This window comes from Alosa sapidissima, chromosome 12, assembly GCF_018492685.1.
Source record: "Alosa sapidissima isolate fAloSap1 chromosome 12, fAloSap1.pri, whole genome shotgun sequence".
NCBI classification, from domain to species: Eukaryota; Metazoa; Chordata; class Actinopteri; order Clupeiformes; family Clupeidae; genus Alosa; species Alosa sapidissima.
The window spans coordinates 26724114-26795970 of NC_055968.1; the positions used below are offsets into that span (position 1 = coordinate 26724114).

The window sequence follows — 71857 nt, forward strand, 5'->3', positions numbered from 1 at the left end:
GAGTTTTTAAAAAAAATAAGCTTTGTGTACTATGAAGGGCAGTTAGCTGAGTGCAGCAGATGCAATTTAACATGGGTAGGTCAAAAGGTCAAGCCGCATAATAGATTTATAGCATTTTTGAATAGTAAAATATTCATATAAAATCAAAGAGTGAGTTTTTGGAAAAAAGAAGCTTTAATAAAGTCGCATAATAGATTTACAGCATTTTTGAATAGTAAAAAAAATATATAAAATCAAATAATGAGTTTTTGAAAAAAATAAGCTTTGTGTACTATGTAGGGCAGGTACCTGAGTGCAATAGATGCGTTTTGACTTGGGTAGGTCAAAAGGTCAAGCCGCATAATAGATTTTTGAATAGTAAAATATTAATATAAAATCAAAGAGTGAGTTTTTAGAAAAAAGAAGCTTTGTGCACTATGAAGGGCAGTTAGCTGAGTGCAACAGATGTGTTTTGACATGGGTAGGTGAAAAGGTCAAGCCGCATAATAGATTTAAAGCATTTAAAGCATTTTTTTTTTATATTAAAAATATTTATAAAAATCAAAGAATGGGTTTTTGGGAAAAAGAAGCTTTGTGTACTATATAGAGCAGTAATCCGAGTTCACCAGATGAGTTTTGACATGGGTAGGTCAAAAGGGCAAGCCGCATAATAGATTTGAAACATTTACCATTAAAAATTGTATAAAATTAAAGAGTAGGTTTTAGGGAAAAAGGAGCTTTGTGTACTAGAAAGGGCAGTAAGCCGAGTTCAGGAGATGTGTTTTAGTATGGGTAAGTCAAAAGGTGAAGCCGCATAATAGATTGAAATCTTTTATCAGCATAAAAAATTAAATCAATAAAATCAAAACATGGGTTTTTGGACAAAAGAAGCTTTGTGTAATATAGGCAGGCCTTGTTCAAACACATTAAAGTTGGTTTGACACAAACTAGACCCTAGTCAGTGCTAAATAGATTTTTCAAATGTGTCGAATATCCAACGTCCAATATAAAACCAACTTTAAAACGGTTTGGTTGAGTGATGGAGGCCAATTTGATTATTGATGTAGAAAACCATAAATGCGGTTAGGCTACCAAGCAAATTGATAACAGCACTAATTGTATCTTTTGACTGTCATCTCATTTGCTTATGACCATAACCTAGGCTACTAACAGGAGCTAAGTGAGTTAGTCACAACAACACGTTCGCTACGTGATGGTTTTCTAATGGAAAATATATAGGCTACCTGAAAGATAACCTGTCTATGATGCATCCTAACACCGGGCTGGGACATTTCTGCTCAAAGTCTCAAAAAGCTGAGTCAACGTTCATTCTGAAACACCCATAATATAGGCTAGGCCTACTTCAATCCTTTATTTTCAAAGGCAAGTAAGGAAGAGCATGGCTCAGAGTAAAGTAACTAGGACTGAAACTACATAAATTCGTCAAAGTGAATAATTTGTGTCAACTCGCCGCAATGTAGATTTATTAACGCACCCGTGATGATCTACTCCATTTAAACCAAATGTTTTAGAGCGCACGTTGAGAGATGTATCCAGGGCAGGGCTGTACTACACATATTTGTTGCACGTGCTACAAAAATAATTCTTTGCTATGGATGATTTAGTACCAACGTTACACCGGTCCGATACAGTTTTGCCTATGGCTATACAGTGAGACTGAGACGCTTTTTGTTTGTTCGAAGTGCGTGTGTTTAGGGTGTGAGAGGGGAGTCGATGTGCTTTGGTTCCAGCTTGGTAGTTGTAGTCTATGCGATTAAAAACACGTGTGTGTGAAGTATCCAAACAATGATAACGCTTTCATTATGGCTGCTTTAGCCACAGACCTTGAGCTACTGTAGCCTACAGTGGGTTGGGTTCCATTTAGAAGTGTCGCTTTCCGTGATTCACACAGCTGCGTGAAATGTATTAGCCTACTGGTCATCACAAATCCATGACCTCTCTTCTTGATAGCTGTTGAAAACGGCATGGAACTGACAGGGATTGTTTTGTTTAATAATAAATAAATAAATACATTATGCTGCTACCTTCTTTCCCAAATACAATGTAGCCTACAGGTGTACCTTTCATCAGTCCAGTTGCAATGGATGGACTGTGATGAACTGCCCTACTTGTGATTTGTGATTGAGATTTGAAAAGTTTTATAATAATGCTACACATTTTTTGGCAAGTGCTACAAATCTATTCACCTTTGCAGCACCAGTAGGCTACTTTGTGTGCGGCCCGCCGCAAACACACATTCCAAACAAGCATACACAAAAGTTTCAAGAGTGGGTGATGGAGTAGAAGATGGAGACAAATTCATTAATATGATTTATTTTCGCGGAATGGCTGTACAGGACTGAGCGGTGGTCATTTTGTACCGCTATGAGGTACATCTAGTTTATTTCCATTTTCTAGGGAAAAGTATATTTGTGCATCTTCATTTTGCCTTTCAAAGCAGTGGTCATAGATTTCACTTTATGCACCCCTTGCCTGGAGTATTTTTTTTTTTTAATGAAAACCTTTAGCGTTGGCCACCTGTTCCCCTTGAAGTGGAAGAACATTGATTCTACCAAAGTCTGTTAGGTAACTGTCCCAAACGTAGCAAAAGAGTTAAACAACGATTAAAAAATAAAGGGCACACAAGCATGCATGCATCCAAATGATGAAAGAGTATGGCATATTGTGCATACTGTAGTATTATTTTATATCAGTTGTATTTTAGGTTTATACTTTCTGGTGTCGGGAGAAGCAGGTGTTGATGTGACAAGAAATAATCTACTAGGCTTACTACCTCTATTTTTTCATCCCATGTATTTATCACACATCTGTCACAATATAGCAGCTGGTATTGCATAAACCTGGCATCAGATGGCGCCAAAGCTTAGTGTTTGAAATCTAAATGTCGTACATCTTGTTCCCAATGGCATAACGAGCTGTACGAAACAAGATAGATTTTTCAATAACGTTGTAAAATGTGAGCAACTCTTCATCACGGTTGTTGAAACTGTTTCCCTATCACAACTGTGGACCACAACAGGCTGAACAACGCAGTTGCACTTCCAAAAATTTACTTTCAGGAAATGGTGGTGCTCGATAGAAGTGACTGAATTCAATTCTACCCAATCACATGGTACCAAACTTCAAAGAAGGTGTGTACAGTGGCCGGAAGTTCTTTACTCACTCACATGAAGGAGCTGTGGGATTATTGTTGACATTCTGATTTGCTGACCTGCCCAGCTAACGGAATGCAAGCGTAGCGTAGCTGACGAATTGTTTGGATTGTGTACATTGCAAGTGAATGTAATGACTTTAACAGTACTTTACTTTGTCACCAAGATATCACCACTATCTAATGTAAAGGTAAGATTCCTTGTTGGTGAATACCTTTAACATCGAGCTGCATAGCTTGGTAGCTAGCATACCCAAGGCCCCCCATTGCATGTTTTCATCATTATAAGCTTGCTATTTGGCCTAGTCCCTAACGATATATGTTGCTACATGAGGGCTGACACAAGAGGTTTTCCATTACTGGAGGCTCTAAATGTTATTATAACCTTGTAGAATGCGATAGACAGAACCACGCATAGAAACACGATGTCAACCTAGCTAGAAATCAGATAACGTTGTCAAGTTAGCTATCTGGCTAACGTTAACTGTTAGCAACGTCACTATCAAGGCATTAACTGTAAGTCACTCATTTTAAGTAACTTAGCGTGTATAAACAGTGCTGCGTAGCACGCAGGGTATGCACATCTTGAGGTCTGAGAACTTGTCAACTGCTTGTCAAATTATCAAACTGTCAGGTTATGAATGGTTGTAATGATTTTGAAAATGTACTATTTGCACCGCTGTTTCTGACAGCTTGCAGCTGCATTGAGTAATGAGAACGCATCTTATGGAACTTGAAATGTAACGTTAGTTTTCATTATGGCTTTTCTGGTTCGAAGTGGAAATATTTACAGAAATATGTTACTTCGTGCAGTGTAATTCAATATTTTGCCGATCATGTGGGTGTTGCTTAATATAAGAAATGTCACAGGGCTGGGCTGGCGTGCAGTTCCCTACGCATTGCACGCGGTGACATAATAGTTTTTTTTAAGGACTGACAAAGTAACGTCAAAGAGTATGAGTAATCAGTATGGATATGAAAAAGCAGTGTCGTAGATAGCGACTTAAAATTATGAATGTATGGTGGACCGTTTGTTGCGCTTTATTGAAAAGCACCTGTAGTCTAGAAGCACCGCCTGAGCTGGTGATGATGCTCTGTGGTGCGCGTTAGTTGTAATAGCTAGGTAGCAGCAGGCACTGCTGCCTTGCTGAGGATGCTGCTGTGATTTTTATGTAGACTAGCCTCGTTATGTAACAGTCTTACAACAAGCTAGATTTAAGATGCTTTTCGCAAATGCCACCCCAATTTATCAGAGATGTGTCGACATGGCCTGTGAGTGGACGGTCCCACATTGGGTCTATTTATCAAGCCTATAAAAGCCAGTCAGTCGTTATATTTAATATAATTTCGATACCTTATAAACAAACGGTAATGGTAGTTGATCACTGGAAAATGTGATTGTTATAGCCTAAATGTATGGCCATTTTTTAACAATTTGATCAGTTTGGCTACATAATAAAGTAGACTTTTTTTCCTGTATTTAATCTGCTTTATTTCTCAGAGATGTATGTTCCATACTCTGAATTCCTGTGTTTCATTTTTTTTTATTGTTCGTTGTTAAAGCTCAATAAATAGCCTTCTCAACTCTGCCTTCATTTCACTAATGTTAAAGTATATTAGTCAATCTGCCTTTATAGGCCGGAACAGCAGTGGGAAAGTCCTCTTTTTTTCTCTCTCATAAGCCGCTCAGCAGGCTTTGACATCATGTGATTCAGTTCAGGCTGTTTCCTCCTCATACTGAATCATAAAGTCTTGATTGCGTGAGTGGACCATAGAGGCAGACATTATTGCATGTGCTTTTTGGCTAATAGAAAACGACTGACTGTTTTATTGATATGTTTCCTGTGTCCTTGTCCATTTGGACTGCCTCTTATATTGCACCTCTTCAGATTGAGAGCACTGGTTGCTACCTTCTGATGGAACAAATCAGTAATTTTGCTCTTATACACAAGGGACACAGTTTGTAAACAACCACGAGATAAATTAATTTTGTTGAGTATTGCTCTTGATGCAATGTGCATCCCATAATTCTATCAAAGTAGTCCCACACTTTTTTGTCAAATTTATCATGGGAATCCAGGTATCTGTTAAGTGCTAAAAAACTTGTTTTTTTTTTTTGTCATACATTTATACTTGCTCTGCAAATGGGAAACAAACACTGGCTCAGAACGAACCATATACAATACTGGCCAATCAACAAGTAGCTGCAGGAGCACGGAAGGGAGGGGTATAATTTGATTGGCTGTTGAACTAAGCTTATATCAACAACATTTTACCAGAATCATGGATTTTTCTTTAAATCCAGGTTTAGCTTAAACCTGTTATGAAACAGTGGTTATTTTTTATTGATTAATTTATCTGATGTAGCTCTGTACCTTCAGAAAATAAGGCAGGGGTCACTTGAGAGTAAATAGCTGTTTAATTGTTTTGTTTTTCGCTGAGGTATTTCACTCATCCCAAAGGTTGTGTCCATCAGTTTCGTCCACACTCAAATCACTGCTAATGTTCTCGTGTGTGTGTCTGTGTTTGTCTGTGTGTGTCTGTGTGTTTGTCTGTGTGTGTGTGTGTGTGTGTGTGTGTGTTTTGTCTGTGTCTCTGTGTATGTTGTGCATGTAAGCAAAGGTTTAGCTGTGAGCGGGAATGAAAAATGCTGCTCTCCTTGGGGATGCTGATGTTGTCCGCCACCCAGATCTACACCATCTTTACCGTGCAGCTCTTCGCCTTCCTCAACCTGCTCCCGGTGGAGGCGGACATCTCAGCGGTGAGTGTGAGCAATTAGGGGCAATCTGGGAAGCTAAAAGAACAAAATTCTGTGGGCCAATTAGGGAAGCTAAAAGAACAAAATTGAATCTGCACACTGAGCTCCACGTTGACTGTTTAATCACCAAGAAGTAACGTTTCGGGCTACTGCCCTTCTTCAGACTTTTATGTCCTAAACTTTTGGAATTCGGCACCTGCCAGTTTTTGGATGTGCGCGCCTCCTCACTTTAGAATTTGCGATTAGGGAAGCTACCGTAGGTCACTACTGCACATGCTTAAACAGTGTACAGAGAATGCAGCCTCACTAAATACTCTATGGCTGCAGTGCTGTGGCTGACCAAAGTAAGTTTCAGACCAGTGCTGTTTTTGAATTTGCAGGTAAGTTGCTACCATCCGCACGGTGGTTGGGACCTGAGTGAATGTATAAGAGTGAGGAGACCACAGGTTTTCTATTCTCTGTGTAATTTTTTGATTCATGTAAATAACTTGGAGGGCAGGCAACCACATGGGTTAGCCACAGCCTCTTACCATAGTTAAACAAGGTTAAACACTATTTAAAACCTAGGTCTGTTTGCATAAAGAGAGTACTAGAGTAGACTCTTTATTTAGAACAGGAGCTTTCAATCCATGGCCCATGAAGGCATTGCGTGGGGCTCCTGGCCATACATTTATGATGTAGTTTTAATGTGGTAATTGCTATTTTTTATTCAGTGATGGTCCATCAGTTGCTTCCTTAGTCACAATATTTTTTCCTAGGTCACAATCTGTTTGAAAATCACTGATTTAGAACATCAATCCAACAGTCCAGTCCTCTCAAGTCAATAGTCAGCCAGACACTTCCATCTTTCTGTATCTTCTGACTGATAATGATTTGGCACCTTTTTGAACCAGGCGAATGGGCAGCATCGCAGGAATGGCAACTCAACACAGCTGATGGTTATTATGTCTTCCATAGAAATCCATTACGATGATTCACTTCTCGGGGCATTATCAGCCTTAGGGATGTGAAAAACATCTGTGGGTGGTTGTATCTTGCATTCAGATTGTTGTTGCAGCATAAAGACAGGGGAATATGGAAGTACTCCTGTGTGGACTGTGTTGTATTAAGCAACAAATACTGGTCACTTGTGACTTCTTGACATTAGTTCAACAGCAGTGGGACATTTCAGAAGGAAGTAAGGACTGTAAACAAGTATGGCCTTTATGTGATTACACATTACTTGTAGACCATATGCTTGCATGGCGCATGACACTCTAGCTTTTTGCTTTTGGTCTCAGTAAATGGTAAAGATGTAGCATTTGTCAGTAGGGCTTTTTGTCTAATGAAGATTTCTGGTGACCACCAAGAACTTCTTATTTATTAACAAGTAGTTATTAGAGATATACAGTGCTGATGCCTCAGATTTGTTTATGTTTCTTGCTTCTCCTTCTTCTTGCAGTACTCTTTCGACAACAAGACAGAAAACTTCGATGACCTCCCGGCACGCTTTGGCTACCGGCTGCCCAGTGAAGGACTGAAGGTGAGTAAGGAGTTATAGGAGGCACAGAGGCACCTGATTCTCCTTTTGTTTGTAGGGGCGCACTTCACACAACACCGTACAGGACCCAATAGAGCCTAAAACAGAAAACAACACCATTCACAGTGCCCAACCAATTCCAGCCCAGTGCATAAAAAAAAAACAAGGTCCAGCATTGGTAAGTGTTGCACAAAAAGGGCGCACCACACCCCTTTACACAACACTTACTTTCCAGGCCACAATCCTGAAAAAAATTCCAAGCAAAAAAAAATCACTGACCAAGAAGTTTGGTGCTATGAAATTCCAACACCCCACCCATCGAAAAATGCACCATGCTGATGGATGTCTTGCCACACTGTCACCACTGCCTTACACTCTCTCTACCATACTACACAGCACCCCGTCATCCATGGTACGCAAGGCAAACGAATGCCTCAAATTGGCCTTCAAAGTGCAAGGATATGAATCACCGCACAGATGCTTGTATACATTTTTACAACACTTTTTTTTTATAAAGGTTATCATCCCTTATATGGCCCTTTTCTGTGTTAAGTGGCTTGGTGGTGACATTTTCAACAGGAAGAGTGGGCTGGGACTATGCTCTTAGAGGGAATCTACAGCAAGCCAAAGGCCTATTTGTGGCCTTGGTGCATATTTGGTATTGTGTATTTTTTTCAACGTTTGCCAAGGTTCATTTGAAGATTACTGATCTCACCAGTTTATGGCACAAATTTGCTTATTATTTACACATACCCAATAGAGATCCTTACTGGCCTGTGTGTTCTTATACAGTCAGTTGGCTGCAAGTGCGTAGAAACTAAACAGAACCATAAAATGAGTTGGAAGAGTGCTTTCAGAGTTTGGAGTTTTGTTTCCTTGGTTGGAAACTGTTCTGGTCATTTCCACACACAGTTTTTTCAGCCTACATAGATAGATAGATAGATAGATAGATACTTTATTGATCCCCAGGCGAAATTCAAGATGTGCCAAGAACCTCACATGCATATGCGCACCTTCTCCCTGTAAAACCATAGTTCCGGGGAATAAACGTGGTTGACTTTGACCTATCTTTAACTCTGGCATTTGCATGCGATTCAGGGGATTTTTAAACAGCTGTGTTTTAGGCTGTCCGCTCCTCTCTCGCCCACGTCATGCAAGATGTGCATAACTCAAGTCTCTGTGCTTGAGAGGCAAGCATTGTCCACTTCCAAGGCATGGCATCATCCTAGCACCCCGCCCCCCGCCCCACATGTCAATGGCCCATGCCGAAACAGCCAGCCACACATCCCTGCTTCAGACTGGAGCGAACACAAAGGCCACCTCTGTGACTGGCAGCCAAGCGTCTGCTGGTTGCCTTTCCCTTTAGGGGTTTGGTTTTCCTTCCTAAATTAGTCTAGGTGGGTCCCCGAAAAAGCAGCTTTGTTGCATATAAGCTGCATTAAGCATGGATCTTGAATCTCAATGAAGTTTGATATGGGTTTTAATCACATTCTCTGCAAAGCTGTTGAATCAGTAGTGACATTATCTTAATGTTGATATCCTCATTTCCTACTTTTAATTTTCATTAAGGCTTAATTTACAGTGCATTCAGAGAGTATTAAGACCCTTCCATTTTTTGGACTTTTTTTATTATGTTACTATTACATTATTGCCTTTTGCTTTAAACGTTGCTATTCTTTTTTTCTATCTACACTCTTCTTCTCCCCAACCTACACTCGAAATACCCCATAATGGCAAAGTGAAAACGGGATTTTAGACATTTTTGCTATGAAATATTACACTGTTATAAGTACTTTGTGCTTTGACTCAGTATTATTGAAGCACCCTTGGCAGCGATTGCAGTGATTTGTAGTCTTCCCCTTCCTCTCCACCTCAACACAGTCTGAGCTCTGCTGGCTGTTTCTTCTACCTCATGCATTGCTAGCTGTGATGCCTTATCTAGATAGTTTTGAGCCTTTCCCAATCATCGAATCAGTCCATCGAACTGAATTAGCCACAGGTGCACTCAAATTAAGGTGCAGAAACATCTCAAAGATGATCAGCAGAAATGAGAGGCATCTAAAATGTCTGTGATATTTCAGTTTTTCCTTTAAAGTTAATTCTGAATTTGAGTTAATTCAAAAAGTTCTGAAATCCTGATTTTGTTTTTGTCATTATGATTCAGCCTATTGAGTGTATACTATGGATTATAGACTGTGTACTATAAAAGCAAATAGCAGATAACGCTGCATCGCAAATGCAAAGTGATCAATGAGCCATGCAATAATCAGCATTTAGACTACATGACTAGCCTTTAGCCTCCACCTGTTTGTGAATGAGGGTTTTGTTGGGTGGAAACCCTCACCTGGTCCCCCTGTCTCCCTGGAGCAGGGCACAGGTGTGGGGGAATGTAATTAATCAGCAGAGCATCAACCCTGGCTCTTGGAGCAGAGAGAGAGAGAGTAAGGGAGAGAGTAAGCCTTCATATCCACACTGAAGTTGAATATTTACACACAAGAAGGCAAGTGAGGAAAGATGGATGGGAGCCTCCACCCTTACTGAACCCCATCTACCCCGCTGTCCCTGGAGCTCAGCCCAGAGCAGCTCCATTCACTCGGCCTCTGAAGTCGGAGCCAGCCTCAGGTCAGAGGGGGGCGGTGTGCTCGTCAGAGTGCGATGGCATGGCATGGCATGCCTGTGAGTGGAAGTAAGCTTGTGGATGCGGGGTCCCTTAGCTGATGGGATTTGTGCCCTGCAGGTGTTTGGAATGGCAGGTTGGTCACAGCTACAACGCCTGCGTGGCTAAATAATGGATTAACGTGAGCAGTGCGTGTGTGTCTGTGCGTCTGGTCCCTCTGGCTCTTCAGGCACACTGCTCCCTCTTGTCCTTTCTTACCCTCTCTTACCCTCTTCTTTTTCTCTCTCTCTCTCTGTCTCTCTCTCTTCCCTCTGAGTTAAGAATGGTGGACTGACCCAGAACTTTCTCTCTCTCTCTCTCTCTCTCTCTCTCTCTCTCTCTCTCTTTCTTTCTTTCTTTCTCTCTCTCCCTCTCTCTCCCTCTCTTGCGAGCCTGTCTGCATGTCTGGTTGGAAATTGACCTTATTCCCTGCTGTTGCCCGCACAATAAAAGCAGGGGGAGGAAGCAAGAAAAGCCTAAAAGCTATTGCTCTAGTTCTAGCAAGGACTGTTTTTCAGACATGCAAGACCATGATCCAAACCTCCAAAATCTCCCATGATTCATCTGGTGAGGCCTGCACATCTTCTCAGTGCTTCCATTACAATAACAAGAGCCCCTCCCTTCCCCTTTCCTCTCGAGTCAGCACCATATAAGGGAGAGTCGCCAGGATCCGCACTGAACTCGATGCTCCCCCCTTGATGCTCCTCTCTGCCCCAAACCCTAGCTGTGCTGGTGCTGAGCCTGCTGGGTAGGATCCATACTGTCCCTGGCTGACAGGAAGCCCATCCAATTATGCCAAAGAGCAAACGACAGAGAGAGGAAGGAGGGGCCAGGTTTACAAAAGGCGAGGGCGGCTGCTGTTGCTCGGTTCTCCTTTCCTCTCCAGCTGAAAGGGCAGACGCAGAGTTTAGCATGTGATTTTCATGGAACTTTTCTCCTCCACCTCTCTCACTTCTGCTTGCAAAAGGGCAGTCAGTGCAGTCTGAACATTGGCAATGATATTTGAGAGCATTCTAGCGCGCCCCAGTCTTTAACGGCCTCAGTTCCGGCGGACAAGGAAGAGTCGATGTGGTTGGTAAACACAGAGTGGTTCTCCCCCCCCCCCACCCGGCCTGCGTGTGTTGCGGAGCCTTGATAAGGAGTGGCAGGCAAAAGCCACGGAGCAGGACCGAGTGTGGCTGTTGAGAGGCGGAGGAAGTGTTGTGTCAGATCTTGACACAAGCTGGCCGTTGGGGTGCTGGGCCGCAGGCCAGTGTCTGTTGTTCTAAAGTCTAAACCCTGGACGGCGTTAGCTCAGCTCGTGGTTAGCGCTTAGCATCCTCCAAGGCCGTGCGGCCCATATGACTGACAGGTGCCGTTGTCCTGTTGACAGTTGTGTCCCACAGCTAAATCTGTCACACACACACACACTCACACTGTCTTTGCATGCTCCATCTTGCTTGGAATGAATAGCTGTAAAATGTAGTTGATAGCGAGCATTAAGATGATTTATGGGCACAAAGAGAGCAGACATCAACACTCATTCACTGCTGGCTGGGTGTTATTGCAGAAGTGGCCTTGTTACAGCCGTCAGGAGCATACAGTCTGTCAGTCACCGCAGCCAGTCATGACATTTCCTGTTCCGCAGAGGAACTCTGCATACGAGCCAGCCTGTACAGAAAGTGCAGTCTGTGTGTGAACTAAAAGTTTGTTTGTATGTATGTATTTATTTATTTATTTATTTATTTATTTGCTTGCTTGCTTGTTTAAGGTCTGCATGGCTACCATGAGTCTCAGGAGTATAACCCAGTGGTGTGTGTCTGGAGCTGAAATGTTTTTGTGGCCTAGTTTAAGGCTCTGCCCCAGTCTTGGGCTGGCTACATGCCTCCATTTTAATCATGGTCCAATAACCTGCTATGTTATTCGGATACAATCCGCTCTCTTTAGGAATATATAACCCACTTACTTCAGCAGTCTCAGGGCTTTTTTTTTTCCTGTGGTCCGGTGTTCTATACCAGGCATATTTTTCCATTTTTAGTTCCATTTAAAATTCATACGAGCTGGCTTTGCTTTATCTTTTTTTTTAAAACAAATAAAAAAATATATATACACTAAAAAAAATAAGATGATGAATCTTCTGTTTTCTTCTGTGATTTTAAGTTTTCAAATGCTTCACTGAGAGTCTTAATCAAACGTCCAATCTCTTCACATTACTAGAGAGGAGGAGAGGCAGTGGGTTACAGTGTGTGTGTGCCCCAATTCTGTCTCTGTGAATGTTTCATCCTTCAGATATCATGTGCTACCCGCCTGCAGGGTGTCTATTTTCATGGCCATGTGTCTCCGTGTCAGAGGGAGAGCTCCATCATGTGATTGACCCATTCATCCTAATATGCTTACTGCCTCCGCATGCTCATCCGCCATACGTCAGGGTGCTCACTTACTCTAGAAACGCTCCCTCTGTCCCTTCTTGCTACATCATGGCAGAGCAGGATTCCGGCTCGGAAAAGGGTAGTTTGAGAAGAGAGAAACGACCGTGACGAGGCCAGGGCGGGATGGAAAATCCGAGCAAGCGAAAGGGCTTGAGCTCCGCCCAGTCAGCGACAGCCCAGTGAATCATTTATGACTGAGCGGGAATGGGAACTCATCCCAGTATCCCCCCCCCCCCCAGCCCCCCCCCCCCCGCGCCTTTTCCAAGGCGTCTAACAACAGGCTGCTGGTAAAATTCAAAGACAAAAGCAAAGCCCAGAGCTGGCTGTACTTTTTTCCACATATAAATGCGAAATGATATCTTCCTTGCGTGCGACACTTTCGCCGAGCCAAGCCAAGCAAGATGGCTCTTTTCTTTCATGTGCCTTTTGTTTTCCAGCAGATGTTTTTCAGCTGCGATTCCTTTGTGTTGTGTGTGTGAAGGAGCGGCGTCTGGCCAACAGAGGGCACCGCTGCAGCTCCAGTGTGGCTGTGGCTGGGCGGCGTGTGGGCTGTGGCCTGCAGGGAGCGGGGAAGCTGACGCAGGACCGCAGGTTCCTCTCTGTCCCTGTAAACAATCCTGCATGAGGGATCACCATATAGAGAGCGCACCGTTCATATAAAAGATTAAAAAAGCCATTCTCCATTCTATAGAGGAGTCTTCATCGTTTAGTCTTAATGCTTATTTCCCAGCATCCTTTTTCTTCAATAAGTAGCCACGAGCAAGGGTCGTCCAGCTGGATCTCCAAAACAAAACAGTGCACTTAGAGAGATGTGTGAAGAGAGAAAAGGAGAGAGGGAGAGAGGGAGGGAGGGAGGGAGAGAGAGAGGGAGAGAAAAAAAGAAAGAGGGCTCTGTTGCTGAGGTCACCACAGAGGCACGAGGAGCGCATTCTACAGTGCCGACCCCAGAGCTCCGCGGAATGTGCGGATGCTTTCCAGGTCTGGTCTGAAGGAGGAGGAGCAGGAGGAGGAGGAGGAGGAGGGAGGCTCTCCAGGCTTGGTGCAGCAGCAACAACAGTGGCAGCGGAGTCCATTTATAGCAGCTGAGAGGACTTTAGGAGCAGGGAGTGTATCAGTTCAAGCCCCGAAGTGTCTGGAAAATCCCAGAATAATTGTCACTTTCCAGCCTCCTCCTCTCTCTCTCTCTCTCTCTCTCTCTCTCTCTCTCTCTCTCTGTCTATGTCTCTCTCTCTGTGTCTGTCTGTCTCCCTTCTCCATCCCATTCTCCCTCCCTTCCTTTCTTTGCCATCTCATTCCCATTTCCCTCTGGCTCTCCCTCAGTTCCACTCCTTACCCATATTTTCTTCTCCGCGCGCTGTGTGTGGCAGTGAACTGTGTGACAGTTAATTTCACAGCCATAATAGCCCGTCTGCGCAGTGCACCCTCCTGAACGACTCGGCGCATATGGACATAACTGCACACATGGGGGGGGGGAGCTGGATGAAGCTCCCTTTTTTACCTCTGAGCGAGTCGTTTTGATTGGTGATGTGCGGGCGGCTGTGGAAAGGGAGAAATAAGGCTTGCAGAGGCAGATGTGTTTTCTGGCTGGGCTGCGAGGGGAGAGGCCTGACGTGGGGAGCCAGGTCTTTGGAGCAGAGCCTCAGCCAGCGGAGAGCCAACAGTGGCCTCGCAGTCTGTCTAGACAGGCCTGGTCCTGCCTTTCTCTCTATCTATCTCTCTCTCTCTTTCTTTTTTTCTTTCTTTCTTTCTTTCTTTCTCTCTCTCTCTCTCTCTCACTCTCTCTTTCTCTCTCTCTCTCTCTCTCTCTCTCTCTCCCCACACCATCTCTCTGACTGCTCCCATAGAATCTCCCAGACTCGCGCAGTGCTGCCTGGCCTACCAAGCCAGGAGATGGAGAGAGCGAGGGAGGCACGAAGCAAAAAAATAGATGCTGAAAGGGAAATGAAGGAAACTGGTGAGGCAGAGAGGGAAAAAAAGCCACATAAGGTGCTGGTGTGTACTCTGTCCTGTTTCACTGTATCACAGACTTGTTTTAGATAGGTAGATATTGTGTGTGAGGCTGGCTTGAGATAGTGTTGTGTAGTGTAGTGCTTTTGACATGGAAAAAGGGCAGCAGGGCTGCTTGTTTTTGAATATTGGAATGTACTGACTTCCGTCTCTGTTCTCCAGTTGATTTGTGTAAGATAAGCCGAACACAACACCACTGGCCCTGGCCTTTCCTCATTTCATTTGTTTATCCCTGTTTAATTCGCACGAAAGCAAGTATTTTCCATATATTGAAAACTCCCAATATGAGTTTCCCCAAGTTCTCTTTCCAAGTTTATGTGTTTTAATGAAGTATGTTTGAAAGGTTGTGGAATTCCACAGAAAGACAATGAACAGTTTGGTGTTTTTCTCGGGTGAAAAAGGTGCCTTGACTTCACAGTGGAAGAGGACATCCTTGGTTATTTCTCAGAAAAGCCGAATCATCCCTTCTCTGTTGGGAACATTTTGTTTCCTCATGCTGGGCTGGTATTTATATCCGTGTTCGACGTGTGGAATGACAGATCGAGACACTGCCAAGACGTGATCTCCTGTTTGTTTTGATGTCTCGGTTTTTGATCTCGGTGCTTTTCCCCCGACCCCATTGCTTTAATAACATCATGGTGAATTTCTAAACTTTTGTAGATAAAAACAGCACTGTTGACATTTATGAAAAGGCCGAATGTTCATACTCACAGTTGGCCTCTGGAATTGTTTTTCCTCTTCCCTTTGTGTCTGTGTTCTGGGTTTTAATTGTTTCTGTTCCTTAAAGAAGTGCGGAGCCTCTGCCGTGCTCTCTGGAGGAATGGGATTGGTGGGTTGACCACAGTGTTCTGTCTCCTCAGGGCTTCCTGATTGGGGCGCGGCCAGAGAATGCGTGCGAGCCCATCGACCCGCCGCCGGCGCGGGACAACCTGACCGGGGCCTTCATCGTCCTCATCAAGCGCTTCGACTGCAACTTCGACATCAAGGTAACAGTTGTCATGGCCCCACAATCCCTTAAGCTGTGAGTTGAACACCCCCAGGCCCACACTCTCTATATTCATGATTTAGAGAGCTGATTAAAAGGAATCGTCTTGCACTGTACATTCATATACAAAGACACACTCAGACACACATACGCAAGCACTCACACAAACACACTCAAGGTGTGCCTTCGCAATGTTGTACGCATTTACAGGAAGGTAGTCTGGAACTAGGCTCCCATGCTTAATATGGGACAGGAAATAACACACACACACACACACACCACCCTCTCCTATTTTACTAAGGCTCCTACTCCTCTTTTTTTTTATGTGTTGACTGAAACCCAGCCAGAAGAAGTGAGTGGGAGCGAGTGAGTGAGTGAGTGAGTGCGTGAGTGGGTACAATTTGGCCTCAGAAGTCGTAAGCGAACACCACCTTTACCTTCACTCCTTTAAGTGGCTCCTGGGGGGGGGGGGGGTGAAGTTGAGGTGGGCATGGGGGGATAGGGTGACCACTATGCGGCGACTGACTGCACTCTCTCGAGGGAGGCCGTGCTAAAGTTTCACTGCCATAGCACCTCAGCTGGGTGAGCGTCTCTGCCGGTAGGAAATGGTGGGTAGGATACATGCAATCCCCATCTTGTGTTTCAGGGGGAAAAGGGGCAGTTTCATACACCCTGTGTGTGTGTGTTAGTGTGTGTGTGTGTTAGTGTGTGTGTTAGTGTGTGTGTGTGAGAGTGAAGGGGAAAGTGTGACATCTCAGGTTCTTGAGTTTGTGTTCTCCTAATAAGTCTCTGTGGTGAGGCAAAGCACACTTGATCTGTGTCATTACTCAACCTTGAAGTCTGGCCCTGTTCAACAGGGAGGCGTGCACAAAGAAGTAAGAGTGTGTGTGTGTGTGTGTGTGTGTGTGCGTGCATGCATATCTACCCATGAGCGCATTTGGGTGTCTGTAATCTAAGGTGCATATGTTTATGTCTGCCCAAGCGAGTGTCTTTCTGCATCTGTCTGCCAAAGAAAGTGCATGCTTGTGTCTGTGTTTCTGTGTGTAAGTGTGTGGGTATCTATGTGTGAAACTAGCAGGCAGTAACTTGTGAGTGAGGTGAGTGAGTGAGTAGGCAGCCCCCCTCATCCAGTCATGCCTTATAAGGCAGCAGTGCATCACAGAGGTGTTCCCTGTGCCGGGCTGAAACTGGAGTCTCCAGGCTCAGCGCTGCAGGCACTTCCCAGAACCACCACGCCACCTGGCACTGACCCCAGATCAGGCACTACACCCTTAAGACACTTACCCGCCAGACCACTGGTCCAGAGCTTGTGTTAGTTACACCAATCTCAGTTAAGGCACTCTTTCTTTCAGCTAATTAAGAGAGGGTGAATTAAAGGTTTGTTGTACATTAGTTGGCAAAAGTTGCTGTTTGATGAAGCTCTTCGAGCTGGTAGCAAACTGATCTGGAATCAGTATGTTACATTGGCAGGCGCACACAAACAAATGCCTAGTTTAGGAACAGATTGCTCTAGAGGGTCGTTGTTTGGGAGTACGCCCTGAGCTGACGCCAGCAGACTGACCCAGAATCAGTGAGTGAAATGAGCTGCAAACACTAAGCAGGTGCCCACTGTAGACTGTGTGTGTGTATATTGGCTCAGTGAGCTGGAAAGGTCAGCTGTAAGGGAGGCGCAGCAGCTGCCTCTGACCGGAGATCAGTGAAGTGGGACAGCCCGTAGGAGCAGAGCTGCACCAAGCTGTCTGTAGATCAGTAGTCTGATGTAGGGGGTTATATAAGATGGTACAGTCAGGGAGGGTGAATGTTGGGACGGGGGGGGGACTGGCTGACTCTGAAATTGGATCACTTGGTCAGGGGTGTTGTCGAGTGGGCTCCCTCCCTCCTACTTTCTACCCCTCTCTGTGTTTCTCTCTTTCCCCCTCTCTCCCTCTTTCTTTCTTCCTCCCTCCTTCCCGTCCTTCCTTCCCCTTGCTGTCTCATTCTCTTTCTCTCTCCATCCCTTCCCTCACACACACACACACACACACACATGGCTGCTGTGCTGCAGCGGATCGATTCAGATGACATTCCTGTCCTGCATGACTCCACACGTTTCGGGTGCGCCCAGCTTTTCCTTGTCAGTCCAGCGGGGCCCAGATGGAGAGGGCCGATCTTTTCACACCGCGGTGGCGGCGGCGCTCACGGCCAAGACTGCTTCCTGCTTCCTGTCTCCCGCCTCCCGCCGCTGCAGCCCAGCGCTCTGCTCCCCTCCTGCATAGGGGCTGCTGGAGCCTGTTCAGCTGGCACGGGGCGCCGGTTACAGTACACAGGCACTGCAGTGTGTGTGTGTGTGTGTGTGTGAACTCACTTAACCCTGAATACTGAGGAGGTGGCTGTGGACATGCATTAAAAAGGCTGCGGCAGTCAGCAGCACTCAGTGTGGGTGTGGTAAAGACCAAGACTGGAATGATGAGAGATTTAGAGTGTGTTTCTGTCGCTGTGTGTGTGTGTGTGTGTGTGCGCGCGTGTGCGCACGCACGCCTGTGTGTGTGTGTGCACATGCCTGTGTGTGTGTGTGTGTGTGTGTGTGCACGCCTGTGTCTATATGTCAGTATTAATAGCTATAGGGGGGAGAAGGCCAGTATCCAAGCAGACTTCAGGCACACATGATGAATGAGTGAAAGAGGGGGGTAGAGAGAGGAAAGAAGAGGAATGGTAGGAGGAGGGGGCCTGAGCTGGAACATGGGCTTTGTGAAGACAGAGTGGGGGACTTCATCTGTAACCTGCATGACCCCAGCTGTGTGTGTGTGCGTGCGTGCGTGCGTGCGTGTGTGTGTGTTCCAAAAGGAGGGAGGGATGAGGGGACACAGGAAACTCAACACTGGATCCATCTGTGTCAGAGATCTCTTCCCCCTTTTCTTTCTCTCTCTCTTCCTCTCTCCCTCTCTCTCTCTCTCTCTCTCTATATCTCTCTCTCAGCGTTAGAGAGGAAGGCCAGTGAATCAGCCCTCTTCCTGTCTCCAGTGCCCCTCCCCCCTCCCCTCTCCTCTCCCTTCTCTCTCCCTTCTCTCTCCCTGCACATTCACAGAGCCCTCACACAATGGCATGTTATATAACACACGTGCTCTCCCCCACACACACACACACACACACACACACACACACACCTACCACCGCAGGGCAGACACCATCGCTAAGGATAGGTGTCGTTGTTGACCAGCTCTCTGGCCGAGGCCTTTGTGGAGGCGTTTTGTATGTTTTTCTGTTTTTTTTTTTTTCACGTGTCGTCGGGACCTGGAGCTTAAGCGCCAGCCATTCTAAAAGCGTTCCGGCCTGTCAGTCAGTCCGCCGGCCCCTCCGAAGGTGTTTTTGTCCGAGGGCAGCCGCCAAGGATATGCTCTTATCGGCCCGGCAATGCCCGCTCCGTTTCCCTGGTGTTGTGACACCAAACAATCCTGTGCACCTCTCTGAGCAGACTGACGCCATCACCTCGGGAGGCGGGAGGGGCTGTGTGAAACCAGAACACACACACAAACACACACACACAGTCACACACCTTTAGTTAATGTGTCCTAGCAACAGAGGAAACACTGTACAGTACATTAATACTGAAACGCACACACGTACAGTCATACACACACCCACTTCCCACACAATATATGCTGGTGTATGCCGGGTACTCACACAGAGTACTGGATAAGTTTACACACACACACACACACACACACACACACACACACACACACACACACACACCCTGTAACAGTCTTCTCTACCTCACAGTATTATCAGTAAAGGCCCCTCCCTGTCGTTTCGGCTCTTATCTAATCTTCCATTGGACTTTGAAACCGAATCCTTCTCCTCTTTAGATTTCGTTCTGAAAGAAAGAAAGAGAAGTGCAAGGCAGGGGAAAGAGAGGAGAGAGAGAAACATTTTCATCTACTCCATAACAGAAAGGTCTCCTCAATCAGGAGGTGTGAAAATCTATGGCAGTTGGAACAGCCATGACAACATACTGCAGTACTGTCTGCCATCGTGTGTGTATCTATCTGTGTGTGTGTGTCTGTGTGTGTGTGTTAGTAGTATGCTGCAGTAATGACTGATGATCTCTTCTGTTCTAAAATTATTACTGGTCAGAAAGATGTCATGCTGAAAGGATTTGGTGTGTGTGTGTGTGTGTGTGAGAGAGAGAGAAACACACTGCTTACACCATTAGGTTACACCATTCACAGCTCTGTCCTATAACCCTCATTATCTGAAAACAACATGTCTATTCTTGCAAGCTTAGAACCTTGACATTTTTCTAATTCCTCCATCCCATATCCAGTACAGTTCCAACAAGACAGGTGTCATCATGCCGCTCCCAGTCAAATTTTACTCACCTGTGGTTATCTCCAGGTGGTAGACAATCTCACTCTCTACAGTTATAACAGTCCGGCCCAGACCATAAACTCCATTAACACATTAACTTAACCCTTCCATTGGCACAGTACTAGAATGTGCTACAGTGTGGAATATAACAGTCATGTACATTAATCTGCATTTAGCCAACTAGATGTAAGTCTGTGGTGTCGTGTAAACCAACCCCACCAATGATCCCAGCCCAAGTCCCCTGCTCACACACAGAACTATAGTGATATCTACTGCTGCCGTGCACATGTGCTAAACTCTAACTCTTCTATCGCACTTCATATATGATTATTATAACATTATCGTAAAGGAAGTACATTTACTGAGAGTAGTCCATACTGTAACAGCAATGCATGGAATTCAATTAGAATACATTTAGGCTCCACAGTAGACTCCTATTCCCTGTAGGTCAAGAAACGTCAATTGTTCGTAAGAGATTCAACCTAGTGTGTGCGCTTACACAACCCCCTTCAAACATTAACAGACCAGCCTGTCGTAAACACATTAACAAACCTCACACTGGGACTGAATGCCTGTCTATCTATGGCTATGTCTATGATATCTATATTTATGGTTATGGTTTGGCACACCCTTTTGTCCAAAACAACACACAGTATATGAACACTACACCAGTTAAAAATGTACACTTTCAAATTAAATTGAAAAGCCTACATTAAGCATCATAGTAATAGTAATGATACCAACATATCAATAACAATGTAAAATATCAACAATGAAAATAATGAAATCAATAAAAAGCATTCACATCCAAACCAAACTCTGTAAGAGAATTACTTAATAAGGTGCAAGGTGAACAGAGGAGCCATTAAACGCTTCCTGAAAGTCCCCAAACTACCACAAGAATGCGGAACACTAGGCAATTCCTTCCAGGAACGAAGAACTGTTGAGGAATCTTAATTGTGACCTTTTTGAGTTGATGTTTACCCACAGTATGTGTACCGTTCCTAGCTGTGACATGCTTTTATTCTGTTGATGTCTGTACACGCCATGGCTTGCATCGGGATGCCGATTTCTTGCCTCTCAGATGCTGTTGTTTTGTCATGACGCAGTAAATTAGAATGTCAGTCTGATTGCAGACGTCCAAATCCAAATGAAAGTGTCAGCGTTTGATTGCTGTTTTGATTGATCTGCTATCCTGCAGCCTGTTTCATCAGAGGCTGTGTGTCTCACATACTCATGCAACCTTTTGGTCTCTGTCATGCACGCATTAGCTCCCACAAGGTTTGTGTCTGTGTCTCTCATTATGTGTGGCTGTCAAATACATCCACGCCTACACATGTAAACACAGAGAGAGAGAGAGAGATACACAGATACACACACAGATAAACTCCTATAAGAGTGCGTGCATGCGTGCGTGCGTGTATGGTTGTCTTAAGCATACACATATGCTCGTCTTTAACCCTCTGTGGACCCCCTGCTGGGTGCCAGAGCATGAGCCTGTGGAACAGACGTCTGAGCAGCAGCGTAAAATCACGCGAGCATGATGAGAACCTGACACACTACCGCGGGCTTATTTTTTCCCCCACACTTGTAGCGCTCTTTCTTTCTTTCTTTCTTTCTTTCTTTCTTTCCTGCCTCTCTCTCTGTTGTGGTTGAAATAAAACACCACCTCGTTCAGACAAAACAGTGGAAAGATGTTCTTTCTGATGACATGCTCCTTGAGCTGTACCTCAGGCAATAATGCTGTGTGTGCACCATGCCCCCGCCCCCCCGCCCACCTCCTAGTAGTCTGTGCTGGTACACCAGGGCTTATCAGTGTGGGGAAAACCCCTTCGGTAGCGCGTAGAGTCACCACAGCTTACCGCAGTTCCATCTGCGCTGGGGCCAGCCGGCCTACCCAAACTCCACCCCCTCCCACCGTGAGGGATGGAGGCAGCCGATGCTATCTGGCTGGGATGTGTGGTGGTGGTGGTGGAAGTGGAAGGCCAGCGGGGCAGGATGTGTTTGTTGGGGCCCCACTGGGGACCTACAGTGGTTATGCTCCACTGAAAATGAGAAAGGGATTGGGGGAGGGGTGGAGAAAGGAGAATCCTCTGCCAACAACCTATGGTGGAGGAAGGGTTAATGCAGTGTTTGAGTGTTTCTCTCTCTCTCTATCTCTCTCTCTCACAGAATGAGCAGGGTGGGGGGTTGCCTGTTTGTGTGTATGGAGATGTATTTTTGTATGAGTATTGGGAAGTGTTTTTTCTTTTGCCTTAGTGTGTGTGTTTGTGTGTGTGTGTGTGTGTGTTTGTGTGTGTGTGTGTTTGTGTCTATGAGTTTTTTTGGGGGGTTTGGGCGGAGGGGAGGTTATTGATCCCTCTTTGTCACCCTCCTCCTCCCTGACTGCCCCAACTCCATCACTTCTTGGCCTCTGTCATGCTCACTCGCCCTCCCCCACTCTCTCTCTCTCTCTCTCTCTCTCTCTCTCTCGCCCCATCTCCATTTCTTGCCCCCTCCCTCCCTCCCTCTCTCTCTAAACCCTGGCGTCTGAGGAATGCTTTGAATGCTCTTATCTGTGCCCGTGCAAACACGCAGTAATCCAGCCATCTTCTCTCTCCAGTTCCACTCTGGGCAGGCCTGTTAGAGTTTGCAGCTTCTGAACCCTTTTCTCCACTGCAGCCCTTATCTCTACCCCCCCCCCCCCCCCACACACACACACACACACACACACACACACACACACACATACACACCTGGAGTCCACTCTCCCTGAGTTACTGCTATCTTGGTGCCCAGATACATATTGGTGTGGACATTACTGTTGGGTAGCCTAGTTATTGAAGTGTAGTTAGAGTTCACGAAACATGTTCGGTTTCAACATGTGTGTCTCAGCACCAGGCCCTCTCTTATGTGCCTGCGGGTTAGCCAGGATTGTGTGTGTGTGTGTGTGTGTGTGTGTGTGTGTGTGTTTCATGGGGAGTGTACATTTCCTCCCTAACAAAAGGGTGGTGGGTGGCCATTGTGAGCTACAAGACCGTGTTAATGGGTGGTGGTATTCTCATGTGGTCCTCTGTGTGTGTGTGTGTGAGCGAGAGAGGGTGTGAGAATGTGTGTGTGTCTGTGATTGTGTTGGTGATTACGTGTGTATGTGTGTGAGTGAGTGAGAGGGAGAGAGTGGGGGTAGGCTGGCTAGTTTCAGCTGTGAACCCTGCAGTGGGAGTTGATGAAGCAGGCGGCTGGTGGGGGCTGTGGACTCTGACAGGGCTGTTACGTGTAATGGGAATCATCTGGTCTACCCCGCATCGTTACACAGCTTGTTTCTCAGCATGGAGAGAAGTACACACACACACACACGGCAAACACAGCTTAAGCAACATGTTGAGGATCACACACCCCTTCCTGTAACACATACGCTCATTTCATGCGCAAAGAGGCAGGGGGCCTAAGATGCTTTTAACATACACAAATGTACATACACACACATGTATATACACACGCACACACGCACACGCACACACACACACACACGCGCGCACACACAGCCCCAGAGTCACCAGCACCCCCCTGAGTGTGCATTGATTTCTGGCCTTCATTAGTCCGTCTCTCTAGGGGTACAAACTCCGAGCCAGCCTAGCCCAGCCAGAGTCGCAGCCAATCAGCGCGCGCGTGTGTGTGTGTAAGCAAATTAAAATTGTATGTGTGACAGCATGTGTGTGTTTTGAAATCATCAGAGAAAGATCATTGAGTGAGCACACACCCTGGGCAGTAAAGAGTTATAATGCAAATACTGTAGCTGAAGCACTGTGCAAGGTCTATCTATACACACACACACACACACATACACAAACACACTCACTCACACACACTCACTTCCCGCCTCAATCCACCGCAGAGGGTATAACTGACCGATGCCCTGCACTGAGGCGTAGCCCACAGTCTCCAGCTAGCCTGCTCTCAGAGCAGTGGGCACTGGAGCCTCACTGCTTTGGTAGGGGACTACAACAACACCGCAGTCAGCACACACACACACACACACACACACACACACACACACACACACACACACACACACACACACACACACACACACACACACACACACTTTACCCAGAGCCCAGTCTGAAGTGAACAGGCATTTTCTTCTCCGCGGTCCTTCAGGATAAAAATAACTCACAGCCAGAACTGAAGGTGCTGGTTTGAGGGTCTTTGTTGCCCACAAGTGCAGAGTCATTTTAGAACTGGTAATCCTGGAACCTGGAATGGTTTAAAAAAAAAAAAAAATGTATATGCAAATTGTTAACCTTTACTAACCCTATGCAAATTCTTGACCCTTCCTAAATGGCTGTTGTCTAAATTTTCTGCAGTTAGCTTTCAGAATTCTTTGCATTGTTCGTGCTTAAGAATGTGTCATTGGCATCCGATTCTCTATAGCAGACACAGGACAGAAAGATTATCAACATAAATCTGTACCTGGTCGCATGTGAGGACTGTAAAGGGGCGTTCACACCTAAAACGCTAATTATAACAATAACGGCAAAAAAGTATTCCATTAGCTAATATGATTGACAATGTCCACATACAAACTATAACATTGACAGGAAGAATGATATAATTGGGGATCGCTTTCAGAATGATTTTGAGAATGATAAAAAGCTGACATTGACAACCAATCATAATCCATCAAATTTTAGACATAACATTTATCAACACGAAAAGAGACTTTCCTTATCGCTGGTCAGCATGTACGCTCATATCGTTATAGTTACAATTAGTTCCCGGTTTGACCGTCCCTTAAGGCTTTACTGTTGTTAAGGGATGCCCTAGTAACACAGATCACAAGGCACTATTCCAGATTCTCGGAAGCAGCAGCAGCAGCAACAGTTGCCCAGCAATATGTGTTCCCATTCGCATATCTGTCATAATCAGAGAATAGGCGCTGTGTGACTCTCTTCCACAGTTTATCAACGCTTAATGTTTTGAACTGATTCATTATGAGCAGACACAGCATGACAAATGACAGGCGAGCCAGAGAGAATGAATTAGATTACTTTTTCTTTTCTTTTTTCACCTCTCGGCTGAATACTCCACTGTTGGGAAAAATTTTGCAGATATCGAGTAACATTTTAAAGTACGGGAAAAGATGTCTCTTGAGGTGATGTGCTTTGAGGCCCTCCCCGGGAGGTCCGCTCTAGGAAGTTGACCAGCGTTAGCGGTGGCCATTTGAATTGCGTTTTCCAAAACCGTCAGATGACCAGACCGTGGAGGTTAAGGCAGCAAACAGGAAGATGGAGCTGAGTCAGGCCAGGGTTGCGGACAATTCACCGGGCAGCTGCATAGTTGGTCTGGAGCATGAATAGTTCAAGTATGAGTCTCAGGAAGTGTATTTTGAATGAAGATGAATATAAGCCCAAACACCAACCTCTGAATCCTCACTGGTAAGCTAGCATAACAGCGACTGAGTGACAAGAATAGCCACACAGTATGTGAAGTATGGAAGCAGGGCATTGGTCCTGCCAGTGGCCATGAGAGAGAGAGAGAAAGAAAGAGAAGATGGAGGGATGGAGTGGAAGTAGAGCAGGCAGGAGGCAGGAAGGCAGGCCACTGGAGGTGGAGGGGTGGATGCCAGCACGCTCACTCCCTCCCTCCCTCCCTCCCTCACGCACGCTGGGGGGAGGCAGCGGAGTGTGAGCACAGGGCGGCGGCTGCTGCTGCTGCTGGTGCTGCTGGTGGTGCTCTGGTCCAGAGGCGGCGGCCACAGGCAGTCACAGCAGGCGAGCAGCTCTGGAGGAGGGAGGGAGGGAGTGCAAATGAAGTGGTTTTGCGCTGGTGGGAACTGGATAGTGGGCGCCACACTGGGGACTGCAGCGGGAGACTACTACAGTGGGATGTGCGGAGAGCAGTGCAGTGGCAGCACTTTGGGTTGTGACAGCAGCGGCAGGGTGGGGCAGGAGCTAGGCTAGCAAGCTGTGAACTGGGTACAGCAGTAGGGTCTGTGTCTGTGTGTGTGTGTGTGTGTGTGTGTCTGTGTGTGTGTGTGTGTGTGTCTGTGTGGCCCTGCTTAAATCCTAGAGAGAGCGAGAGAGAATACAGAGAGAAAGGAGAGTTGTAGATTTTTTATTTATGACTTGAGGAAGAAAGATGACTACTGTTGTTTGCACAACCATTTTTGGCTGGAGTGTAAAATCTAGTGCTTCCTGCTTTGTGTGTGTGCAAGTGTGAAAGAGAGATAGGCAGATAAAAGGGTATGAAATAGTCTGTTTTCCCTCTGCATAGCTGATTAGAGCCAGACAAATCTTAAAAACATCTGTAGTTTTCCACAGCACCTTGTCTCTCATGAGCCAGCCAGCACTCTTTATGGCAGAGCTAAGCCTGTTTGAGATGCGCGCACACACACACACACACACACACACACAGTCAGGCAGGCAGGCAGACACACACACACACACACACACACACACACTGACCCTCTGTGCAACTCCTTGTCTCAGTAATCACTGAACCATGAGAGCCAAGATCACAAACTAGGAAAAGCCTCAGTCAACTCCTGGCCTGGAAGACTTCAACAAAATGGACGCCAAACAGGAAATGCTTTGATTTGTATGTGTGTGTTTGTGTGTGTGTGTGTGTGTGTGTGTGTGTGTGTTAATGGTAACATTTAAGGAAAGCATTATTAGAGGAATGTTGAGGTTGCCCAACCATTCAGTTCAAGCGCAAATAGCACACACTCACACAAAACTCCTCCTCTCCCTCATCAGGCTTCCTGTTATGTAGCCTGTGTCTTTTTGTCAACATGGAGGCACAGAGGGCCTGAGAAGGGAGGGGGGATTCAGCAGCTCAGGCTACTGAGGGACCGGACAACTGCCTTGTAAGGCTCCATGGATTGGTTTTTTTTTTGTTTCAAAAACCGTGTTTACAAACATTTTTACTGGACGGAGAGCTTATGCTAAACAAACCTGGCTTGAGTTTGTGTGTAAGCTCAGCTACATGAGTTTACTGCTCCCTGAACCAGAGTGTTATGTTTAATTTATCAGGCCCTGTTACTTCAGTCAGTGGCCTTGGTTGAGTAGCTATAGATTGACATTAGAGTGTAAGTGGAGCCAGTTCATCCAAGGAGGTTTTGATGTGAATAAACTTGAGTCTAGATTTACAATTTTGTGAGTGAGTACTCTGCCTTTTGATTACCGTATTTTCCGGACTATAAGTCGCACCAGTCAAAAAATGTGTTATGAAGAGGAAAAAAACATATATATATATATATATATTATAAACATTAAAAACATATATATATATATATATATTGCACCTGAGTTGCAGGACCAGCCAAACTATGAAAAAAAGTGTGACTTATAATCTGGAAAATACAGTACTATGTGACTCAAAATTCAGGCCTGTTAAAGATCACACATCCACATGCAGACATGTTATTGGCTGATGAGTTTATTGCGATTGGCTAATAATGGAAAAAGAGAAATGCGTACGCATGAGTCTGTGCTTGCTCATAAAGTAGTTTTATTACCCTGTGGCCAAGACCGCATGGGTTGAAATGTTGAAACACCGTGATGAGTACGTCTTTTAGCATACAGTACACAGCCTGCAGATTGCAGATTTGAATGACCAGGGCCCATCCAACATATGTTGCATTAGTACACTTTGTTTTCATTGGGCACTTCCCCTATGACCAGCTGCTGTTACTTTGACTTGACTTGAGCTGATCATGATTCTGACCAATGTCTCTGGCATTGTCCTTGTGAAGCCTCTCTCTCGTCCCGCCTGTCTGCAGATATAAGTTATGACCTAGATTCGGTCGTTATCGTGCGAGAGTCATATGCCAATCATAAAAAAGTCTGTCCACTGTATTTCAGTCACGTCAGTGTGGGTGTGATTTGCCAGTCAAACCATGTGGGGATGATCACAGTTATACAATATTGGCTATGTGGGTGGGGCAGGGTGCCTAATACTAGTCCTTTTGTGTTCACTTGAATGTGTTTACAGTTGTCCAGTTGTAACTCTACTTTGGTTAAGTTTTGTTTGTTTCACACTGATGATCCCTTTGTACTGATGAGAGTCACGACTGAGTATAAGAACAGGGGAAAGTTAAGCATGACTGCACAAAACATGATAAGTTATCATGTTATCAAATGTCAGTAGGCGCATTCAATACTTTTTTTTCCTGTGTCATTCCACTTTATTACACATAACTCTACTTATGGATTTTAATATTTGGATTGTTTTATATGTGTGGATTACCTGAGTTAATACTAATGTCTGGTGAAAATGTAATGTGAATAGCCTCACTGGAAGTATACTTAACTGAAAGAAATGTTGACGCTTTCAATACTTATTTCCCCCGCTGTAACTTGTCACCATGCGACTCTCATTATAATGCACACATGTCTGTGTTGGTGTGCACACACTTTATATTATATGGTGTGTATGTCTATGGACATGCTGCCAGAGTGCTACCATCCACGTGCCTGTAGATGTTCGTTTATAGGGCTGTGTGTGTGTGGGGGGGGTGAGCAGCACGATGCCCATGACCATCTGAACACAACGGTTTTGTCTCCTCTCTCTCTTTCCCCCTTCCCAGGTTCTTAACGCCCAGAAAGCCGGGTACAAGGCCGCCATTGTTCACAATGTGGACTCTGATGACTTAATCAGCATGGGATCCAATGATTGTAAGTCTCTCTCTCTCTCTCTCTCTCTCTCTCTCTCCCCCCTCTTCCCTCCATCTGTGCACACAAACAGTCAAACATGCAGCCGAGTGGCCTGCTCATGGGTTCCTGTGGGACAATCCTCCTTTGATGACTGAATCAGTGGCCTTGTGGCGGCCACACGGGCCGTTGCCTGCCTCTGCCTCTGCCTCTGACTCACGGCCTGGGCACCGCTGGAATTCGGATGCCTGCAGCACGGCGAGATGGCGCTCCGACTCTGACTGCACTCTGAGACTCTCCTAAGAAGAAAATTAAACTTGACTCCAGCTCACCCCCCCCCCTCCATATAAACGTCAGGCACTGTGATTAATTAGTGCAAGATGAGAGGGATTAAACCGAGGAGGAAAGAAAGACAGGAAGGATACCGTGAGTTGTAAAAGACACAGCCAGCGAGTTCTGGTTTCTCTCGTTATGATGTGTGAAAGGGATGCTGAGGCCGGTGTATTAGAAGTGTAACCCAGATCTCCACTGCCCTGGTGTCTGCTAGGTCGCCCATCCATCTTCCGCAGGCGGAGGGCTGCAGAGCCAGAACTAAAGGCAGAGGGCACAGCCAGCCTTTCGAGGCTTTCTCTGCCTAGGGCCATTTTTTATTGGCCAAACCAGAGGTCTCCATCGTGTTCTCGCTCTCTGTCTCTCTCTTCCTCCCTCCGTCTCTCTCTCTGTCTCTCTCTCTCTCTCTCTCTCTCTCCCTCCCTCCCTCTCTCTCTCTCTCTCTCTTTCTTTCTCTCTCTCTCTCTCTCTCTCTCTCTCTCTGTCTCTCTGTCTCTCTCCCTCTCTCTCTGTCTCTCTCCCTCTCTCTCTCTCTGTCTCTCTGTCTCTCTCCCTCTCTCTCTCTCTCTCTCTCTCTCTGGGTGTTGGCCTCCCAGAGGCTGCATTGCTGGAGTGGTGTGCTCCCAGGGCCCTGGGTGAAGTTGTCCATAAATCAGTCCTGCTCTCTGGCGTTCTTCCCTCCCATGACTCCATGACTTCCACACACTCCACATCACACAGCAGCACAGATGGAATCCGTGTTTTTTATTTTTTTTTTCTATTATTGTTTAGTGTCATAACATGCCTGACAGCCTGCTGATGTATTTGCTGAAGTCGTTGCCAGACACTGGTAGACAGGTCATGTGGTCACATTCTCTCGTTTGTTCACATTCTCTCTCTATCTCTCACCTCTTTATCTGCTGTCGCTCTCTAACCTCCCACCCCACCCTCAGATGTCTCTCTCTCAGATCTCAAATACACAATGCATGAGAACGCTCAATATAGTATGAAAAGGTTTGAATACTGCTTCAATAATAAGTAAACGAGTGTTAAACCTCTCTCCCTCTTTCTTTCCTTAGTGGATGTTTTGAAGCAGATTGACATTCCGTCTGTATTTGTTGGTGAGGACACGGCCAACTCCTTGAAGGAGGATTACCTCTATGAGAAAGGGTAAGTGCTCTCAGAGAAGGCCCATCAGAAGCCACAGTCATTTTTAAAGACAAAATGGCGAAGGCCTTAATAGTTTATATAAAGATGATAATAGTACTTTAAGTGTATAAAGCCCTTGAGGAGTGTCCTCATTGTTTTAAATCGGACGATATTCATTTCGTAAACATTCCTTTGGATAAAAAAAAGTATTTTTCCATCCAAAGGCTTTGTCTAGTCAGGTTCATACAGAGTTCAGTGTAAAACTGCTGAGACAAGGAATGCGCTTGTTTCTATGCTTTTGTAAGCAAAAACACAGAAATTCATTCGGGACTGAGTCATTGAATTAATTATCTTCTGGAATTCTGTAATATCAGACATTTGAATGGATGATATGATCATGGACAACATTTCTTTTTGACACTTCACATCTTGTCACATGACAGTTATCACAGCACTTTTGTATTTTTGGACATGCCCTGTTTTACATTCACTACTCCTGTCCTGTCCTGTTTTGCTACACACAGTGACATACACCACATTCACACAATGCAAGGTCATCTTTTTGCTCGAACCTGCAGAACCGGATGAAAACCTTTTTCAAATGGTTATGGCAAATATTTGCCTTACACTCTTTTCATATTATGCCTGCTTTGAAGAGGAGTATTTGTCATGCTCATGTGTCATGATGACTATGATGTCTAGTGTATTGAATATTGAATATCATATGATGAAGAAAATGGTATTGGCGGTATGTTTGTATGTGTGAGCAAAACATTTATTCTGTCATAATGAAAACAGTGAGGAGAATAGCATCACGGACTGTCCCTGTGTTTGTCAGACCACTGAGTCATTGGTCTTTGAAATGTTATGCCATTTTCCACCTACTTAACAAAAGAGATGTTTTGCCACCATGTTTGAATGGGTATTTCTGTTTGCTCTTTCTTACCTGTTGGAGCACCTCACCACCTTACTAATTGGGTTTGTGCTCATCTTACATGTTTGTGTTGACTCTGAAGGGTCATTTAGAGCATGCAAATAATGTGCTGTTCATGATCTAGTCCTCACGACAGTTTTTGCCTTTTTCCAGTGGCCATGTGATCCTCATGCCGGACTTCAGCCTTCCGCTGGAGTACTACCTGATCCCCTTCCTCATCATCGTAGGAATCTGCCTCATCCTCATCGTTGTCTTCATGGTAGGTTACATCACATCACTCCTGTGTCACCACACTCGTCACCACACATGTAACACTTCCTATGATTTATTTTTTTTGCTAATAGCTTAAAGGAGTTTGGTGTGATATTGACCTAAAGTGTGTTGAAACATGATACCGAGTGTGAACTTTTGTCTCATAGCTCATCTCGGCTTGTCCCCTGCACTCTGAAATCTGACGCTAGTTAGTCTATGCTACCAACAGGTTTTCAATGGGGGTGCCTCGGGCATCGGGCTAGCCATTAGGGGTCGACCAATTATCGGCCTGGCCGATATTTAGCATTTTTATAATAATCTGCATCGGTCATTTTTTCCACCGATAAGCCGATATTGAAATAGATAAAGAACGAAACACGCTACTTTGTATGTAAAGCGTCTCTCACTCCCTGCATTTGCTACTCTGTGGTCATGAGCATTGTCCCGCCCACTACACCGTCTGATTTGTTAGTTAGCACGAATGCAGCCAATTAGGATCGAAGACTGAACACACAGAAAGTTTAGGATTCTCACTGATGCCGACTGTAGACTGTGCTTCAGCTGTACGAAGCTACTTTTTGAAGGTAAGGGAGGTAGCCTACATTGCTGAAGTTGCAATGAATCACAATCATCTACACTGAAGTTACAAAAACACCACTTTGTAAGCTATTGTCTCTTTGATTCGGATCAATAAGTAAAGCACCCACTTCCTTCATTTAGCGAATTCCCGATTGATGCACGTTAGTGGTATGCTGTTTACTAGTTAGCCTACAAACTTGGGTGCTGCGCGTCGGGAGTTCTTTGCCTCCGCCTTGTCCGTTAATTGTGAATAACGGGACACCTCGGCGGACATAGTACAGACAAGTCCTAAATTATGCGATAGCGAACGTCAAAAAGTCTAATTGCCCCTTTTTGAAACGGACTGTCAGAAAAGACTACATGCACCCAGGGCCAGCTGTAATTTGATCCGACCTGAACTAAATCGCGCCCTGAGCTGGCTATTAACGTGCCTTTAGGCTCTCAAAAGTGTAGCTTATAGCATATGGACACAAATTGCATGCTTAAATAGCCTAAGAACTATTTTAAAACTGTTTTGTTAAACTATTCAACCGTAACACTTGCCATCACGCATGCACCTCTCCCTCACACTCACACACACGATGGCAAAGCATCCTCTTTGTGACAGGTCCCTTAACAAGCACATAGCCCATTGTGTAGGCCTACTCTATGAAAATAATTGCTATCACTCAGCTCTTGGATTAACATGATAGGCCTACACAGGATATACACTTGCAAGTGATGCAAGTTGATAGACAATTGTGTATCAAAAGAAGAAAGAAAAGTTTGCATAATTAAATGCTTTTGAATGAAATTTTTGCAGCATATCGCCTTTACTATCTACCCCCCTTTTTGACAACTGACATATCGGTTTTTCACATCGGTTATCGGCCTCCTGTTTTGGTAATAATTGATATCGGTATCGGCCCTGAAAAAAACATATCGGTCGATCCCTACTAGCCATGCAAATAAATCACTGTTTTACACCATTTACGAGGCTCAATGTAGCTTCATACTTCATTGGTAGACTTCTGAGGGCCTTGACATTTAAAATGAGACATTGAGAACTTTGAAAAAGCACTGGTAGTTTATTTACAAGACGATATATACAGACAGTACCTTCAGGAAGTTTACCGTGCGCCGCCATCTTGATTTAGTCACGATAAGTCGAGCGACGAGTACGAATGAACAGGTATGATGAGGGATCAGATTCTAAAAACAATTCCATGGAAATGCATTGATTCCAGTTGCTTCCAGTAGCAGCAATTGGAATCCATGCATTTCCACAGAATTATTTTTGGAATCTGTTCTATTGCTGTAAGTCGCTTTGGATAAACGCATCTGCCAAATGAATAAATGTAAATGTAATGGTGTCAACAGCACATGTTGCATTAAGACTGACGGTTGGTTCCCATGTGCTTGTCTTGGCCAGATCACCAAGTTTGTTCAGGACCGACACAGGGCCAGGCGGAGTCGTCTCCGCAAAGACCAGCTGAAAAAGCTGCCCATTCACAAGTACAAGAAAGGTGAGTGTAGCACAGGCCAGCACAAGGCCAACGTCCTGCTTTCTCCTGTTACCGCGAGCGCAGAGCGATGATTCATCACCACCACGGCCCTCTGTGTTGGGAGTTTAGTTGTGAGTAACACTTTGCCACACGTGGCGGGGGCCAAACTTTAAGGTCTGTAAAGCTTGTTGTGTGACACTGGTGGAGCAAACAAAGTGCTTGTTTGGAACTTGACTAGTACAGTTAATGTTCTTCATGTTTGGTCTTTGGTCATAACCTGAAAGCATGCACGGTATTTCAATAGTACAGAGAATTCCCCATAGTTTCTAACGCAACTGGTTTGAGCTGATAACTAAACAGCCTAACTTCATTATAACTACTTTTCATGGCGGTGCCATTAGATTAACATGCAGTAATGGCTTGTTTTGAAAAAGAGTATGTGTGTGTGTGTGTGTGTGTGTGTGTTTGTGTACTTGATGACCTTTGGAGTCCCTGACAGGGACCAGTGGCTTCTCTCCTCTGGTCCGGCTATGACACCTGAGAACAATGAGACTAAAAATACCCCTCTGACTTCCAGCCTCCAGTCCTAAACATGAGCTGAGCGGTGATGAATGCACCTCATCTGATCACTGCAGAGTCCTGTCTCTGGGACTCACAAGCTGAAAATGGCTGCCACGTCATCTCTATCCTCCTTAGAGATTTGTTTGTTTGTTTAACCTATGTTCACTAGTGTGACAAGTGTTTTGACTATGTGACATCTTTACTGGCTTAGTCAGACATGCAGTCCCCAATCGTCCCCAAACCCTTCCTCCTCTCTGGACTGTGTTGGGGCTCAGCAGATTACAGAGGGCTAAGCCCCTTCCCAAAGCCCCTCTTCCAGGAAGGGCTGAGGCGATTTGCCCGGGACTCACTGTGTGGGTGCAGAGGGTAAGCCAGAGTCCCCGCCTCTGCCAACGCTGGGCAGTGCCACCCTCAGCACAGGATGTGGGGTATAAAAGACTCATTGGACGCCCATTGGATGACGTTGGGCACAGGCAACATTGGGGTTTTAGATGCGTTTTTTTCTTTTCTTTTTTTTTTTTACATTTTTTTGACTGTGCAGGCAGGTTTGGAAGCAAATGGTAGCTCTATGGGGTGTTGCACCTAATGGAGCCATCACTTTATGGTGACCTCGGTCAGCTTTGGGTCGGCATTCCCACACTGGACTTAAGGGGAGCAACAAAACGACACATGTGGGGGGTGAGGGGGGGCAGCAAATGTCCCCCTTCTTAATCACCTGGTAATCTGAGCATTGCTGGGCTCCCAGGCACCCCAGCTCACAGAGGAAGGCTGCCGCCGCCACAAACTGCCTCGCTCCAGGGCTGCTACCACCTCAGGCCTGGCTGTCACGACTGGGGATCCTGAGTGAGTGAGAGGGAGCTGACAGGTAGAGTTATGTCTGCATGTGGGAGAGCGAGAGAGAGAGAGACAAGTGTGTGTGTGTGTGTGTGGAGTGCGGAGTGCACAATAGACAGGAATGGAAGTTGGGGTGGGCGACAAAATGTATCTGCTTGAAACAGCACCTATGGTAGAGCAATCTTGGAGAGAGTGTGTGAGAGAGAGAGAGAGAGAGAGAGAGAGAGAGAGAGAAGGATGCTGAGAATGTCTGTGATGCTTTACTGGTTCCGTCAGCACCCTGTCTGGCCTGGCAGGGGCTCTGAGAGGGATCTGGGAATCCCCCTAGCTGCGGCTGCTGCCGTGGCGGCGGGGTTGCTATAGAATGACAAAACCACACAAATGTGTCCTGTTCTATAGAGTGAAACAGCGCAAGGAGTAACCAAGTCTGTGTCTGTTTTGTGTGTGTGTGTGTGTGTGTGTGTGTGTGTGAGAGAGAGAGGGGGAGAGAGAGAGAGAGAGAGAGAGAGGAGGACAAAGAGAGACAAAGACCGACAGAGAAAGAGATGTGTGTGTTATATATACAGATGAGGATAAAGCCAGACAGATAGAAATGGAATTGAATGGAATCCCTGACGCACAGTAAATGTGTGTGTTATGGACCATGGCCAGGGGGCAGGCGGCTGTGTGTAACCGGCAGCTGACTCGTATATTTCCCGCCGCTGATGACAACTCGGAGTCACTGAGCCGTATTTTCTCAAAGCGCCGCTCCGCCAACGCCGGGCTTTGCAGCGGGTGTCTTTTGTGAGCTGCCTTGTCTTATTACGTGCTCGTGTGCGTGAGATTGCGTGAGTGTGTGTGTCGCGCTTGGGGTCGGGAACTCCACTGAGTCACCATGGCTCTCTGCCTGCCGCTGTTAGTGGTTCAGCAAGGTTTTGATCCTTTGCATCCAGCCTGTTTCTTTTTTTCTCTCTCTTTTTTTACCTGTGGGCAGCCGTGGCCCACTGGTTAGCACTCTGGACTTGTAACCGGAGGGTTGCCGGTTCGAGCCCCGACCAGTGGGCCACAGCTGAAGTGCCCTTGAGCAAGGCACCTAACCACTCACTGCTCCCCGAGCGCCGCTGTGGTTGCAGGCAGCTCACTGCGCCGGGATTAGTGTGTGCTTCACCTCACTGTGTGATGTGTTTCACTAATTCACGGATTGGGATAAATGCAGAGACCAAATTTCCCTCACGGGATCAAAAGAGTATATATACTACTATACTACTCTCCACCTTCTCAAAAGAGTATATACTTATACTTTACCTTCCTTTTTGTCCTCCTTTCCTTCTTTCTTTATTTCCTCCCTTTGTTTTCTTTACACTTCATTTCCACCCATCACCCTCCCTTTTTCCCCAGGCATGTCCATTCCTCCCTCTCTCACACAGACAGGCCCATCAGTGTGTGTTAAAGTAACGGTAAAGTAAAGTGTTGTAAGGGTTGGTTCTCAGGAACAGGGACTGTGTTGCGGTCTCTGTTGGAAGGATGGTTCTTCGGTTAGGAACAGGGACTGTGTTGCGGTCTCTGTTGGAAGGATGGTTCTTAGGTTAGGAACAGGGACTGTGTTGCGGTCTCTGTTGTAAGGGATGGTTCTTAGGTTAGGAACAGGGACTGTGTTGAGGACTCTGTTGTAAGGGATGGTTCTTAGGTTAGGAACAGGGACTGTGTTGAGGACTCTGTTGAAAGGGTCTATTCTCAGGAACGGGACTGTGTTGAGGTCTCTTTTGTAAGAGATGGTTCTTAGGTTAAGAACAGGGACTGTGTTGAGGTTTCTGTTGTAAGGGTTGGTTCTCAGAAACAGGGACTATATTGAGGACTCTGTTGTAAGGGTCAGTTCTCAGGAACAAGGACTGTCCTGAGGTCTCTGTAAGGGTCAGTTCTCAGAAACAGGAACTGTCCTGAGGTCTCTGTAAGGGTCAGTTCTCAGGAATAGTCCTGTAGTGTTCTCTCCAGGTCAGGGAGGAGGGGCGAGAAAGGAGGGGTGCGGGAGGAGACCTAGCAGGGAAGATGAAAAAAGCTAAACAAGCGTGAAAGTCAGAGATGGAGAGAGGAAAGGGAGAGGAGAGAGAGAAAGAAAGAAAGAAAGAAAGAAAGAAAGAAAGAAAGAAAGAAGAGAGGAAAAAGAGGCAGAGGAAAGCCAGAGGGGGCAAGGGCGGGCAGCCACAACTGTCACTCTGGTGTCCCCACAGTGAAGGGACATGCGGCGCAGTGATCAGGTTACAGCCTCCTGCACAGCGTCACTCCTCGTGTCACACATCACTGGAGTCCACTGGAGTGTGTGTGTGTGTGTGTGTGTGTGTGTGTGTCTGTGTGTGTGTGTGTGTGTGTGTGTGTGTTGATGGGGTTAAGTACTGTTTAAGAGCTGTCACCCGTCACAAGTGCCATTCTCTGCCCATACCTATGCCAGAGCTTGACATCCATTCACAGGTTGTGTACAGCAGCGGTCCCCAACCACCGGGCCGCGGCCCGGGGACATTCCTAACCGGGCCGTAGCCTACGACATGAGTTTAAAAAAAAAAAAAAAAAATGCAAACCAAATAAACTCAATTTAATTCACAATAATGTCACGTTTTTACATGGCATAGGCCTATATGCAGTTGTTTGATTGCACGCATGTTTGCATTTCGCAAGGTCTATTTTCTTACGTCTGTCTGTCCCGCCTTCAACACTACATATTCCCTTCAGCGCTGCGTCAGCTCACTTCACTTGATCAGTTCTTCGCGAACGGTAGTGTCACACGAAGTTAGCTAAACTGCTAGAATGAGCAACAAAAAACAACAATCTTTAGAGCATTTCTTTGGAAGGGGTAGTGGGGAAAAAAGACCCACTGATAATGGTAGTGAGCCAGATACCTCAAAGAAAAAGAAGGGGTCATTCAATAGGAAATATGAAGAGTCATATTTAAAATATGGTTTCGCAGAGACCGGTGACTCGCATGCACCAAGTCCTTTATGTGTGGTATGTGGCGATAAGTTGTCAAACGAAGCAATGAAACCATCAAAGCTAATTCGACATCTAGAGTCCAAGCATCCTACACTGAAAGACAAACCCCTTGAGTTCTTTGAGCGTAAGAAACGCGAGCAAGAAGGACAAAAACTAGTGCTTAAAGCAACCACATCGGTGAACGTGGCTGCGCTAAAAGCCTCATACTTAGTGGCTAGTCGGATTGCTAAAGCTAAGAAGCCGTTTACTATTGGGGAAGAGTTAATTCTGCCTGCTGCTAAAGACATGTGCAATGAACTCCTTGGGGAGGCTGCAGCTAAAAAAATAGCTCAGGTACCGCTTTCTGCAAGCACTGTCCATAGACGAATTGATGATATGTCAGAGGATATTGAGGCACAGTTAGAGAGGGTGAATGGGTCACCGTGGTACGCTATCCAAGTTGATGAGTCAACTGATGTTGAAAATAAGGCAATGCTGCTGGTGTTTGTCCGGTACATATTTGAGGAGGATGTTCAGGAGGATTTGTTGTGTGTGCTGTCACTTCCCACGAACACCACAGCTGCAGAACTGTTCCGGGCTTTGGATGGTTATGTGTCTGGAAAATTAGACTGGTCTTTTTGTATTGGCGTATGCACTGATGGGGCTGCAGCCATGACCGGACGGCTGTCCGGTTTCACTGCAAGGGTTAGAGAGGTTGCCTCTGACTGCGAGCCCACACACTGTATCATTCATAGGGGAATGCTGGCTAGCCGAAAACTGTCGCCCGAGTTGAATGGGGTATTAACTGATGTAGTTAAAATGATCAACCACATTAAAGCACACGCACTCAACTCTCGCTTATTTGAGCAGCTCTGTGAAGAAATGGATGCAGAGCACAAACGCCTTCTCTTGCACACAGAGGTCAGATGGCTGTCAAGGGGCAGGTCACTGGCCAGAGTGTTTGAGTTGCGAGAGCCGCTACAGAGATTTCTGACAGAAAAAAAGTCATCGTTAGCTGCACATTTTAGTGATGAGGACTGGGTGTCAAAACTTGCTTACCTGTGTGACATATTTGGGTTGCTTAATGACCTCAACCTGTCACTCCAGGGGAGAATGACGACTGTCTTTAAACTGGCAGATAAAGTCGCCGCATTTAAAGCCAAGCTTGATTTGTGGGGACGACGAGTGGACCGGGGTGTATTTGATATGCTCCAAACAGTAGTGGGGGTTTTGGGAGAGACTGAGGCAGGGCCCTTTCTCTCGCAGCTGGTGCGCGATCACCTTGTTGCGCTTTCAAATGAGTTTGAGCGTTACTTCCCATCCTCCAAAGATCCACGGCAAACCAATGAGTGGGTCCGCAACCCATTTGTCAATATCCCGAATAGTCCTAACATGTCAGCGCAGGAGGAAGAGCAGTTGATCGAAATGGCAATTGACGGTGGTCTTAAAAGTGTGTTTGAGCAAACCTCTGGCGGGTTTTTGGATCAAAACCAAAGCAGAATATCCAGAGATAGCTGTAAAAGCGCTGAAAACGTTGCTACCATTTCCCACCACGTACCTATGCGAGGCCGGGTTTTCGGCAATGACTGCAACTAAGACCAAATTGCGCAAACGACTGGACATTTCGAACACAATGAGGGTGTCACTGTCTTCCATCACCCCCAGATGGAACCTTCTTGTTGCAGGGAAACAAGCACAGGGCTCCCACTGATTATTCGTAATGCACGTTTAGTTCCCATGTTTTGTTCCCATATTTTGTTAAGCATATGTTCACACTTGATAGATGTAGCTTCAAGTTGTTCAATTTTCATAGTTCATAGTTCATATTGTTCAATTTTCACTTCAAGTTCACGTTTTTCACATTGTTAAGAGTTTGTTACCTTCACTGTTCATACATAACTGGAGCTCGTTCTTTTCAAGTAATGCATGCACAACATATGGAACATGGAACCCCCAAACGCAATTCCCCCCCCCCCGGTCTGTGAAAAAAAATTGGTAATTAAACCGGTCCATGGTACAAAAAAGGTTGGGGACCCCTGGTGTACAGTACAGCATGTCATGTTCAGTTAGAACCAGAAGAACAACATATATTTTCATTATGCGTGGTTTACTGTGTACTCTTTAGCCATGTTTAGTGTTAGTGTTACTCTGATGTCTTGTTAATGGCCTTAACCTTCTTCATAGAATTACACAGGGAGCATCCACATGGTCCTCTAATCACTGGTGTACAATAAGGGTAGTGGTGTTATTATGCTATTATGCTAATGGCATAAATGAGAATGAATTAGGCCGACGAGAGCAGTGGCTCGTGCTGATGGAAGCGTCTCATTGAGCTGTGCCAGCGAGTGGGTGGCTGTGCGAGTGGTGGGAGATCCACAGGGTAATGAGGGTGCCCGGGGCCTTTTGTTGTTTGGCTGCTGAAACAATCTACGCGCCTGTGTTTGTGTGTGTGTGTGTGTGTCTGTGTTTGTGGATGTGTCTGGGTTTGTGTGTGTGTGTGTGTTTGTGGATGTGTCTTTTGTTTGTGTGTCCGTTTGTGTCTCTGTTTGTGGATGCGTCTGTGTTTGTGTGTGTGGACAAGAGGCTTCATCGGAAGAATTCAAAGCATGTGTTTGTACAGTAACTAGAGATCATGATTTCTTTGCATAATACCAAGGGCATATACAACATACAACACATACTAAAAACAGAATCCCTGTGGAAAAGAAGGAGAGACTAGGGAGACCTCATCAGCCCAGACAGGAAGAAGAGCTTGTTTTGGCGTTGGAGTCGTGCCGTATCAGCGTTGGAGTCATGCCGTATTTTTTGGTATGACACAGCGGATTGCTCTAATGGGCATGTGGGATGCAGCGCGAAGCCCAAAAGCTTTTGGTCATCAAAGCCGGAGAGCCAGCTGTGTGTGCGTGTGTGGTTGTGCGTGTTTTGCTTTTGCTGAACAGAAATGTTCTCTGTCAGCAGGTTGTGGCAGCCTCACTCTGGTGAGCCGTTGCATTCTCTCTTTCCCCCATTTTATTCCTAACGCTTGATCTTCCCGTCACCTTCCCTCTATTGAATTTCTTCCCCCTTTCCTCTCTATCCCTCCTTTCTTCTCTTTTACTCTCCTCCATCTCTCCTTGTCTGTCTCTCTCTGTCTCTGTCTCTCCTCAACCGCCCTTTCATGGACCATTGCCCTCCCTCTGTCTGCCCTCCCCCATCCCCCCTCTCTCTCCGTCCCTCTCTCTCTCTATCTCTCTCTCAGTGCTGAGTGCAGTGGATCAGTCAGTCAGAGGCTGCACTGCCACTCATTCTCTCCTGGCTCAGCTCCCTGAGGCCCAGACTCAAGTCCCTGTGTGTGTGTGTGTGTGTGTGTTTGTGTGTGTGTGTGATTGAAAGAGAGAGAGACTGTATGTTTTTATTCACTGCCTCTTCTCTACTTTGCTTTTTTTAAAGCCTCAGCCTCAGCCCCTTGCTCACCCACATGTTCCCACACCCACATGCAGACAGAGGTCTTCTATCCCTAACTTGATTGCCTCCCCACCTCTCTGTACACAGCTCCATGTGTTGAAGTCCTGCCAGGCTTTTAGACGATGTAAAGTTCAGTGTCAGTTACCGGAGTCTGTCCCCGTCACATAAACAGAAGCACTCCAGCAACCTATGTGTAAATGGGATTTCATGATTTGCACAGTCTCTCCAGTCACCTTGGTAACAGCAAGCCTAAACACCTCACATAATGTGCAACGCCTGAAGGTTTTGTGTTTACATTTGCCTGCCCCCGAGCCTTCCCCGCCCCACAACACACTACACGCAAATTTGCTCCCAGAATCCTGAGCTTTGTCCCCTCACCTGTGTTAGTGACCACGCTTACACACTCACAGAGCTGAGCGTGTAAGCTCTCGTGGGAATGTGCAGTTCCAGTGGAATTCCAGTCTGTTTGGAGCTGCTGGCTGTGAGCGGCTGGGCTGAGGCTGGGGCCTGGGCCTGGGTGGACGTCAGTGTGTGTGCAAGAGGGAGAGGGTGGTGCAGCTGAGAATGAGGCCAGATGGGAGTAGGCCCTCCCATAGCATCACAGAGCAGGACTCTCTATGAGTCAGACAGGCCGGAGACTTGATGAACTATTGCTTTGAATAGCTGAGAGCAGAGTGTTGTGTTGCATAGCATAACAATAATGATGAGAGTACTTGCTTTTGTACAGCCTCAACAGGGAATCGGTCAGGTGGTTTGAGACTGAAAATGTCAGAAGGTTTTTACTTTATGCTTCACCAGTCTTGGAATTCAGGTTTAATCTCCTCTCTAGTGCTGTTTCCCTTTTAAAAAATTAAGATGAATTTTGCAGGCTGCAAAAGTCTTTTGCCGGTTTATCTTCCAACACACACCATGCTCTCTTATCCTTGAAACAAATAAATCAGTTATTTGTAGCCACGATGACATGTGACAGTTATTCATAATGTAGAAATGAACACCAGTGTGTTGGAACTTGTAAATCTGTGTGTGTGTGTGTGTGTGTGTGTGTGTGTGTGCTGGCATGTGATCAGGCCACGGTAAACAACCCTTAACGTTGTTAACCTGTGCAGCCAAATGTTCCTGGAAGACAGAACGATGGCTCCAGGCACTTTGATCTCAAGCAATTTTTTAATCCCCTTCTGTGAGAAAGTCATGTTTCGGTTGGAGTTCTACTCTACTCTAATCCTTAAATTTCACCAAAAGTACAAGCTGGCAGCATTTTCTCCCATTTTTAAGGCAAAACTTGGAATCCAATCAGTTTATTAAAGCAACAGCATGCTATGCAGCTATTTGCCACTCTTGATATATGTTTTCATTTAATAAGAAACTAGCTATCTTTAACTATCTTCACATTTGTTTTGATTGGTATATGGCCATGATAAGGAAGGACATATTAAGACCTCTTGGTCTCACTAGCCATATTTGTCGCTTGTCAGTTAATTCTACACTCATTTGAAAGGTCATCAAACTACTTTTTTTGGTTTAAGCTCCATATGTAGTGTAAGCAGTGTTGGGTTCCTTTGTCACTAGAGAACCACTCAGCAGTCCACTTCATACTGACCAGCTGACTCCTATTTCCTCTTCCTCTGGGATGGACCTGTGCTCCTGCAAACTCCTTCTCTAAATCATAGGCCATATGAAGGCTCCAAGCGCGCCTGCAAACACACACACACAAACACACACACACACAAAGGGTTCCGTTCCAAGGGCAGGACGTAGCTGAATCACTGACGTACTGGCGAAGTCACAATTATTCTTTGGCCATATACGGTCAGACGCAGCCTTGGCATTCAGCAGCAAGGAGGGGGAAAACATGTTCATTTATAACTTACATAAACAGTCCTCGGCATCAGAACACCTCCTCCCTCTCTCTCTCTCTCTCCTCAACAGCCAGGAAAAGGGGCAGGAGAGAGAAAGAAAGAAAGAAAAAAAGTCTGGAATTCAGAGGGGAGTGAGCTGTGGAATGAGAGAGCGGGCTTTTAGCAAGTTTTTTCCCTCCCTCTCTCTCTCTCTCTCTCCCTCCCTCCCTCTCTCTCTCTCTCCTTCCTCTTTTTTCCCCTCTTTTTCCTTCCGGTGTTCAACAAAGAGCCCACAAGAGGACCGAGGCTTTAAAAGGAAACCGGCCTGCCTGGTCCCATTCACAAGCCAGGCCCAAAAATGTGCAACTCCAGGGATCCGTTTAGCTTTAGCTTAGTCTAGATCGGCTCACCACTTCTGGCCTTTTTCCCCCAGATCACAAGATCGTCCTCCTCGTGTTGCTCAGCCCCCAGCCTCTCAGTGAGAGAGCAGTATGACTCATTTCCATGTTTCTATATGGACCCTTTCAAGAGAGTTCCATTATCAGCATCATAGTTGGCCCCACAAGGCTTCCTTTTTAACATTCCATATGTTATCTTAATGCAGAGGAAGTAGATTGGGGCCCAAATAGAACGTTCAAGCATTGTTTTTGTTTTTATTGTTGAAAGGGTCTATAGGAAGAACCAGCTGTATTTTAAGGGAGAACGCAAAAGAAGTGAGTGGTGGGGTGGTCTAGTATGGTGAATTATTTCTCCCTGCGAATAGTGCTCGTGGAGAAGGGCCTCACTTTGCTCTCTCTCTGTGTATTCTCTCTCTGTGTATTCATATCCAGTACATGTTGTTATGAAAAGTCTCATATGACTTGCCTCGGCCTGCAGAAAGTGAAGCGGGTCAGGAAGTGGGGAATTGAAGATGAGCGAGGCCCTGCATCGGGGGAGAGCTCTGCTGTGTGCTTTTTTACCGGTTCTATTTTCTCTCCACCACTGCTGTTGTTTATGTTTGTTGTTGTTGTTGTTGTTGTTGCTGTGTTTGGCTCAGGTGATGCGTATGACGTGTGTGCCATCTGTCTGGACGAGTACGAGGAAGGCGAGAAGCTCCGGGTCCTGCCCTGCTCACACGGTGAGATGCGTCTGTATCGCAACTCTCCACCTTTTCTCTTGCCGTCACTCACAGGGTTCTCTCATTATCTTATCCTCTGTCTTTGTCTGTCTCTCTCACTCTCTTTCACCTTTTACTCGCCCCTCTCTCTCTCTCTCTCTCTCTCTCTCTCTCCCTCTCTCCCCCCCCCCCCCCCACCTAATTCGTCTGCAGCTGTCAGCTTGTGTGCACTCTCCCTGTGGGAGCCGCACCAGTGGTAGGCCGGGCTGGAGGCAGCTCTGGAAGCGCTCCCATCTCCTCTGATCAGAGACAACCTACTCCCCACCCCCCTCCCTCCCACTGGCAGGGCCAGACACGCTGCATGTCAAATGTCAGCGCAGACCTCCCCCTCCCCTGGCCTGACCCGTCCCATTCTTACAGAGCTCACTGAAGAGCAGAGCCCCCACTCAGGTTAAAACAGAGAGGAGTGTAGTATGCTCATGTGTGCTCAAGGACTGATGCGGACAAGTCAGCTGTTCCTCAAGCACAAGTTACACACCCTCAGAGGGTGAAAAGCTAAGCTAATATGCACGCTAATAAACACAAAATTGACATTTATATACTTCCTCAGCTGAGACCACTTAAGTGGATCTCAAAAGACTTATAGAGGGCCACCGAAAGCAAGTCCTCTCAATCCCACCAAAGAGTATTAAGATTTAAACCCTATATTTAAAAATAATGAGCAGGATTTGCATTCATTACACATTCAATGGCAGATCCACCAGTCTTCCTGTAAGCACTATAAGGATAAATATCTTCTAAATCTCCTAAAATTACATATTTATTTAAGCACTGGAAATACAATAAAATATGTGATAATGTCATTTCTGCGTGATTTTTTCAGCAGTTCTTCAGGAATTTGGGTCTACTGAGGCCATAATCTGATTCTCAGCACTAATGAAGTCCTCACATCCACACACACACACACACACACACACACACACACACACACACACACACACACACACACACACACACATCCAGATCATCTCTGACTTCATACTCACTTTCCACTTTTTCTCACCCTCCTCAGCTTACCACTGCAAGTGTGTGGACCCCTGGCTGACCAAGACCAAAAAGACATGTCCAGTGTGCAAGCAGAAGGTGGTGCCGTCGCAGGGGGAGTCGGACTCCGAGTCCGACTCGGGCGAGAGCAGCCGCGAGGAGAACGAGGACGCGTCGGAGAGCACACCTCTGCTGCGCTCGCTGGCCTCCACCAGTGCCCACTCCTTCGGCACCATGACCGGCTCGCCCTCAGCGCACGGCCACGAGTCCTCCGACTATGAGGACGACGACGACGACGACATGGACACCAGTGACGAGAGCGAGCCCGAGGAGGTCACCGTGGAGACAGTGGTGGTGCAACTGCAGCAGTCGCGACCGGACAAGGACGAGGACGAGGAGGCCATGGCGTGAGAAATCACACCACTCCCACCTCCCTCAGCACATTGCACCCCATTTGTTCCCCTAGTCAGTCATTCAGGGGTTCTACCAGCGGGCTCTACATTAAGAATGTGTGTGTGTGAGAGTGTGTATCTGTGTGATTCCTACCCCTCTTTATTTTTGGTCTCTCCTTTCTCAGTAAAATGCACAGATCACAAAACTCACACATTTTCATCATGGTTGCTATGTAAAAAAAAAAAAAAACATTCAAAGGGCAGTAGGAAATCTATCGCATGGATAAAGAGGGGATGGTAAACTGTATTTTGTGGAGTGGGTGACAAGTGGCCTGGGGTTCATTTCTCACTGTGAATAGGTTTGAGGAATCCAAAAGTTCAAAGGAAATATACGCTTGTCATACGCTAAGGAATGAGTGAGTTTGTGGCTGCGTGTGTTGAAAGCGCTTTTTGTATATATACTGTGTAATGTGTAGCTCACCACACAAACTACATCATTTAAACAGAACAAACATTGATTTTACTTTCTAGCTTGTTATATATTTTTCTTCAGCAGGTACTGTTGAGGAGTTAGAATGAGGTGGATTTTCGGGCTTCTTCAATATTGTACATACACTTGCTGTATAGAATGCTCCTAATCAAAATGACTATGCAGCTCCCTTTTGTAAAATTTCAATATTTTTCCCTCCTGAAAAGAAAACGACATTAGGGACTTTTTTGTCAATACATTTCTTAACACAGATTGAGTATTAAGGCTCTTCTATGGGAATGTAATCTGCTTTTAAAGCAAGTGCTAAAGGTTTGTCTACATGAGGGAAAAAAATGAAGCCAAACTGGTCTTAGAGATGTATCCGACCGGAGAAAGAAAGCAAAGGGGGCGGGGCTTTGTTTTCTGTGTGTCTTCACAGGTAGCCTCTGGGATTGTCAGACATGGAAGGCTAGAAAAAAAAACAACTTGCTTGAACTATACTTACATTTCAGAGTACGCACCCAGTCTGGATTTTAGTAAGTCACCTAACTCAAAGGGACAACTCTCTCTGAATTATTGAGGAAAGTGTCATACAGAGAGAGATTACAATGTGTTTTGTTCACTTCATATCATTTAATACTGTAAGTAGTAATTATGTACTACTGGTGAAGTTAAATTTCTTTTTTTTTCTTGCTAACATGACTTGAACTGTTACAGTACATGTTGAATAAGTATGGTTGCCTTCTGAGTTGTGTAAGCATTAAAATTGTCTGGTTATGCTCACACTTTGTCTATATTCAATTTCATTTCACTTCATGAATAAAAAGTTTTTGTTCAAAGTGCAGCATAGTTTTGTTTCATACATTTATGTTGCTTGTCTTATAAAAAGCTGCCAAAAGTTCGTAATGTGTCGATTTTACATTTGTTGAATGAAAGGTAGTCTACAATTCTAATCCAATACATCTTTTGACAAATTAAATGCATCGTGATCTTCCATCTGTCCATTCAATGTGTTCTAAAAATCTGTAAAAATCTGACAGCCTTTAATGTGAAATGTACCTAGTGGCTTGTAGACATAACTCATTCAAGCCATTGAACATATTGCTTTGCTTGAGAAGCACAGGAGACAAGGTTTTCATTTGATTGGCATTTAAACTCAACCTTTTGCCAGAATTCCAGACTGTATCTTTACATCAGAACACATGATTTAAGCCTTCATTTATGGACCCTTTCAAGAGAGCCCCACAAGACTTCCTTTTTAACATTCCATATGTTATCTTAATGCAGAGGAAGTAGATTGGGGCCCAAATAGAACGTTCAAGCATTGTTTTTGTTTTTATTGTTGAAAGGGTCTATAACTAATGTGCAATGCAAACACATGGTGCCAATCACATCTACTGCTTGTTTCATACAGCTCCTGGAATATAGTATCTGGGTAACTTTGGGATTTTCTATGTAAGTTACTTTAGTCTGAATTCTTGTATGATACATGAAGTTGTGAAGGAGTACCCCCACTCCTGACTTTTCACAGCTGCAGTGTTTTAATCAGGAGTGTTCCTGTTATTTCCCCACCTTCCTCCCATTCTCATCCACAGGAACCACAGGTTTCAAAGGCTGTAATGCCACACAAACTTCTAACGCTTGTTTTCACATTTCTTCAGCATGTGCATTGCCTTAGTCGGTTACTGTGTTCTGAAAAAGTTGAAATTTGATGCCAAAAATGGCCAAATCTTTCATAATTCAGTTATCACAGTGTAGACACTAAATCAAAATAAAAATAAAAAGACAATAGATCTGGTTGGAATAAATTTATTTGATCTGTCTGTAAACAACGTGAAAATCAATTTTATGGCATTTCTTGGTTTATGCATATGACAGACATCTGAGGACATGTTAGATTGTATCCAAGTAGGAAGAAAGGGTGCAGGGAAAAGAAATTTAACTGAAGAATATCAGCACACAAGCACTACTGTGTTTTCTTTTTCTCCTTCAATCTGTACACAGAACTTCACATGGTCTGAACATTCTAGATTTCTGCTAAAACATTCTTAACCAAGTGCTAAGACGACTCCTTTCTCTGGACTAGACCTAAAACCAGCTCCACAATAGCAACAGATCATCTTGAGATTATGGCACAGATTACACAGTATTTTTTTTTTTTTTTTCTTTTCTTTTGTATTTAAATGTCAACAAGACAACCAAAAATGCTTATTCCAACCAATAACCCATTTCCCATTCAATGAGTGTCATTCTACTTTTTCCTTAATTTTTTAATAAGGGTCTTTTAATTTGGACATGACATTTAGTACCGAGCAAGGACAGACAGGGTGATACCACATCTTTAGTTCATGACTTTAGAAGGCAATTTATTCCACAGTTTTTTTGTTTCTTTTTTACACAGCATGGGTTTACAAATGCAGTAATTAATAATAATAAAAAAAAAAAACAACAACTTATCTTCTGAAAAACTGACAAATGAGGAGACTGCCACTTGTTTTCTAATACAGAGCCATCCACAGCATACCAGTGGTCTTTATGATGGTGCCTTCTCGAGTCAAAGATGGTGGGTCTAGCGTGTCTTCCTCCACAACAATTTAGAGCAAATGTGTCAAACCCGAGCTGCAACTAAAACTTGGTCCTATGAAAAATTTAATTCAAACTGGACGCAATCCAGATGGTTATATGCTGGGGAAAACCTACTGTCCAGAACGGCAGCTTAAAAAAAAAAAAAAAAAAAAAAAAAAAAAAAAAAAAAAAAATATATATAATTCCCTGTAATATATATATATTACAGGAGCTGGCAAACAATAGATAAGTGCCTGAGCTATTGTAATGATGGAATGTCCATGAGATCTAGGTCATCGGGGATGTGCTGAAGAGGGTTGTTGAGGAAATTTCTACCTGCATCTCAGTGCAACACTTTGCCATTTACACCCAGAGGGGAACCAAAAAAATGCCAGACCAATAGCTCAACAGACTGCATCCCAGGAACAACTCCACCCCACCCGCCCACCCCACCCAAAAAAAAAAAAAAAAAAAAAAAAAAAAATCATACAAGGTAGTGTTACAGAGGGCAAAGGGCTATTAGATATGATCACTGCTTTGTAGTCATTGAGGATAAGCCTCTTAAGGGTTGGAGTGTCACCTGAAATGGAAAAATAGTGTTGGAAGGCATGGTGAGGGTGGGTGATTAAGGAACTAGAGTAAGGGACGACTAGAAGAAACAAAGACAGGGATGTAAGGGCAAAACTGTTATGAAGGCAGTTCAGTAGGTTCAGAAGATATGCATGCAGTTTTCCACTCCCAGAGAAACTTGAGAGCAGAAGACCATGTGAGCTGTTCCTTTCCATTTTAACTGCTCAAGTGCTCAAAAAAGGCATTAGTTTGACTTAACTACCAGGTGTGGGCATACTGAACGAAATGTCAGTTAAATTTCAGGGGTATTGCAGTTTCTTTAGCTAAGTCGTCATACATTAAGTAATGGCTAGGTTACACATTTTCTAATGTCCTATATAAAGTACATATGTTGTCAATGTCCTGTTAACATGCCTCTCAATCTTGGTGAAGCAGTAGTGTAGAGTGAGAGAGGGTACACAGTGTTAATGTATGAACATGAAGGGGTAGTGTTGAACCATGTGGGATGGAGGATTGGGTAAGGGGCAAAAAATAAAAAATGAAGAAAAACACAAAAAAAACAAAGTAAAAACCAAAAGGGGAACAAAATTGGTGGGGAAAAGAAGCAACTATAAACTACAACAGGAAGTAGTGTCAAAACATAACAAGGTTGTGATAATGAGTTGCTAAGGTGGTTGGGAAGAGAACGCTTTAATATCCAGCCTTCCGCAGGTAGTCAGTCATGACAAACGCTTTCTTGTTGAGTTGCCCTCCATGGATACCCTCCTTTCCCATGACTAAAACCAATGCTGGAGTACACAAGAGAACACAAGAACAAAAACAATGAACTTTTGAGGGAGGGTGAGATGGAGACCAAAATAACCAATTTCCCAACTAATGGGTGCATTTGTTGACATGAGAACAGTTACACCACATTGCCCTTAACTGTTAGTAATACCGCCAAGACTTAAGATGTGACTGCTTTTGAAAGGGAAACCTTAACAGCTTTTACATTTTCAAACTTTTTAATTTTTTTTTCCCTTATTCAATTTTTTTTTCTTTTTTTCCATTTTCTTTCTTATCCACCTCTCTATTAACTTTGCTACTGAACATGTCAAGACTAAACTAAAACCCTGAATCCCGTAAGTATTTTGCCATTGTAAATGCCTTCTTATTCAGTCCACCTCCATGGACCCCTTCTTTTCCCATTACAAGAACCAAGACTGAAAGAAAAGAGATAGAAAAGGTAAGTTCAGGGGGAAATGAGTAAGTTAGAAAAGTATTCAAGAATCCAGGAAAAAAAAAGTTTTCAAAAGGGACTAGAGGCTCACACCAAGCACAACATGCAAGTAGTCAAAACATACAGTGCATGCCTTTCTAGTTAATTACAGCAGGGAAAATAAAAAAATAAAAGAACGGCATGACTATTGTTTTGCTGAACAGAATTACTGAATACAGCACAAAGGTATGTTCATCTTTCTTGAGGACAAGGAAGGGAAGCTTTCTGTGAGCATAAGGAAATGTCTAATTAACATGAATTGTAGAAGTTCTATGAATATTATAGTTAATCACCTAATCATTATGTCAAACTAATTAAAATATGTATTCTGACCAATAGAGAGAAATCAGCTAGTCAGTCCTCAGTGGGTCTGGCTTTACAAGCTGGTTGAGAAAGTGATGCATTAACACTGAAGCTAAATCTTTTCCCTTGCTTGTCCTGTGCAAGCAGTATGCAGTACCTCTCCTCAATACATATGTGAAGGTGCAGAAAGACAAGGTGTCAAGAGTTAGGGTAGGAAAACACCCAGGAGAATGGTGAATAAATTTGTTTGCATCAGGGTGAGATAACACCAAGGAGAAAAGGGGAGAAAATTGGTAAGTTGCTTAACATAAATGTGAACATGCAGATCAGTGGGGGAGGGAGTGGGTCAGCATGGACCAAAGTACCTGTTCATCCATCCTCTGAAAAAAAAAAACTCTTAAAACTGCCAGGAGATAGTTGAGAAGTTGCTGAATTTGAAATTGAATGTGTCTGAGAATGGGGACCATACAGGCAAACTGAAAAGTGGCTGAATTTATTTTTAGGCTGCTGTCACACACGATAAACTTGTAAAGCTAAATCCAGCTGAAGTTGTTAAATTGGTCATCACATCCATGGAATTAGGCAGTATAGAACAGAACTATTAGGGAAAAGTGTGTATTCTGTACCTAGACTTTACAGGGGTAGGCTAAATTGACAGTAACACATTTTATAATCAGAAAACTTATTAATCAATCATGAGTGCAAGACAAGTGACATACCTAATGCTAATTCCTTACATTTTAGGTTTTCAGTGTCCCTCTATAAACAACTGAAGTCGGTACCTTCATATACAAAGCTTCAATGAAATATATTGAGGAAAGGTGAATAGCTATATGTATACATGCACACCCACCATCTGTCTGTATGACCAGTACAAAAATATAATATGCTTTTGCATATTAAATTCAATCCTCATCAATAAAAAATAGCAATAAAAACTCCTCATTCATTTTCAAGAACATAGAGAGAAAATCTTACTTTTGCCAGCTTTGCCTACAGAAACATTGTAGGTTGGCTCTCCTCCTTGACTCTTCGTCCTGATGTCCATTGTCCAGTCCCCCTCTATATGGAGGCTGTCCCTGATGACGGAGCACTTCTTGTTTCCTAAGGTCAAACCACTGGTGAAGAACTTCTCTCTCTCTTTGCCTGTTAGGATGTCGATTTGTGCAGGCTAACCACAAATCAGAGTGGAAACACTTACTAAACATAGAAAAGTCACAGAACAATTCAGTAATTCTTAAAACGGCAACATTACTTGGGGAAAGGGGAAAACTAGCACACAAAAAAAGTGATGCAAGCAAATGGGTTTCATATGTGACAAAGTTGCAAAACATTTTCATCTAAATTTCCCAGAGTGAATGAATAGAAGGAAAGTAGAATAATCTAATGTTCCGCTCCTGTGCACCTAGACATGACCTAAAACTCAGACCTTGTTATCATTTAGTCAGGATCATGCCTCTGCAATTAGCCCTCTTCACATAGGCACTGCATTTTGTTTATTCCTAGAGCCCAGAAACTGGTCTGCACGAGATAAACGTATCCATAAAATGAAATAAAATAAAACTAGCACACTTCGCAAACAACAAATTAGACTAAGTTTAAAATGAGAAATATTGCATCCACCCATTGGATCATGAGTAATTTGGGGTTGCCTACTACAGGATAAACTTTTGAGAATCCTCTGGAAGTTTTAGTTTGTGCTCAGCCAACATCTGAATCAGGTCACAAACTTTTGTTGTTAAGGTTAACTTAAACCCATGTCCCTGTAACTTATCCTGCCCTAGTAATAATCAGTAGTTCTCTGAAGTAGTGTGAAATTATGAAATGTATTAGTCACTGGAATTATGCTTCCTTTTCATGTTTGCAATGAATTCCTGGCAAGATAACATAGTTAGCTTGGTCCGTTCCTATTCCTTCACACAAACATACTGGTATGTGTGGGCGTTTAAGGGCGTTTTTGGGAGGTAACCAGGTACGCCATGCTTTTGGAGGTGCAAACACGCTGCATTGCCATTGAGATAACATAGTAAGGAACCAAAAATCCGTTTTTTTTTGTTTTTTTTTAAATTGCAAAATAGTATAATACAAAGTTGTACAGATGGTATAAAATACAATTAGTTAAATGTGTAATGTAAAGTAACAATGCATGAACATAAAGAAATATTACAAACATTACCAGGGGGTACAGCATACAATACTTATAAATCATATAGTTAGTTAAGAAATATGTTAAATAATATACATAAATCCGATTGTTTACGCCTCCAAATTTGCGGTGACGTACGCATGTGACGCGAGTTTGTGTGAAAGAATATCTATGTGGAGCACTAACGTTGCAGGACGGGAGCTGGTGGACAAAACGTTAGCTAAATTATGCAAATAAACCATAACGTTGCCTTTACTTAAAAACAACGTTAAGTAACTTCGCCCGAGTTGGTCGTGCCTGCCTTTAATGTAATTTCAAGAGAGTTTTGTACAGAGCAAGCTGGACATTATAACTCGCTAAACGCAAGCCAAGTTAGACATCACTCGACTAATCCTCGCCAGCAAGCTGGCCAACATAAGTCATTCAATATGGCTAGCTTGCTAACTATACATTAACGCGTGTAAACCTTCCAGTCGACACAAACTAGTGAAATGGGGTTTCTTTCAATCACTTATTGCACAAAGCAGTGTGTCGAATATTATTTTGTGTATAAAATACTGTTGAGAGGAGAGTTCTAGCAACAGAATTACAAATATAGAAGCACAGAAACCTAACGCATGGCTAACATTAGAATGAATAAAATAGGGAGTGGAGGCGCCATCTTGGGAGAAGAGCGGGGGGGCGTTAACGAGGCACACATTCTTCAAGCCAACTACGAAATTAACGTAGCTGCTACAGCAAGAAACCTTCTGTGAGACACGAGTACGCCCATAACCTGAAGTAGCAAGCTAATGATTTTCGAATCTGGCCGACCGGCCCGATTTTTTGTCGTTTACCCAGCCCTCCCTCCAAACTACCCCGCAATGCATTCCCGGTAGATATTCGGTTGTTAGCGCTCTAACGTTAGCTAGCTATAGCGTTACTTAGGCTACAAACCATATCTTAAAAATAAAAATAAAAAAATCACTGCTGGATTATAAAGCCGTGTACACGACACTGAATTGGTTGGCCTGGTCGTTAGTTGCCACAACTTGCCACCCTGAAACATTGCAATATATTTATATTGGCTAAGTACCTTAACGCTACATCCCAAATTAATTTAATCAACACTATATGGCTAATCGACTAGCAGGGGAAGAGAGTGTTTGTCATGTCAGTAGATATTCAAGATTGCATTTTCTGGATGAAGAAAAACACCGACAATTGTTACATTACTATAGATGATTTTCACCAGATATCTCCCACCCCTGCATTCAACGTCCAACGAAAGACCATGTGTTAGCTACGGTTAGCACGCTAGCAAGTTAGCTTTAGCTATCGTTAACTAGCCCTGTGAAATTGTGACTGGGGCTTTCCCGTTAGACAAGGCCTGGCCAAATGGTATTCCAGAAGTCAATGAACTGACACGCTTATACTTATACCAGCTAACAAAATTGAGAATATCTACAATGTTTCAATTGCTGGAAATATTCTTACCGTTATTTCGCTGAAAGTACCACCGGCGTGTGATGACCAGACGTATTTAGCGTCCGTGTACCCAACAATGGCGGCGTCCTGGCAGCTGCCATCGGCCATCAGGTTTTCCACGTAGGATTGCCAGGACATGCTTGCGTATTAGTTCAAATACAGAAATATTCTTAAAAGAGAGACAAAAACTCTCTGGCAAAGCTGTTGCTCAAAAATATTGTATAAATTGCCAGCTGTTATGTCTCTAACAGCACCCCGGCTCCGCCGCGTCCCTGCTATAATATGAGTTTGAGCAGCAAAAGAAGCCACCGCAATCAGGCAGCGACTGGGTGTAGTCCCTATGAAATCACTCCGCGCAGTCGTTCTAAGGCTAAAATTTGTAGCGAATCACAGCCATTGTGGCGGAGGAATAAATGTCGGAGAAATAATACGCAGAAGATCTAGTTGTTTTAGTAGGAATAGTTCTCATCGTCCTTCCGTTGCTCTATTGTGCGTCTTGCTTCTAGTTTCTTGCACTCTATTTTATCGTGTATCTCCGTCCGTTTAAATCGGACTTCTAACTAAGTATTTGAGGACGTATTGGTGCCTAGTACCATCTTAATGTTAACATCAATGCACAAATTGATGTCCTGTTGTGGTTGGTGATAGTCGACTTGTTGCACTCCTGTTGCAATGAAAGAGAGCACTTTCTTTTTGCAGTTAGTTTCATTAGATTGATATTTTGTCATGTAGCTCAGGCTGCAAAATCATGAATATATGTTTAAACCCATAATCGAAAGCTGACTAGGTCTACTAAAGAAGCTGATTATTACTCAAGGACCTGAATAATGGATGATAATCAAGTCTATACTATTGGCAATTCTGTCTAAGTAATCAGAAAGTTAAAGGCTGATGGGTCAGGGTTATTGGTGGGTCTTAAATCAAGCCTTTTGAGATAGCTGAGAGAGGAGAGTAAATCAAGATCAAGACCCAACCCATATTTTATTTCCCTTTCCTTTCAGTAAGTGACTATCAGTAGTTAGCATTCATTCGTAAATATAGGCCTATGTTATTTATCAAAACCGTTGTTTCACTATGGAATACAGTTGAATGTGCCTAAATCATCAAGGGAGATTACACAGATCTTGCTGAGTCTGGTTAGGGTCCCCCTCCTCCCACCCCTCTAATGTGAAATCTGGAGCTAATTTGGTAATCCATGCAATCTGGAAGGGCTGTGTCACTTGTTTATACTAGTACAGAGGGTGAATATATAATGTACAATCCAATCGATATAATCCAACTTCAATAATCTACAAGTTTCTAAAGCTGGTATTATAGTTCTGAATGAGAAAAGCCATTGCATTTTGCATTATCATTTATTGTGGAATAAGTAAATTCACAAGTAAATATATTAAGGGAGAGTTCATGACATCATTGGCTGCAGGGGGGGGGATAATAATCTCTGGACACATTCTTCAAATAAAAAAACACTGTAGTCTACTCTATGTGGACTCATTTCACAAGTTGAAGGAATGGGTGACCCTGACCATTGTGATTACATTATCCTTAATAAACGTCATTGATTGCAATGTTATTCAACATTGTTACCTTCATCAAGTTATGTGTAAAATCCATTCAGTAGTGTTCACACAATCCTGCCAACATCAAAAAACAACAACCAAGAAACAAGGAGAAATCTAGAAACATAACCTCCTTGGCCTCCTTGTCGTCAAAACCTGGCATTTGTAGGGAACTATTAAAGGACTATTGGGCCTTGGCAGAGCTCCATTTAATTTATTAACTAACTCCACACTTTACTCAAAAAACAATATGTTGTTACGAATCATGTTTATCCTATGCTAATGACTGTTTTCAAGTGTCCCTACATAAATCAAACGAAAATGGAATCACATTAGCATAAAACCATCTCATTCATGCATCCTATTACTCATTTGCTCTTGAATGGGAGAAGTGTCCTCATGTACAGTATAGGTATGGGGTAGACCAAAGCACATCACAGTAGCAGTTTACACACAAACTGATACATGTGGTGAAATCCAGATGATAAATGCTGGACGTGGGAAGCTAAGATTTATCTCTCAGTTTCTACAGTATGCAACCCCACACAACAGCTGCACCAATTTTCCCGCCTTCACAGCAACATACTGAATCACCCATTCATCTATGTTCTGAGGAGTGCCACCGGTGTGCCTTCATGGTGAGTTAGTGAGTGAATGAGTGAGTGACTATATAGGGGGATGTGCACTTATATGATCAAGGGTGGGAATGGATTGGTGACTGAATATCATTCCTTTCTCTGTGTGTATGCATATTGACAGTCTGCATGTGTGTAAGTTCATGAAGTGCAAAGGACATGAAGGGGTGTCGATGAACAGTTTGGCCTATATTTATGTACAATGTAAATATGGCAGCAGGCAATGTATTTGTCTTTCATCAGATTTTCAGACTTTCAGAGGAGCAAAAATCCCACATCACCCCTGCAGGAGGAAGGATCAGGTTTTGATGTGTTGTTTAGCATAGTGTTTTTTCCTGTTTAAGGGACTCAATAGCAGCAATTCATGTTAGAAGACACTGGAGCCCCACCCTCCACTGACATGTGAGGGCTTGTCAGGGCTGTAAAACTGAAAGCATGACGTGTCCTCTGACATGCATCCAGATTTTTCTAGAATGTTGGTCATCATATGAGAAAAGTGACACACATGTCTGATTTCAAAACATTGCTGGTCCCTATGTTCAGTACTCTTCCAGAAGTGTGACTAGAGAAACATACTTTTTGTCTTTGACTTTAGTCTGATGCTGTTGTGGAAATGGCTTGAAAAAGGCAGCACACACAGAGAGAGAGAGAGAGATCTTGGCATAGCACTTTGCAAGGCAAAACAATTAAGCCGTGAATAGCTGGTGAATTGGGCCATGGGTGGGAAACATCATATCAAAGTTCTGCCAGGTGCTGTGGGGAGTGGTGTTTTTGCCTGATGTGGTTATTATGAGAGCACACAAATTTATGACCTCAAGGACTCAGAATTTATAATCTATCGCTCTAGTGGGACTCTAGTTTTATTACTTTTTATTTTGGAGCCTTTGAAAATGATGAGGCACTCCATTGCATGACACTGAAACATAGTTCTATTACAAATGATGCATTTGGTAAACCTGTCATTTGTTATTAAAAGAATTAAGGCCATTTACATTTGGGAGAGTCAATTAGATTCATCACTGGAAGATTTCAGTGACACTGACAAAAGTCTATCTGTAATTTCATCTGAAAAGTATCCTGCTGACCACATGTAATGTACCTGGGAGCCATCTTGTGGCATGTGGCTATAACTACATCTTTGACAAATTATGCCAGGTGTGCACAGTGGACAGTAGATGGTGCACATGCACTCCACGTCTCTGTAGGGCAGATTAGGAAACTGTATATTCTGTTCTCAAGCTCTGTAGTCATATTTTGGTATAATGTAACGCTCTGGGAAAAAAAGACCATTACACATTTTTCTGATGTTATATGGTTGCTGAGTGACATTCGAATGAGTTGACGTTCATATTTAAAATTAAGAGACGACTGCAAATTGACCGTCGGTCAACTTATTCGAATATTCAGCAACCCTAGGATGACATCAGAAAAATGTGCAGTGGTCTCTTAATTTTTGTATATTTCAAGCTCATTTTCATTACTTATGTCTGACTTCTACATTGAAATGTATTTCTATCATCTTTAGGAAAACTATGGCACTTTATATTGTCAAAATATTTTTTTTCTGACAAGTAGAAATGAGAAACATGACTGGTTCACACTATCTAGAATCCACTGTTCAGTAGTTGTCTTGTTCTCTGCCTCACATATCCTCTGTAGCTATAGAGTGTTTTTTCTCAACTTTTTGTGAGAAATGTAAGGATGCATTGAAATACAACAAAAATATTGTACTTTGTTAAGAAACAACTGTTGTTATACAGCAAACTCAGGGGAACAACATAACTTTAGAATCAGCAGACTCATGTTTTGTCAAAAAAGGGTGTTTAGACAACTTACCAGTCTAGTGCATTTTGGGAAGGTTCAGTCTGAACTATACCAGTGCACATAGCCACTGACTGTAACCAATTCCCATAAAAATCTATGGACGGTGCTACTCACTCATAACAAACAGTACTTGAGTTACCTCAAACAACTTGTGGAATTAAGGCTCTTGTTGGAAAATAAGTGTTTTTTTGTTGACAACTGCCTCTTCTAACCAAGATTAAGAATGATTAATTATAACATTGTATACTATACCATATAAAGTAGTATTAGCTTGTTGGTAGCCTATTTTTATTTAGATTTATCTATTTAATCTCTGTGCTGCCTCCCCTTTTAATATGACAACTTGATTCTTAACTTGAATCTGTCTGGCCCTAAGGGGAATTTGCTGGTAATGACCCTGTTTTTGCCCCTCATTCTCCTTGAAGCTGGGCTAATGTGAACATGCACGTGTGATGAAAATGCTGATATTTGCATCTAGTGGATAACACAATATGCAAATAGCCAACAATTTAACCAGACATGTTTTATGGAATTCCCTACCTCATTCAGATAATGGCCAAAGGCAATTGCTCTGTGAACTGGAGGAAAGAAAACTCACTATAAATCACATCACTATTTCTGAGGAACTGTCTCCTTTGACTGCTCAAAAACTTATTCTGCTCAGTATTTATACTTTTTATTTATAGAACACACAAGGGTTTTGAAATACTGAACCAAAATTTAATCGCAACACTTATGTTTTTGACCCCAGTTTTAATAAAGACATAATTCTTCTATGCACTGCTGTTAATCACCTCGTATTATACAGTTCCTGTATGAAAGGCGCTTTATAGCCTAAATAAAGACTGATCAAATGATTGATTGATTGATTGACAGATTTCCCTTGGACTGTTCACAATAAAATGCCACTCTAATATGCTGCTTTATCACACAACATGCTAATGATGTCACAAGTTTTGAAGGAGCTTGTGTTGTGTTATGTTGACTGCAGGAATATCCACAGAGCTGTTGATTGTGAACTCTAAAGGTGCAGTGTTCTCTAAGATTTTATCAAATTTGTGTACAAATCTTTTATGTGCACTGAAGACGTCTTGGATCTTTTACTTCAACCCATGAAACATGTTGCACATAGGCTATTACTATTATTTGTCTCGTTGGGTTAAAAATTCAAATAAAACTGTATTAGCAGTCATCATGGACCTATAATCCTTCACCATGTCTTTCACAATAGCAGATTAAGAATGTATGGTTATAATGTAGATTAGATTCAATAGATTAAACTTTATTGTCAGTGTGCAGAGTACAAGTACAAAGACAACAAAATTGATTTGATTGTATTGATTTACTCAGCCCTAACACTATGACATTACTAAGATTCATCACTTTCTGCCTGTGTTGTCTGTAAAAACAAGTAGGAACAAATCTGCCTAGACCTCAGAACAACCTCATGTCATAAAAACAAAGTCGTTGGCGCTGGAGATATGGCTGCTGTTGCTCAGAGTCCTCCTCAACTTTACGCTTTTTTCATCTTTCTTTGTAATTATTTAATTTATTCTTTAAAGTTTAGCGTGCTCTTGAGCATACATTTTATCAAATCCTTTTATGAGTACATGACAATAAACTGGAACTTGAACTTGAAATAATATTCTCTTCACCATTCTTCTTTGGTATCCAATCATTGATATATAAGTCCTAATATGACACTCATATAGCTCAGCAATAATCACACAGCACTCATTGCCCTTCACACAACCACATGACCTTTCACATGTTAACCAAACATGGACCTAATCCTGCTTAAATCACAGAGACCACTTGGCTAAATACTCTGACACTGATAGCCCAAACACAAGCAATTCAGGCTGAACATGGCTTACTGGAATCTTTTCCTGGTGACCAAAGGGCCCCAGACTATTGTCCGCAAAGCCAGGGTGAAATGAACAGAGGCCAGAAGATGATAGCCCAGCTCAGAGTATAGTATAGTATAGTATAGTATATAGTATAGTATATATACTTTTTTGATCCCGTGAGGGAAATTTGGTCTCTGCATTTAACCCAATCGGTGAATTAGTGAAACACAAACAGCAGTGAAGTAATCCCGGCGCAGTGAGCTGCCTGCTTGAACGGCGGCGCTCGGCGAGCAGTGAGGGGTTAGGTGCCTTGCTCAAGGGCACTTTCAAGAGTTAAGGACCACCCCAGGGTGAGGGAGGAGAGAAAGTATAGAAACCATAGAGATAAGGGTCTTTATCTCAAAGACTGAGATCAACATTTTCAACATTTTCTCTGTTGCATGCTTTTGAAAAATAGTAGAAAAATACTAGCAGCCCTACTTGAGCAAAAATAATTTGAATATATATTGCATGAGGCTGTCATTAACTAAATTATTTCACATGATAAACTCACAATTTATATTTGTCATAGTGCAGTGGACAATTACAAGCCTCAATTTAGCCTTTTTCCAAGAAAGTTTCCCTTTTCTTTAGACTTGGGTGTTTTACAGGCAGAGGCAGTACAGACCTTGCCACATTATTGTTTGCACTCTTAATTTAGCATGAAACATTGCCAGGTTGACCCTGCTAAGCCTAACAGCAAACTCAGGGGAACAACATAACTTTAGAATCAGCAGACTCATGTCTTGTCAAAAAAGTGTGTTTAGACAACTTACCAGTCTAGTGCATTTTTGGGAAGGTTCAGTCTGAACTATACCAGTGCACATAGCCACTGACTGTAACCAATTCCCATAAAAATCTATGGACGGTGTGTTTACTCATAACAAACAGTACTTGAGTTGCCTCAAACACACTCAGAAACTTGTGGAATTAAGGTTCTCACTTGCTGGAAGTGTGTTTTTTTGTTGATGTCCTTTTATATAACGCCGCCATAAATAATTGTACACAGCTAATCAAACATAAAAGCTTGGTTGCCACAGGCCCAACACAGTGTGCTGATATACAACAGCCTTCAGTTCGGTATACTGAAATTAAGTATGTAAAGGTAATAGACATTAACAGCTAAATTTAGATATACAACAGCAAATGTATTTCAGCTCAGTTCAGACGCCAGGTCAATATTACTCAGTTTGTGGCATGGCATAGAATTCATTTTTGTCTTGAGGGGGCAGAAATGAGCAGAATGTGGTCCAAAAACAAACAGCACACCCTGGACTTGGAACCTACTAATAATGAGTTGAATCAAGACACTAAACCAAGATGAATGTATTTTGCAATCCGCTCTTGAGTCTAACCTTATATTCCCTCAAAAATTCCTCTTCCCCACACTGTGGCATCTGAATGCAAAGGGCTTTACAGAGGCATATGTTTACTTACTCCACCATGAATCAACGATCTTCAAGGCCACAATGCTTTAAAAAGTTAATCTGTAATGAAGAAATATGCATCCACAAGATGCAACAAGTAGTGAAGTTAATCTTTTGTGGTGCACTCTCTCTAAATTATATCAAGCAGAAAACTAACAAAGTTTAAATACATTATACATTTGAACTTCAACACACCCTAGTGGAAACTATGAACTTATGCTTTTGAGGCATATGCATTCTAGTAAAGAGAACAGTCACACAGTCCCTGAGTTACGAATCACTGTAAATGTGCTACAAAAGGGTCTGTTTTGTGTTGAAAAAAGAGGGGAAAATGCACCCAATACGCTGTACAGATTTTGTCCTAAAGAATCTTTTTTGTGAAAGATACATTTCTTACTTGTCTGAATGTGAGAAGGCTGACATCTGGTTTGATTTATGGGTATCCTGAAATAGAAAAATTCCTCCATTCAGAACATTTTGGTTTAAAGCAGCCCCAGTGACATTATTAACACTGGGGGTTTAAAAAAACCTGGCTTTTAAACACTGTTTGCCTCATCTCACCCTTATAGTGCAGACTGCCAAAAATAAATTTTATTAAACACAGTTTGCCCACTAGTGGGAGTTTAGCATGGTCATATTGCTAATTTGAATCTCTCTGAAAGGAGCCTTGCTCTGCCCGCATGCATGCCCTGAATTGACATTGCCCACTAGAATATGATACAATGTTATACACTGTCTCATTGTTTCCAATGTTAGCTATTTTTAGCCTGTTACCAGTTAAAGCATAGTACAGAGTTAAACCCATGATAAATATTACACATTTCATAGCACCTGACCCTAAGATGAGAGTTAATAATTTTCATAAATGAGTTTAAGAAAAAAATGATAAATCACAAAGAAAAAAAGTTTGTCACTGATTAGCAAGGTATTTGACAAAAACAGCCTAATGGCATTTAGGCATGATTTTTTATCTAGGCTAGAAGTTAACATTTCCCTAACAATGTCTGAATGTGTGTCTCAATGTCTTCACATTCTGTTTATTGATTAAAACCTATTGGGATGTCAGGGGTTAAATGTTTATGCTGTATAGATGTGATGTCATTTTTTGGGGGGGGTGTCTTAGCCAACTTTAAAACATGATCACAACCATCACAACCCTGAACATTTAAATTGCTAACTCACTGATGTAAATGTATAACAAGCTAAAGCTTGATTTGGGGGTTAAAAAAGGCTGTTCACACCCAATCCCCTTCCAACCTGGCAGAGCTTGAGCAGTTTTGCAAAGGAAAATGGAGTAAAATTGCAGTATCAGATGTGCAGTGCGTAATTCAGACCTATTCACACAGACTCCATGCTTTAATTGTGGCCAAAGGTGCATACTCAATGCTGACTTGAAGGGGGTGAATATTATGAAGTCACTAATTTTGCATGATATATTTTAAATTAATTAACATTACTTTAAATCTGCTTTCATGTTGACATTAAAGGGGGGATTTTTGTAAGTTATTGTAAAAAAGGCCAAATTAAATCGATCAAGATTCCGTTATAAAAGCAGTAAAAGCACTTATATCCAAGGGGGTGAATACTTTTTATAGGCACTGTATTGGTAGTGGGACAACTAAAGGGCATTAGGCTATCTCTTCCTAAACTTGAAATAGATGACCTTTCTTTCAAGAAAAACATTCAATCATAATAATAACTAGTGTGCCGCATAGCGGTACAAAATATGACCGCTGCTCAGTCCTGTACATTACATCCGTTCCGTGAAAATAAATCACACTTGTCAATTTGTCTCCATCTCCTACTCCATCCCCCACTCTAGAAACTTTTGTGTATGCTTGTATGTGCGTGCCTGTGTGTGTGTGTGCGTGTGTGCCTGTGTGCATGCGTGCGTGTGTGTGAGTGTGTTCATGCATGTGTGTATGTCAATTTGTCTCCATCTTATATAGAGCCTGCCCGATATGGGATTTTGAGGGCTGATACCTATTTCAATGTTTGAGTTTTTCAAAAACTGATAATCGACATATCGACCGATAGTCATTTTTAACAAACACAATGTAAAAATGTTCTCCCATAACAAGGTTCTAATCAAGATGGGGCATTATGCATTTTAATACCGCAGGTCTAACTATCAAGTTTCCTAATGAAAGGCTCTTCATTTGCAGTAATTAGTTTTGTTTAGAAAATAAAGGAGTGTATAGAATAGAAAGAATAGTAAGAATAAAAGAGGTCTTTTGTAACCACATTGCCACAAATTACGTTGTGAGCAGTTTATGCTTAATGACTCCCCCTTTATGCAAGCAAAACATTTTACAAATATGATCAGTTACTTTACTTTAAGCCTTAGAAGCCTAAACCATGCTCTTCCTTATACTTGAAACACCTTTGTTGAAATGCAAGAAATTGAAGACTGAAACTAGGGTGTGGGTGTGGGAATGAACGTAATCAGGTGCTCATTGCTCACATTTATTTCGGGTAGACTTTTTGTGGTCTTAATGCAACATTTTACAAAGCACTGACAAGGCCACCAAGGACTGTGAATGAGTCACCAGCAGAACAACTTATTTGACAAGCAGAAATGTCCCAGCCCGGTTGTTATGTCTGCACACAAGCGTGTGTAAGGCATTATGTTAGCGTTCAATTATGCATTGAATTGTGATGCAGTGAGTTGCTCGATTGTGCTGAGAGCATTGTGTTATGCCTGACTGATGCATGTTTGATACTTGGGTCTGTCAGCGGGAAGTTCAGATTTGATAAGTAAACGATACATGAGTTAACGATATCACCGGTATCTGTGTGATCAATTACCAAACATAACATTTGGCAACGAAGATGGCTGATATCGCTCTCCCACCACCTACCCCCTTCCTGGCACTACCTGGTGAGCCTCCGATCCCCTGGACTCGCTGGTTAAACGCCTTTGAAACCTTTCTGCTGGCAGTGGGGCTCACCGATGTGAGTGCAGCCCGCAAAAAGGCGCTGCTGCTGCATTGCCTGGGAGCCGAGTGTCAGCGTGTGCTTGGGACACTTGAATCGGGCGCCGTAACCACTTATGACACAGCTGTAGAACTACTGACCGGACACTTTGCTGCCCCACAGAGTGCTCTCCTGCGTCGGTTTTTATTCCGCCAACGACATCAACTGCCTGGTAAGTCTGTGCAACAGTAGGCTATGTGGCTAACTTACGGGGGCTGGCAAGCACATGCAAGTTCGGTGCGCTGCAGAACGAGATGATACGCGACCAGTTAATTGAACACACTAACAATGCAAAAGTACGAGAGACTCTTTTACTCGAACCTGATGATCTATTACTGTCCAGAGCAGTTACGATTGCATTACAGCTAGAGAGTGCAGCTCAGTATGCATCAGCGCTAACTAAACAGCAAGTAGTAACAGCCAGCCCAGATCCTTCCTTCTCTTTCCCCTGCTCCGCCTAGCCAGGGGTGCGTTTCCCAAAACTATGGTTTTGGGAATTGCACCTCAGACGACATGCTTGAAGCCGACTCTTCAGCAGCAATCATGCTAGTGCGGCGCCAATCACGTCATCGACCACGCCCACACGCGTCACAGCCCTGTGAAAAGGGTGCATAGAGCCAAAAGATTGTTAAGGCTCCGCCTTAACAATCTTTGATAGAGCATCACAGTCCCGCCCACAGGAGTTTCCGGAAGTAAGAATTCAATCCAATTTCTTCATTGACAATTCGGGTATAAGCCATAAAAACTTAACTGCACATGGTAGACTCAAAACCAGCTACGGCTGTACTAAGCGATTGTGTATGCTCATATAGACGCCAAAAGTTCACGGGGCACTAACCTTGTTTTGAGATAAATGTCTTTTATTCGCGATGTCTTGGATAAGTACTTCATTATCCACAATCCTGAACAATCCCACAGTGATGCCTCTGATTGGTGGAAAGGCCGTTAAGGTCATAGTTTGAAACTTTATCAGCGAAAATTATTGACAAAGATGGCGGAGTCTTTTACTGCCTATGGCGAAATTCTTAATGTGAATAAAAACTTTGTAGATGAACATTGGTACTTGTCATGTACTGAATAGAGAGCTATCTCTTTAAGAGGAACTTTATGTTATAAAGTGTAATTGGGGAACCTGTTTAATGTTACACTTGCTTTTGGAATTGGGAGTAAAACGACAAGCAGTGGAAACCGGTGTCCGAGATTTAATTCTGTGGACGTGCAACTATTAACAGTTTAATAGTACAACATAAAATATAACATTGGCGACGAGAAGTGGGCGAGCACAAGTACGGGAGAAAACGTGAATTTTAATATGGATAAAGTGAGTATCCCGATGTTTGAGTGCTTCAAAGACCCGGCTACATTAGGTCGACGGTGGACTCGATGGCTAAATTCATTTGAACTTTTTGCCGACGGCAAAGGACTTTTAGTCAATAGAGATACACCTGCTGCAACTTTACAACGCAGGAGAGCATTACTTCTACACCATGCAGGGCCTGATGTACAGGACATTTTTACTACCTTGCCTAACACGGGTGGTGTGGCTGATTACGGAGCTGCAACGCAAGCCCTGAATGATTACTTTGTACCTCGTGTAAATACTGCTTTTGCGCGGCAGTCATTCCATGCACTTTCGCAAAAACAAGGAGAGACAGTGCAACAGTTTACAACAAGGCTCAGGCAAGAGGCCAGGGATTGTGCATTTGGTGCCGATATGAACAATCAGATTCGTGACGCAGTCGTGGCACGATGTTCCTCCAGCTACGTTCGCCGAAAACTTTTGGAAGAGGGACACGACCTCACTCTGGCACGTGCGTTGGACGTCGCATCACTCTGCGAGAGGATTGAGGAGCAGTTGTCTCTAACAACGGGAGGAGAAGCTGCAAGTGCAAATACAGAACGTGTGAACAGGGTAGGACCAAAGCACAATCAAGCTAAATTTAAGAGACTTGAAAATACACAGAAAAGTAAGTCAGAACTGCACCAATGCTATAGATGTGGAAATACAGATCACTTCGGCAAAGATCCAAAATGTCCCAGCCCGGTTGTTATGTCTGCACACAAGCGTGTGTAAGGCATTATGTTAGCGTTCAATTATGCATTGAATTGTGATGCAGTGAGTTGCTCGATTGTGCTGAGAGCATTGTGTTATGCCTGACTGATGCATGTTTGATACTTGGGTCTGTCAGCGGGAAGTTCAGATTTGATAAGTAAACGATACATGAGTTAACGATATCACCGGTATCTGTGTGATCAATTACCAAACATAACATTTGGCAACGAAGATGGCTGATATCGCTCTCCCACCACCTACCCCCTTCCTGGCACTACCTGGTGAGCCTCCGATCCCCTGGACTCGCTGGTTAAACGCCTTTGAAACCTTTCTGCTGGCAGTGGGGCTCACCGATGTGAGTGCAGCCCGCAAAAAGGCGCTGCTGCTGCATTGCCTGGGAGCCGAGTGTCAGCGTGTGCTTGGGACACTTGAATCGGGCGCCGTAACCACTTATGACACAGCTGTAGAACTACTGACCGGACACTTTGCTGCCCCACAGAGTGCTCTCCTGCGTCGGTTTTTATTCCGCCAACGACATCAACTGCCTGGTAAGTCTGTGCAACAGTAGGCTATGTGGCTAACTTACGGGGGCTGGCAAGCACATGCAAGTTCGGTGCGCTGCAGAACGAGATGATACGCGACCAGTTAATTGAACACACTAACAATGCAAAAGTACGAGAGACTCTTTTACTCGAACCTGATGATCTATTACTGTCCAGAGCAGTTACGATTGCATTACAGCTAGAGAGTGCAGCTCAGTATGCATCAGCGCTAACTAAACAGCAAGTAGTAACAGCCAGCCCAGATCCTTCCTTCTCTTTCCCCTGCTCCGCCTAGCCAGGGGTGCGTTTCCCAAAACTATGGTTTTGGGAATTGCACCTCAGACGACATGCTTGAAGCCGACTCTTCAGCAGCAATCATGCTAGTGCGGCGCCAATCACGTCATCGACCACGCCCACACGCGTCACAGCCCTGTGAAAAGGGTGCATAGAGCCAAAAGATTGTTAAGGCTCCGCCTTAACAATCTTTGATAGAGCATCACAGTCCCGCCCACAGGAGTTTCCGGAAGTAAGAATTCAATCCAATTTCTTCATTGACAATTCGGGTATAAGCCATAAAAACTTAACTGCACATGGTAGACTCAAAACCAGCTACGGCTGTACTAAGCGATTGTGTATGCTCATATAGACGCCAAAAGTTCACGGGGCACTAACCTTGTTTTGAGATAAATGTCTTTTATTCGCGATGTCTTGGATAAGTACTTCATTATCCACAATCCTGAACAATCCCACAGTGATGCCTCTGATTGGTGGAAAGGCCGTTAAGGTCATAGTTTGAAACTTTATCAGCGAAAATTATTGACAAAGATGGCGGAGTCTTTTACTGCCTATGGCGAAATTCTTAATGTGAATAAAAACTTTGTAGATGAACATTGGTACTTGTCATGTACTGAATAGAGAGCTATCTCTTTAAGAGGAACTTTATGTTATAAAGTGTAATTGGGGAACCTGTTTAATGTTACACTTGCTTTTGGAATTGGGAGTAAAACGACAAGCAGTGGAAACCGGTGTCCGAGATTTAATTCTGTGGACGTGCAACTATTAACAGTTTAATAGTACAACATAAAATATAACATTGGCGACGAGAAGTGGGCGAGCACAAGTACGGGAGAAAACGTGAATTTTAATATGGATAAAGTGAGTATCCCGATGTTTGAGTGCTTCAAAGACCCGGCTACATTAGGTCGACGGTGGACTCGATGGCTAAATTCATTTGAACTTTTTGCCGACGGCAAAGGACTTTTAGTCAATAGAGATACACCTGCTGCAACTTTACAACGCAGGAGAGCATTACTTCTACACCATGCAGGGCCTGATGTACAGGACATTTTTACTACCTTGCCTAACACGGGTGGTGTGGCTGATTACGGAGCTGCAACGCAAGCCCTGAATGATTACTTTGTACCTCGTGTAAATACTGCTTTTGCGCGGCAGTCATTCCATGCACTTTCGCAAAAACAAGGAGAGACAGTGCAACAGTTTACAACAAGGCTCAGGCAAGAGGCCAGGGATTGTGCATTTGGTGCCGATATGAACAATCAGATTCGTGACGCAGTCGTGGCACGATGTTCCTCCAGCTACGTTCGCCGAAAACTTTTGGAAGAGGGACACGACCTCACTCTGGCACGTGCGTTGGACGTCGCATCACTCTGCGAGAGGATTGAGGAGCAGTTGTCTCTAACAACGGGAGGAGAAGCTGCAAGTGCAAATACAGAACGTGTGAACAGGGTAGGACCAAAGCACAATCAAGCTAAATTTAAGAGACTTGAAAATACACAGAAAAGTAAGTCAGAACTGCACCAATGCTATAGATGTGGAAATACAGATCACTTCGGCAAAGATCCAAAATGTCCCAGCCCGGTTGTTATGTCTGCACACAAGCGTGTGTAAGGCATTATGTTAGCGTTCAATTATGCATTGAATTGTGATGCAGTGAGTTGCTCGATTGTGCTGAGAGCATTGTGTTATGCCTGACTGATGCATGTTTGATACTTGGGTCTGTCAGCGGGAAGTTCAGATTTGATAAGTAAACGATACATGAGTTAACGATATCACCGGTATCTGTGTGATCAATTACCAAACATAACATTTGGCAACGAAGATGGCTGATATCGCTCTCCCACCACCTACCCCCTTCCTGGCACTACCTGGTGAGCCTCCGATCCCCTGGACTCGCTGGTTAAACGCCTTTGAAACCTTTCTGCTGGCAGTGGGGCTCACCGATGTGAGTGCAGCCCGCAAAAAGGCGCTGCTGCTGCATTGCCTGGGAGCCGAGTGTCAGCGTGTGCTTGGGACACTTGAATCGGGCGCCGTAACCACTTATGACACAGCTGTAGAACTACTGACCGGACACTTTGCTGCCCCACAGAGTGCTCTCCTGCGTCGGTTTTTATTCCGCCAACGACATCAACTGCCTGGTAAGTCTGTGCAACAGTAGGCTATGTGGCTAACTTACGGGGGCTGGCAAGCACATGCAAGTTCGGTGCGCTGCAGAACGAGATGATACGCGACCAGTTAATTGAACACACTAACAATGCAAAAGTACGAGAGACTCTTTTACTCGAACCTGATGATCTATTACTGTCCAGAGCAGTTACGATTGCATTACAGCTAGAGAGTGCAGCTCAGTATGCATCAGCGCTAACTAAACAGCAAGTAGTAACAGCCAGCCCAGATCCTTCCTTCTCTTTCCCCTGCTCCGCCTAGCCAGGGGTGCGTTTCCCAAAACTATGGTTTTGGGAATTGCACCTCAGACGACATGCTTGAAGCCGACTCTTCAGCAGCAATCATGCTAGTGCGGCGCCAATCACGTCATCGACCACGCCCACACGCGTCACAGCCCTGTGAAAAGGGTGCATAGAGCCAAAAGATTGTTAAGGCTCTGCCTTAACAATCTTTGATAGAGCATCACAGTCCCGCCCACAGGAGTTTCCGGAAGTAAGAATTCAATCCAATTTCTTCATTGACAATTCGGGTATAAGCCATAAAAACTTAACTGCACATGGTAGACTCAAAACCAGCTACGGCTGTACTAAGCGATTGTGTATGCTCATATAGACGCCAAAAGTTCACGGGGCACTAACCTTGTTTTGAGATAAATGTCTTTTATTCGCGATGTCTTGGATAAGTACTTCATTATCCACAATCCTGAACAATCCCACAGTGATGCCTCTGATTGGTGGAAAGGCCGTTAAGGTCATAGTTTGAAACTTTATCAGCGAAAATTATTGACAAAGATGGCGGAGTCTTTTACTGCCTATGGCGAAATTCTTAATGTGAATAAAAACTTTGTAGATGAACATTGGTACTTGTCATGTACTGAATAGAGAGCTATCTCTTTAAGAGGAACTTTATGTTATAAAGTGTAATTGGGGAACCTGTTTAATGTTACACTTGCTTTTGGAATTGGGAGTAAAACGACAAGCAGTGGAAACCGGTGTCCGAGATTTAATTCTGTGGACGTGCAACTATTAACAGTTTAATAGTACAACATAAAATATAACATTGGCGACGAGAAGTGGGCGAGCACAAGTACGGGAGAAAACGTGAATTTTAATATGGATAAAGTGAGTATCCCGATGTTTGAGTGCTTCAAAGACCCGGCTACATTAGGTCGACGGTGGACTCGATGGCTAAATTCATTTGAACTTTTTGCCGACGGCAAAGGACTTTTAGTCAATAGAGATACACCTGCTGCAACTTTACAACGCAGGAGAGCATTACTTCTACACCATGCAGGGCCTGATGTACAGGACATTTTTACTACCTTGCCTAACACGGGTGGTGTGGCTGATTACGGAGCTGCAACGCAAGCCCTGAATGATTACTTTGTACCTCGTGTAAATACTGCTTTTGCGCGGCAGTCATTCCATGCACTTTCGCAAAAACAAGGAGAGACAGTGCAACAGTTTACAACAAGGCTCAGGCAAGAGGCCAGGGATTGTGCATTTGGTGCCGATATGAACAATCAGATTCGTGACGCAGTCGTGGCACGATGTTCCTCCAGCTACGTTCGCCGAAAACTTTTGGAAGAGGGACACGACCTCACTCTGGCACGTGCGTTGGACGTCGCATCACTCTGCGAGAGGATTGAGGAGCAGTTGTCTCTAACAACGGGAGGAGAAGCTGCAAGTGCAAATACAGAACGTGTGAACAGGGTAGGACCAAAGCACAATCAAGCTAAATTTAAGAGACTTGAAAATACACAGAAAAGTAAGTCAGAACTGCACCAATGCTATAGATGTGGAAATACAGATCACTTCGGCAAAGATCCAAAATGCCCAGCTAGAGGTCAGAAGTGCCACAAATGTAATGGAAATGACCACTTTTCCAAAGTATGCAGGACCAAAAAGAATAGGAAACAAACTGTAAATAATGTGGAAGAACAGACAGATTATGCATTTTTGGTGACAGACAACTCCATGCAAAATAGGCTGAACGTGTGCCTGGGAGGAGTAAACTTGAAGATGCTCATAGACTCTGGTGCTACCTGCAATATAGTTGATGAGAACACATGGGGGAAACTGAAAAATGAACACATAAAATGCCATTCCTATCTCTCAGCAGACAGGAAGCTATATGCTTATTTGTCCAACCAGTCATTGACAGTAAATGGAGCTTTCAAGTGTGAAACTAAGATTGGAAATTCCAGTGAATATGCTGAGTTTATTGTCATCAAAGGACATGGCGAACCATTATTAGGAAAGGACACAGCAGCAAAGCTTGGAGTACTGAGAATTGGAACGGATATAGCAGTAATAGCAGATCTAAAACAGTCTGTACTGGCACAGTATCCTGATGTGTTTCGGGGTGTGGGAAAGCTAAAAGACAAACAAGTCA

The 71857-nt window shown here is 43.8% G+C and overlaps 2 protein-coding genes across 4 annotated transcripts; one reads left to right on the forward strand and one right to left on the reverse strand.

Moving 5' to 3' along the window:
• The first annotated feature begins 3158 nt into the window (after positions 1-3158).
• Positions 3159-46630, forward strand: rnf13 (ring finger protein 13). 2 transcript variants are annotated; one of them, XM_042056275.1, is made up of 10 exons: positions 3159-3342; positions 5769-5912; positions 7351-7431; positions 15360-15485; positions 28401-28488; positions 29853-29943; positions 31010-31115; positions 33099-33192; positions 43822-43902; positions 44954-46630. In XM_042056275.1, the coding sequence occupies exons 2-10, from the start codon at positions 5799-5801 to the stop codon at positions 45334-45336; spliced, it is 1164 nt and encodes a 387-aa protein (XP_041912209.1). In that variant the 5' UTR covers positions 3159-3342; positions 5769-5798; the 3' UTR covers positions 45337-46630. The 2 variants fall into 2 exon arrangements, with proteins under 2 accessions (XP_041912209.1, XP_041912208.1); XM_042056274.1 differs by having other exon boundaries at positions 5774-5912.
• Positions 46631-48821: 2191 nt separating this feature from the next.
• On the reverse strand, positions 48822-54434 carry LOC121677838 (profilin-2-like). 2 transcript variants are annotated; one of them, XM_042056886.1, is made up of 3 exons: positions 54105-54423; positions 51461-51653; positions 48822-49709 (listed from the first exon to the last, which is right to left on the reverse strand). In XM_042056886.1, the coding sequence occupies exons 1-3, from the start codon at positions 54231-54233 to the stop codon at positions 49612-49614; spliced, it is 420 nt and encodes a 139-aa protein (XP_041912820.1). In that variant the 5' UTR covers positions 54234-54423; the 3' UTR covers positions 48822-49611. The 2 variants fall into 2 exon arrangements, with proteins under 2 accessions (XP_041912820.1, XP_041912821.1); XM_042056887.1 differs by lacking the exon at positions 48822-49709 and adding an exon at positions 49716-50123 and having other exon boundaries at positions 54105-54434.
• Positions 54435-71857: the final 17423 nt, after the last annotated feature.

Coding starts and splice junctions, on each gene's coding strand:
- rnf13 (XM_042056275.1), top strand. CDS start 5,799: ATGCTGCTCTCCTTGGGGATGCTGATGTTGTCCGCCACCCAGATCTAC. Junction 7,432..15,359: donor TGCCCAGTGAAGGACTGAAG/GTGAGTAAGGAG, acceptor CTGTCTCCTCAG/GGCTTCCTGATTGGGGCGCG. Junction 31,116..33,098: donor TCCTCATCGTTGTCTTCATG/GTAGGTTACATC, acceptor TGTCTTGGCCAG/ATCACCAAGTTTGTTCAGGA.
- LOC121677838 (XM_042056886.1), bottom strand. CDS start 54,233: ATGTCCTGGCAATCCTACGTGGAAAACCTGATGGCCGATGGCAGCTGC. Junction 51,654..54,104: donor GTACTTTCAGCGAAATAACG/GTAAGAATATTT, acceptor ATTTGTGGTTAG/CCTGCACAAATCGACATCCT. Junction 49,710..51,460: donor TGTAGGCAAAGCTGGCAAAA/GTAAGATTTTCT, acceptor TGTGTACTCCAG/CATTGGTTTTAGTCATGGGA.